This window comes from Athene cunicularia (assembly GCF_003259725.1).
Source record: "Athene cunicularia isolate RWA chromosome 3 unlocalized genomic scaffold, athCun1 chr3_part1, whole genome shotgun sequence".
Lineage (NCBI taxonomy): Eukaryota > Metazoa > Chordata > Aves > Strigiformes > Strigidae > Athene > Athene cunicularia.
The window spans coordinates 97,806,755-97,878,843 of NW_020799097.1; positions in this window are offsets into that span (position 1 = coordinate 97,806,755).

The following is a 72,089-nucleotide window of genomic DNA, read 5'->3' on the forward strand; positions in this document are numbered from 1 at the left end:
TTTTGGAGCTGGTTATTCAGAAGGTAGTGCAACTTCAATGAGGCAAGAAAATTTGCTCACTGATCAACAATCGATGAAGCCAAATTCTTGATTTCACTTTCTATTCAATTCCTATTAATTCAGGTGTCTGACTGGTTACTATAATACAGAATCATAAAGAAGCTTTATATACAATGTGCCATCAAAGAAGACATATCCCTGAAAATAAAATGACTCAATAAATATGTGGAGTCCTATTCTGGTAACTTAATAAAGCGTAAATCCCTAGTGAAAATATCAAATGAAGATCTGACTTTTTCCTTTATTGGTTATCCCCTGCCAACATGGGCTTTCTGAATTACTTTCTGAATTACACTAAAGCCAAACAATAGAGAATCAGAGAAGTGTAAAGTGGTGAAATATAAGCAACTAGATAAGATCGTATCAGACAACCAATAACAAATCAAAATATAATCAAGTTATCAATATCCTTGAAGTGGCATTAGTAAAAGCAGTATTAAAAAGGATATATGGAAAAACATATAATGAATTAAAGATCTGAAATGAATCATTAGGGTTTCAGTTTTCATCTAAATTTCCAGGTTCTTTGTCACAATTTGGAAGAGAAGAAATTTTATATACAGGCTCATTTATAGACATTGCCTCATCTTAGTCCCCCAAACTTGGTCCCAAAAGCAGTAAAACTGGAAACTACAGAAATATAAACCTAAACACATAAAATAAGAAAAATAATTTGCTACAATTTCTTTCTCTCCTTTTCTCCAAGATTAAAAATGTTCCCTCTGTGCCTGTTGTATCTAAATAGATAAAGCCTTTGGAAATGCACTTACCTATAATCGCAATGCACTGAAGCTTTATCAACCTACATAGAGTCCAGAGTAACTTAAAAAAAGAGTCGCTGGCTTGTCACCTAAGAACATACCTAGAAAGAGCCTTGCTTCCACCCAGCACAGTCTTTGGCTTCTCCTTTAGCAAAAGCCTTGCCTCCCTGTAATGGCACTTCCTTTCTTGTAGACATTTGCTTCTTCGAATAAACAGCACTGGATCTAAAGGACTATATCCTGCTCCATGGCCTACAGTCTGTAAAAAGCTGTGTCCTGCTCCCATGGCCTAGTCAGCTAGACATCACTTACCTCCCCTGCCTCTTCTTCTACAGCATGTCTCTACAACAGCTCGCAGTCAGTGTCCTGCCACTGGCAGTTTGGCCAGATACAAATGCAATTTTTTTTCCTAACTGTTCTTCCAGCCAGGATTCCTGCTAACTGTGGGGAGCAAGAAGAGTGTCAGTAAAAGGACAAGATCCAGCAGTGCCCAGTGACAAGATTCGACAGGCATAAATTGAAATACAGGAAATTCCATTTAAACGTAAGAATAAACATTTTTTATTTTTACTATGAGGGTGGTCATATACTGGAATAGGTCACTCAAGAGGCTGTGGAGTCTCCATCCATGGAGATACTCCAAACCTCCCTAGACACATGACCCTGAGTAACCTGTTCCGTTTGACCCAGCCTTGAGCAGAGGAGGTTAGGGAATAGGTGATCTCCAGAGGTGCCTTCCAACCACAGCTATGCTGTGATTTGGATGAAAAACATCAGCAACACTACTGATCTAAAACCAGAAGGTGCATCATATAACTTTTGAATAAACACAACAGTTCTCCATGATACAGAATACACTGCAAAGCTAAAAATGCCTGAGAAGATGAGAGAAAGACCAACATGAATCTCATCTGGACTTTCCCTTTGCAAATTACTGTGTAATTTACGATGATCCCTTACATAGCTGTTTTGTGAAAAGAGATCTAGGTTTAGCATAAGTTTCTTGAAACTATCAGTATTTCAACACTGCTGCTACACTCTTAACTAATGAGCCACACAGCAAGTCAACAGACTGTTTACTTTTGCATTAATATTTAACTTCTCCTATGAATTAATTGGAAGATTTCTTGATAAAGTTTTGGAGTGGCTCATATGTACACAAAGTACAGCCAGCTGCCTGTGTAACCAAGTTAACTGCTTGCCCTTAGTAACTTCTGTGCAAACACAGCACAGTCTTCCTCAGTCTAGCCTGAATAATAAGCAAAGACCTGGTTTCTTTTCCTCAAGAGCATGAAAGCATAATGCGATCACTACATTTCCCTCTTCAATTCTGAAAGACTTTTTCTTTAAAGAATCAGATCCCAATATCCTTAGCTCAAGTTCAGTATTTTTTTACTTTTTATCACTTTTATCTTTTTCTATTCCTCTTATAGACCGAGAGAAGATTTACTACCGAATAGATTGCACCCATTTATTAAAAAGAAACAGTTATGGACAAGTGGAAGGACTGGATGGACAAAAGGGGCTCTGTGGATATTTTCAGTACAGACCTATTTCATCATGTCCAGAACACTTCTATTGGCAACCAGAATAACTAAGGATGCCAGTCCTCAGACACTATTGATGGCATGCCATTCACAGGGGTCCAAGATCCAACTCCAACCACCCGTGCTTCCATTTAAACCCATGTATGCAGCTTGAACCACTGAATGATAAAACAGTGCATAAAAGGTGAGCAGCTTTATGCTATCTAACTTTCTGTGAGTCAATATAGAATACATTTCTTTATCATGAGATGTACAGATACACCTGAAAGCTGTGTCTGCAGCTGCCTTGTGGTGTCTAAAGTTCTCTCTGGATATAGAGACAGAATATATCTGAAGCATGAAGCTGTGGTGATGCTCCCCTACCTTCTATGTGTGAAACAGGGAGATCTTCAACTTTACTTCAACTCGGTTTCAGGAAAGGCTACAGAGAACAAATCCAATGCATTTCAGGTTTAATACCTAACATTTAAACACTCAGTCCTTTGGACTGATGAAGTTCACAGTCTAAAGGGAAGAAATACAATTATTAAATTATTAATATCATAAAAAACACCCCCCAATTTGAAGACAAGACAGAAACAAGATACCAAAGAAAATTCATGGGAACTGTGAAATTCAATTCTTTAACACAGACACCTTTCCTTTAGCTCAGATGTTAAGGGATGACACCACTCTAATCCCCTTCCATAACTGAAATGAGATCCTGTGGCGCACATAGCTGAACTCCTTTTTATTTAATCCAATTTATTTTTTTCTTTAAAGGAGACAGAGTATGTTTATTATTTAATAACAAGTAGAAGAAAGAAACTTAAATCCCATAATTCTGAGAAAATCTGCCATTATGACTGATACTGCAAAATGGTGCCTTGATTACCCTCTGCTGAAGTACCAGCTGAAAAATCCTTCTCTGAATCTTCAGAACTGTAATACAACATGAGGTCTTGTTGTGAAGGGTTAAAACTAACAGGTTTTCTTAACTTTCACTTTAATCCTTTGCAATTTTACCATTTTGCATGGAATCTGTAGGATTACAGGTGCTTCTCCAAGAAGAAAATAGAAATAGGATGTACCTGATCAGCACCACATCAGAGATGCTAAATTCTTTGTCAGCAATGAAAGAACAGGTGCTAATGTCTTTCTATCCCTGGGGAGAAGGAATTGAAGAGAGATCATGCTCCCCACTACCCCTCTTGATGTTCTATTTTTCTTTAGTGCTTCATTACAAAAAGTAATGTTGCGTGAACAAATGCAGCCTTGGCAAATGAGCAGTAACTGTCCCTTGCATTGCTATTACTGAACCATATCAATAGGCAGTTTAATCTTTGATGGAAAGCAGTTGTTCAGTCCTTTCTGCTACACTGACCCACAGTATAGCATTACTTGAAAGAATTCATTCCCGTGTTTTTGTAACACTGTAATTGGGTAACACTGGAAATTCACTCCAAATTCAGTGTTGATGTGAACATAAAATCTTGGAATGCCATGAATATGGAGATTTTATGCTTAAAAAATAAAAACAAATATTCATAGTTTAATATTCAAAGTCAAAAAACATACAAGAGGATGTACTTACATCCTTTTAGAACACTTTCCCCTGCACTAGACCAAAAATAGCTCTGATTAAAAGCATTATTTTAGAAAATTAAAATTTTATTACTCTAGTACTAGTTCCTCCTCCCCACAATGGCTCCTGCCTCGAGATCCTTCATCATCCAGTATCCTGTAGCATCAACTCTCTTGTGGACTGTTCATGTTTTCCTCTCATCCCCTGCCTGACTTATGCTCCTGCTTCAGTTCCTGTTCTTTGAATATATCGGCTGTCCCTTTCAAACTCAAATTGTGAGCCAACTATTACTAAACTTACAATGTGGAAAGTATGTTTGGGTTTCCTTCTGACCCTGACTATGCAACAAATTTACCTGCTTTATTTCTTGTAAGAAATATTTTCTCCTATATGATTCAAACAGTGCAACACATGTCCATCAGTAAGACATCAGCAACCAAACAAGTAAAATGCAGTCTTAATATGATCCCTTTCTATTCTTTGTATGCTGTTTTGGTCCTGTCATATCCCAATTCCTAAGCTGTCAGCTGTATTCAGCTGTGGAGTACATGATAGATTTGTTTTTATAAATAGGAGCTGGTTAACATTTTCAGAATCTAAATATTCTGGGGATATAAATCCTGTTTGTCTGTTTCTTTTCAGAAAGCTACAAAGACATGGCAAACAGCCACACCATGAGTAAAGCTGCATACTGTTTGCTTAACTGGATCAAAGGAATGTGTCACAAATAGGTTTGAAAAAAATGCACACTCTTGTCTGCACACCTATGTAAATCCTTTTGTAGTGGTCTAACTACCAATGGTCACCAAACATCTGAAGGCACCTAAATTTGTCACAGATGCAAACATACTTAAAGCTAAATCACTTATTGATATAGAAGAATCAAAAGAATCATCATCATATACCCACAATCATATTGCATTTCCTTTCTGATCGAATTATTAGCAATACATTTCATTGTGGAAACTGATCTTACTAGGGCTCTGAATAATATATGTGCTATTCTATGTAGCATATGTATATTAGCAGATTAAATTATCTTTTTTTTTTTTTTTTTCAATGGCTAACGCTGTTACAGTAGTTATTTCTCTTCCACTGCTTTAAAACTGCTTTCATTGTAGGACACACAGAAAATAATGAAGTGGGAATGGGCATTTCTAGACAACGTACAGGGAGATTTAGAAATAATTAGTATTTCACAGAATCACAGAATCATTCAGGTTGGAAAAGACCCTTGGGATCACTGAGTCCAACCATCAGCCCTACTCTGCAAAGTTCTCCCCTACACCATATCCCCCAACATCTCATCTAAACGTCCCTTAAACACATCCAGGGATGGTGACTCCACCACCTCCCTGGGCAGCCTATTCCACTGTCTGACCACTCTTTCTGTGAAATTCTTTTTTCCTAATGTCCAGTCTGAACCTCCCCTGTTGCAGTTTAAAGCCATTCCCTCTTGTTCTATCACTAATCACCTGTGAGAAGAGACCAGCACCAACCTCTCTATAACGTCCTTTCAGGTAGCTGTAGAGAGTGATGAGGTCTCCCCTCAGCCTTCTCTTCCTCACACTGAACAGTCCCAGCTCCTTCAATCCCTCCTCACAGGATTTGTTCTCCAGGCCCTTCACCAGCTTCATTGCCCTCCTCTGCACTCATTCCAGCACCTCGATGGACAGAATACTGAAGGTGTGTATGTTGCTATTCTCCTAATATAAGGGTAACAAAATACAAGACTGACTTTCTTGTCATAATATTTCACCAATTTATGTAGGCCCTTCCAATACAGTCCTGTAGATTCTCTCCCTTGACTATAACACTAATCATTTCCTTGTGTGTACTGAGAGTGAAATGCCTCTAAGAATGCTTCATTTGATCATCCTATTTGCACCACAAAGAACCCCCAAAACAGTCTTTGCTGAAAGTCATTCCTCAGCTTTGGCCTTGAAGATGTGAACTACACTATAAAGGCAGCCAAAGAGACACCCACTTCAGTTTCCTTCCCAAGACTGTAAAAACTTTGGCACAAGGAACCCAGCCCACTCAGTTATATATGATACCTTCCCAAGAATTCAACCATCTCTTAAGAGTGAGAAAACAGATGTGATTCTATAATACAGTTAGAGGCAGCTGTGTACAATCAGGTTTGTATCTCTTAGCTTTCCAATAAAACCACAGAGAAAGAAGAACAAGATTAAGATGTTGCTTTGAATTGTACTCTGACTTCTTTTATGAATAACCTTTATACATATTGTTAAACAATAAGCATTAAGCAATAACACTGTATGCCTTAGAAAGACTAATACTGATGTATAAACACACTTAATTTCAACATTAAATATTACTTTGTCTATAGTGACAAAGGAATCTAAATTCCACAGAGCCAATCTCACAAATGCCATTATATTTATTTGAGTGTGTGTACTCAAGGGCATGTTCTCCTCTTCATACACACAGATCCATATACAGAAATTAGACCACTGCAGTGATACAACATTCTCTGCCTTTCATGAGACTCATGGTGCAAAGCGTGAAAAATCAATCCATATGTCTCTCACTAGCATTTTCCTTACCAAGCAGTGAGTAATGGAATGAATTGTCTACAGTTCATATCAGCAGGAAAGAGGAAGAAAAAAGAAAAAAAAAAAAGGGGGGGGGGAATGGTGTGTGGAAATGAAAATGGCAGCAGCTGGGGAAAGGGACATATGGGGAAGCTGGTAGCAGCTTTGTCCTTGTATGTCTGAGGGAGACAAGGAAGGTTCTGTCCCTGCTTCTGTCATACTGCTGTGCTCACCTAGCTGGGGTGGAGAACTTGCCCGTCTATGTTTAGTTTACATGGGATATGAGCTGTCATTTTCAGCGAGCAAGGCCCCATTTGTTAAAATAATCTATTTCCACTTGGTTAGGGAACATTCTGAGACATGCTGTGTGTACTCTGGAAACAGAACCAAATATAATGATGAGTACTGAAAATAGTAAACAAACTTCCTGAAGGGAGACATTTGGTTTTAATAGATGAAAACAAGTTTATTATTATTATTTTTAAAATGTATTGCAAATACTGTAAGGAATGTAAAAACAAAATGTAACCTAGCACGTAGGTGACTCGACTAAAACATTTGCAGGTGGCTATGAGATCGGTACACCACATAATCCTTACATGTTTTTGAGGTGTACAGGAGAGTTTAGCAAATATGAGGTACATTTTGTGTCTGTCGTTATGTTGTTAGAACATATTTGTTTCTCTTATTGCTAACCACCAGGCTGAGAGAAATACTCCGGTCTGCAAAAAGAAGAGGAGAAAGGAGCAACTGTAGTCCATCTGCAGACACTAGTACTGGAAGCAAAGGAGCCATTTGAATAATTGGGTTTTTTTCTTGATGTCTGTTCGCTTGGATTTAGCAAGAAAGCCATTCTGCCAACACTTCAGATAACTGGAAATAAAACAGCTTTTGTCTTGGATGTGTTTGGTCACATTAATGTGTTACAGAGTCCACGCTAAGCAGCACTGGCTGCAGGGGTTTGTTCAATGAAGCACAACACACGGCTAACCCTGCCACATCCATTCTAGACCAAAGGTGACTTGTCTCTGACCAGCTGGTAGCATAAACTGAGTAGGTACAAGCTGCCTCCACTCATTCTGTGATTCTGTGATTTTAGAGCAATGGTGCTTCACATTCTGAACCTACTGAGTTGAGAAGGAGAAAGGACAATAGTGGGCTTAGAGACTGAGTAGAAGACATCCAAAGATATGATGATAATGAGAAAATTGGTACCAGTGATGTTTTAACATCAAACCACTCTATTCTTTATCAACTTCTATGTTTTTTCTTTCAAAAGAACCATGTTAACACCAAAGACTTGGGTAAATGACAGCTTTGAGGATTACTGTCCTCTTTACGTATTTACATTTCTTTTGTAATTTTAATTAAAAGCAACATTTCTTTTGTTTTACCAAACCTGTATATATTATTGCTGTCCTTTCCTGTGAGCTGGCTGGCATAAGCTACAACAGGAGTAGTTTCATCTACACGGCATATGAAATCATTGCTATCTGGACAGCTTGGACTACACAGTCCAGTGACGTCAATGAAAAGACTCATTTCAGAGGTCTCTGGATCAGGGCCACAGCCTGCAAATTTAACTGGCTGAGATGTAAAGTACTTAGCATCTTTTGATATGGAAGATACTTAATAAATGCATATTAATGTAAAGAACTATGATCCTATTTTGGTGACATCACCACATAAACTTAAGATTTTTAAAGTAGTCCAGTTCCTCCTTTAGGCTCCAGGAGTGTTTGAAGAGGTCACACTGCTGAAGGAATACTGGAAATTGCACAGGAGCCTTCCCCAAAAGTTTCTGCAAATGGATTGGCTGCCTAGCTGATGAAAGAATGTCACAAGCAACAGCAGCCACTCACAACTGAAATAATTCATGTTTAATTTATGGAAGATATATTCCTTTCTTTCCTAGGACATGCAGTATTTGGACCAACATTTGAAAAATCCTTAGATAGGAAAATTCTGTCTTAGCATTACCCTGTATATCAAATCTGTACAGGTCTGAAATGGCAGCCAGAGAGCAATATAACTAATTCAGTTGAAACCAATACCCTTGATCCCATCCATTTGGGATCAAAGCCAGCACAGAGGACAGGACAAATTTGAGAGAGATTGATGGAAGATCTGCTGTCAGTGAGGAGATATCTGTTCTCATATTCCTGATCTTCCAGCATAATCCAACATCATCTGTCCCAAGGTATGGCAGGGATCCAAACAGCATGTGTTGAAATGATTTAAATCACTCCCTCCAAACAACAGTAACAGGAAACTGCACATCCATCCCCATATTCTTCATTTACACTGTCAAAAACACCCATTCTCTCTACAGATATTTTCAACATCCATGTGAACTAAGAAAATTACATAGATGTGTCCAGGAGCATGACTATGGCATATGCCTCTGCTTGTATTTCATGGCATTAAACCATACGGTTGGCATTGATCATCTGAGCACACAGTTTAGGACTGTAGTAAAATTTCTTTTGTTACCAAACACTTGTACAGCGACATCTATTCATGATATATTGATCATCTTCATGTGAGAGAATACTCTTCCAGCTTCTCCTTAGTTACATGCAATATTTGTACCTGCTGTCTCCAACGATGCCTAATGTTTTAAAAAATATCTGTCAGTATAGCACTTCAGTGACATGGATTACAACAAATCCATCATACCTGTTCTCCACACTCTACATTGGCTTCCTCCTTGAAATCAAGTGAAGGCCTTTACCTTCAAAACACTCAGTGAACTGTGACAAGGATAATATGACAGACCACTTAAAGAATGCGAGAAGATGCTGATTGATGGTAAATACTCAGAAAGTCTCTATCATTATACTGCCTAATGCAAAGCTACAGCTTGTTTGTACTGAAAATGAAGGTTTTTAGGAGGCCAGTCCCAAACTGACAAATGATCTCCATCAGGAACTATGAATCATCACAAGCATTTCCACCTCACTCTCCAAATGCATGACATCCTTCTTGTCCTGACCTTCTCTAACATCCAGCTTATCCATTTTTAAAACAGATTTATTGCTTTAAAAACCGAATTATTCCAAAACCAAACACTGCACTATCCAGTCAATTTTCAGCTCAGGGACAAGACAAGAGAAAAAGCAAAGCACATATCATGGACACAACATTTAACATCTGTCCAGAAAGCAGTGCAAATGACATAGAAATGAAGGCAGCACTAAGATCTTTTACAAAAGCAATATGTTAAGATATTCCTTCTGTTGTAACACATCTAAAGCAATTTAATTGCATAGTTATGCTTCACTCCTAAGTGCCAGGCATTGCTATATTCTGCTGTCCTATATCTCATTGATATATATTTTACTCACTGCCTAAGATACAAGCCTGAAAGACAGTAATTATTTTAAAAGTAATACACTCTGTGGCAAAAGTTTATTTTTATTTATTTATTGAAACTGAGCCCTGGCTTTTGCATCTGCTGCATAACCTACCGAAACATGTTTTTCACAGAAATAGAATTTTTATTTTGTGTCTTCATATTGATTTTATATTTCAACAAGTCTGTTTACTTGTTTTTAAACATTCCAACATGACAATCATAAATTAGAAAACTTTATTTCCCTCCTAAGAAAATGTGCGTCTCCATAAATACTAACCAGAAATTACCACTGAATGTCTCATTATTTTTCATAACAGTGCCAGTAGAGGTTTCTGAGTTACCATTATGTTATTAACACAAATAAACAAAAATAATTATAATGAATAAACCACACAATGGCACATCATGACACAGTGTGGCCAATTAAGACTGCCAGTGCCGCTACTTGAGTGGATCATTTCTATAACTTAACTTTTCATTGTATGTCTCAAATAAACAAAGGTAAAGTGTACAACTGGATCACAAAAACATATAAGTACAGAAAAATGGGAATAATAATGCAGAGAAAATATCTTACTATGCAATATTACTCATTTTATAAAGCCATGTTCTTTCAAAATCCTTATTTCTGTATTTCAAAGCATAAGGAGCTGACTGATAAACAAAGTCTCGTGGAAGAGATGTCACTATTGTAATGAATAGCTGTACACTGATGCCTGAATTTTATATCATATTATGGTTTGAACTTCTTTCTAGTTTATTATATATTTATATATATTTATATATCTTGTACATTTTGAAGAATAAAATTTATAAGGCAGAAAAGTAGTGACAGGTAGAAGAAGTATGTCTATTAAGGCCCCAATCAGATAATAATAGAAAACTAAGTAAGGCTCCATTAGCATCCTGGGGACACATACACTTCATGCTGTTCATTTTAATGTGCTCTGCAGACTGCCTAAAGATGACACAAAGGGCTAATTACCTACATTCAGAGTCATAGAGATCACACTACTTTTGTTAACCTCCAGTGTTTTCTGCCTGAGAAAATGCAGAGAATGAAGGCTCTTATGTTTAGGAAATCAAGACTGTGCTCCACCAACACAGGTAGCTGCTTACCACAAGCTTCATAACTGGTGGAGGGTTTTTTTCTGGGATGCTGTAATTCAACAGTATGGCAGGATTTTCAAACATAGGACAATCCTTCTGAAATCAGAGAGATTGATAAGAGAGATAACCTTCAAAAGATCAACATACTGTTTTGCTGAATTATATTTTTCGACTAATGTTATTAGGGGCAGTCAGTTCTGAGCTAGTAGTGAAAAACAAAAGTACACATAGGCAGCTATATGAAATGGATCACAAAAGTACACCACCACCAAATCAAACATACCAAAGCCAGGCAAAGAAAACAAAGTGCCTTTATGGGAGACTTCCTTATCTTTGAGAAGGTAAATAAAATAACTTGCCCCTATATCACTGCTGAAAAATGAACAGCTACATCAGTATAAAACTGTTGGATCAAATTCTTTCCTAAAACATACACATTCTAGTAGAGAATTTTATCATCAATGCTCACATGCTCTAGGAGCTGATCAAAAATTTACTGTCAGTTAACTACTCTGACTTGACACTTCATGGAAAATGCTCTTTATTTGAGCAGAATAAACTACTTTATACTGACAAGCATCCTGTATATTTCAGCCTTGGCCTAGACTTCATCTTTTAAAAGGATTTTTTTCCTTCTGATTTAACTGGGAAAGGAATCCTCCACTAGTGGTGATGAATTATAGTGTCTCCACTAAGAACTGTGGGCCACAAAAAGACCTAGCTGCTCGTATTGACATCTCAGAAAGGTTTCAAGGATGACCTTTAACTACATAAAACTTAGTTGCTGCTGAAGAGGAAAAAATACTAGCCATTACATTGGATGTTTCTGCTGGATATTTCATGTGAAGTTGGTACTGTGATAAACCTACAACAACCTAAACCCCTGCAACCCGGTTTCTCCAAAGGTGAACTTTTTATGAGAAGTCAACATCCACCTCCTATCTCAGGAAGATACCTTAAGTAGGTATCCCAATGTTAACTCATTTTATAACATTTCCAAGGAGAGTAAAAAAACCCCAGCTCCCCAGTGCCTCAAATGCACATTGGGAAATTACTAAACAGTACCTTGTCAACCAGATTGCTCTATGGGGGATTTAAATGTGCCTTGGGACTTAACTTGGAGATAAAGAATACCTCCAAGTGAACTGAGACATCTCAAAAGCTTCAGCTTCCTTTTGCTATCTGTAAAACGTGTTTCATGAACGCAACCGAGCACTTGCATCTTTACACAAAGTACAAAAGTACTATCTGAAAATAGCTTCTCAGACTTATGAGTTGCATCTTCTACAGGTGGTTTTCTTTTTGAATCTAAAAACTAGGAACCACTGCTGATGCAGGCACAGTTCATTACCTCAAACATACAGTTTTTCACAGAGTAAACTGTAGCCAAAACTACCACGCAACACTTAAGCTGCTAGTTACATCTGCACAAAATGAACTGATGGACTGTATGGACAAAAGTATCACAACAGATGGTTATTCCACAGTGGTGAGATTCCGTTTTATAACGCACAGGGGAAGCGAGTGGGAGCAATAAACCTGCCCGGTGGGTTCCTCAAGTATTAAGGCCGGTTACATGAAACTGGATGCCTTGTTTACTAACCACAGATGAAGAAAGAATGGGCAAAATTTTGGCCCATCTCTCTGCTACTCATACAAAATCAAAAATACAAACCTGAAAGTAGCTGAATTGGTGCATACCAATTTTTCAAGAGAAATGAGAAAGCAGGGGAGAGAGACTCAAGAGGTTTCTGTGCCACTGGACTTTTGCAGCTCTTCCACATACTCTGATCCTTGCGTGATGCCCTGATTTGCCTGTTCTGTCAGTGAAATCTGTAATACCTTGGGCACATGAACCTACCTTTGCAAAGCATTAAGTGAACAGCTTTATTTCTACAAATATTTTTAACAGCAATGGGATTATTTATGTGAATATTGTCTAACACACATCAGTGATTTTACAGACAGTCCCTCAAAATAATCTATGAATTGTTTGCTGATGTGCTTGTTACATTTACTAATCAGCCAGTCTGTAAACTCCATTTAAAACTCACTTTTGGATTAAAAAAACAGCTAAACCCATCTACTTTTCTCTCTACATAGTGCAATCAGGTTTCTATTACTTTATAAGATGGTTCACATTAAAATTAATGGTTCACATTCTAAGGGATTACAGGATCATTTTGTAAATTGGATTACAATGAAGAGACTTAACATTCTTGGGTAGTTTTACAAAATATAAAGGGACCATTGTAAGAGCCTATGGGTAAACTGTATGTTTACACAGAACTTCCCTGACCACCCAAAGAAGCATCTTGAACAAAGTGCTAATCAGTATCTTGAGAAGTATGACCTTTTTTCCATGAGGGTTAACACTAAAATCTTAAAATCAAAAATTTCATGTACATAATTCTAATACTGAAGTCATTATCACAGTAACATAACTTAACAGTGAAATCTGCTGACACAGATAGTATATTTTTATCTCAATAATTTAGTCAATATGTATCAATACTTATCAGGAATCTTTGGCTCATATTAATGATCTGAGTTGATTTATTCCCATGGAAGAGAACTTATGGAGAACAGCTCATAAAACCACCCCACAGTCAAGACTTTATTCAAGAGTACACAAACATAGAGTGATAAACTGATTAACTTGGCTACAACTCTATGAAGATGTCACTCATACAGTCTCAACAGAATTGCAGCATTTGCTTAAGTGTTTAAAAACATGCACTATAGAAAAATGTGACAGCCTTCTCAAAGGTCTCAAGATCTCGACCATTTAACTGTTCTTTATAAAAGTTTACCTCATGAATAAGGGAAGGTGCCCAATTGCATTAGCATTGAAACATTAATACTCCTGTGCTACTAGGGCAAGAGTATCTAGAGAAAATGTATTTACTTCTTGACAATACTGAAAGTAATTTTGAAGTGTTCTGAAAACTGTTTTTAAATCTAGCCTAATAACTTTTATTAGTAAAGCAACAGCTAATGGTAATTAAGCCGTAATATTATCTTTGTTTAGTCCTTCATGCACAAATATTTACTTACTAAATGCTTTTATAGGTCTCATGTTTTGCTGACTATATATTAGACCGTTAGCGTTTTAATCACAAAAATTTAAAAATCACTTATTGTGTGAGAGTCAGTAAATAAAGTGTTAAAATAGGTTGACTTTGACCTTATATTTCTGAAGCTCTTGAATTTTTTCCTGGTTTGTTACCAAGTAGAAATAAGTGAAAACTTATGATATAGTTCCAGCTTTTTAAAGACTTTACCATATGAAACAGAAGCTATACGTGCCCAAGTCTTTTGCCCTTTGGAAGCAGCATACAAAACCCAAAACTGACAGAAATTTTCACACCGATCTTGCAAGGTCCTGGTTGTACTCCATTTCTCATTGCTGCAAGGGATAAGAGAGATTTAAACACCTGGCTGGACATGTTTGCACATGACAGTAACAGAACAGAAATAAAGATGTTTAAGAATAAATCAAATATTTTTAATTTAAGAAAAAGCATCAAATTCTTGAGAGTCAGATTCAGGTAAAATGCAAAGCTAAGCATTCTCATCTTTGAAGCTATGATGCAGAAATGGAGCCTATGATGCAGAAATTACTTATGCATGAGTTGCATGAAACTCTGTATGTGATATTGTTATACAGTTCAGTTACCACTACAGAACTGAAGCACCCTGTACCAGATCCAGGCTCCATTATGATCCTTTGCTGTGCTATCCAAATAGTCTCATTCAAGCTTTTATTTTTACAGGAGTTAAAAAGTGTGAAAGTAAGGGGAGTTTAGTTTGGATTGAAGAATCAAATTCACAGTAGCTATGAATTTAGCAGAGTCTCATAGTTTTACCAATCAATCAGTCTGTGAAAATAATTTTATTAAATTTAAAGATGCTTTTAAGAGAGTGCCTGCTACTCATACTTACATCAAGTCTCAGTTAGTCTCTGCATAGTCCAAAGTAATGTACAGTTCAGCAAGGATTAGATGGAGGAGTTTGATTCTTAGAAATGTTATACAACATTCAATAGAAATAATAATTCCTCAGGAATTCATTTTAGATTTTGAACTTCTGTTGTCTTCTGTTTTATTTCTCTGCCTTTAATACATTTACAATGCCAACATGCTTAGGAGACTTCATTTATTCAGTGTTATAAGATATGCTTTAAAAAGTAAATATATTTCAGTGATATATATATAATAGATCAAGGCATAACTTTATATTGTGATAATAGGAGAGTCAGTATTTGTGTGGAATATTCTTGAGAAAAGTATTACCCATGCAAAGTAACTTCCCTTAGCAGAAGTCTGTCTTAAAGCCTATCCTGCCACATGCTAAGCACACTGAGGCAACCTTTAATAACTCCTGCTGCTAGACATGAGAAATTGTATTTACTTTAGGCATCTGCTGAGCATGAAGCAAGAAATAATTACCAAAGTTTACCCCTTTGCACGAATCCTTACTGTTAGTTATCAACCGTAGTACAAGAGCATCCCTGCAACACAAGAGTCAGCTGGAGTCACCTTATACTGGGTGCTGGATGCACAGACATGCTGGACTAGGAAACAGACTTATAGATGTCAATAGTCTTTTTTTGTGTTTGTTGCCAGACATTTATTAGTATCAGAAATAATTTCTACCTCAGCAATATTTAGATTAACATAAATAATTCTTGTAAACAACAACAAGTAAGTTCAACAGCCAAATGAGATGGTAACAAGATCACATATCAATAATATTTGTTAAGCTCTTGTCAGAGCTTGCAGAAATAGCAGAAGCATAAAGAATGGAGATACATTAGCCAGTTCTGCTTGGCTGAAAGAAAGGAAAAGAACAAAGTGCCAAAGGAAAGAATTTCCATAAAGGAAATTATCTGTCACTCCACTATCAGTTCTTTGAAAATTACTAGACAAAACCATTTCAATTACATATCACATGCTGCTTATTATTATTGTCATTGCTACTGTTTACCAGGAGAAGTTATTTACACTGCTTTTTGACTACCAGGGTCTTTTCAGCAATTGTTGTGAATACTAAAGACTGCTTTCTGAAAAGGGCTGTCAAACAGCACAGAGAATACACCAGGGAAAACAAAAAAAAAGAAATCCTTTTGCATCTTCTTTCAACTGCTGCAACTTCTTTGAAATATGAAATGAGAGGGAAGTCTGGTCTTTCAACTACAGAGTTCCCTTTAAAATTTTCTGCATTCAGCCCTTTCTTGTTACACAATCCATCAGACCTCTCAGAGTGGTCTGAACTCACCATGTGTATCGTATCAGTGTGGTCCTCCTCTCTAACTCTGTTTGGGTAAGCCCTATAATATACCCATTTGCCCAGCTGTATTCTTTCTAATCTCACAAAATCCCACTTGGCAAACATCAGTGACAGAGAAAATGTAAACCTGTGGCAATCAGGGAAGACTTTAGTTACTGGTTAACCTTCAACCCTGTATATACAAACACAGCTTGATCTCTGACCATTGTTGAGAACTGGAAGTTTCATGGCATTATTTAAGCAACTCTGTTTGCTTTAAAGGATTACTTCATTTCTCTCTCCCTCCCTCCCTCCCTCCCTCCCTCCAGCAGCCATACTCTGCTGAAAGCCTTCCCCGTTGCAGCCTGCACGACCTTTTGCCTTACTTAAAATACAACCTCGATTGTTCCAGCCCGATGCCATCCAGTGTACAACACATTGCAGGACACAGCTTTGTCTCTACGGCAGCAGTTATTTGCACAGCACTACAACTACTTAAGTGTTTCTGACCAGAATCCAGGCAGTAAACTCACTGTCATTTATACTCAGCTGTACAGTTTAATACTGGCAAGGGACTGATCAGGAAAAATCACCCTACGGCAAGTCCATCTTTTCTCCACACTTGAACAAACTTAGTCAACTTCCAGACAAATATTGTAATAAACTGTGGGTTTTTTACACTCGAAATATTAGCTAGTGCCTGAGATCAGGTATTGGACCAGGGTGGGGAGGAAAGAAAACTGGTTCTAAAAGCCTTTCCCATTTATGTTAATTCCCTGTATTAATTCTTCCCTATCCAATGAAAAAAAAAGCAGAGACTTCTTTTGCTTTTACAGCAAATAAAGCTGCAGCTATTACCAATAGTACTTCAGTGGCTATTTCAGGTGGCTTAGTCTGTGTGAGGTGTTACCTGATTAACCATCGGTTGGGACTCAATGATCTTAAGGGTCTTTTCCAACCTAAATGATTCTATGAGAATATACCTGTTGAAATGTTTAAGGCTAACATCTTATTCTTCTTTCATCTTATTTCACAGATTTCAGTCTCACAGTGATATTATCCATTACCTTACTTTGCCATATGCTCCTTTTAAACCACAAGCATAAGGTTGCAGATAAACTAACAGTAATCTATTTTGTATAACAAAATCTAACAGTAATCTATTTTGTATAACAAAATCTTTCTGTTTGGATGGTGTTTGGCAACATTGCAAAAATATTTTCTTATAGAAATTGATTGTTGCATTGATGGCTACAGGGATTTCCTGAAGTCGGTGTCTTTTTCCCCTAACTTAATTTCACAAACATCATTTACTCAAGACAACAAAAAGCATCGTGTCCACTTGAACTTGGGTCCTGATTTTGTTTTAATTTGAAGCATATGATAAATAGGAGACCCTTAAACTAAATCCAAAAGATCCCTGCTCTAACTTCTGTTGAAGAAATAAGCATCTATAAAGATATATTTTTGCTTATTATTTTTTGTGGAATCCCAGTTATCTATATAATTTCAATACTACTGAATACTATTCAATATTGAAATAGTGTCTTTCAATACTATACATTACCTCATAAGTTAAAACGATAAGCATCAATGTCACATTCTTTGGGAATCAGAGTGTATAACATCCATTTAAAATATCTTTCCGGCAATGGTAGCCTTGAATAATTTTTTTCTAAACCCCCACCCAGTTGTATTGGTGATTTCTACTGAAATTATTTTAAAGCAATACACTTCAAAGCTGTATTTAACATATTTTTCTAATGATGTAAAATGTTTTCCACTTTAAAATGTTTTTACAAGTGGCAATATTCTAACTCTGTAAATGCTCTAAAATTATAACCATTTGCTATTAATCATCCTTAATACTGATTTTCTTTTTTTTTTTTCCTCTCCAGACTCTGAAAATCTGAACTGTACCTTGGGAACTGTAAAAATAAGCAATGGGCCAATGTAAAACCCTATATTCTGACATATTCCAAAATTGATTACCATCCAAATCCTACATATGAACATGTTAGTTTTGGCAAATATTTATTAAAAAAAAAAAAAATAAATAAAAAAAAAAAATGCTCATACAGTGCAGATTTGCAATTGTTAAAATACCAGGTAGATTCCTGAAGATCATCTAATCTGACAAAACCACTTTTGATTTTATTGGCAAGTTTTGCGTGCCAATGAACGTAGGATCTGACCCACCAGTTTGTCATCTGTCAGTTTTAGAGATTCCCCCACTCTAACCTTGCTAGTAAAGTTTGTTTTATTGCTCTGAATTAGTTAAAAACAGGTCTTTTCAATGGTTTTAGCTTTCTAGTACAATTTCTTTGCAGCTGTTCAGAGCAACAAAACAGGACATGTCTGATTAATCAGAGATTTTTTTTTCCCCTCACATAAATTAAATAACAGAATTTTAAAGCCCCACCTAGAAAGCCTGAAAAACTACATGTCATGATGGGCTCCTGGGTAAACAGGCAAACTCTCCTGACTCCAGCACAGAGTCCTTTGGGCAAAGGAAGATTAATTGGACGTGGGGGAGAGAGGGTGAAATGAAAGAAATTTAGGATATTTAGGACTCTTCTTTTGCTCTTACATTACTCAGCAGCAACTGCATTTTATCTGCAAACTTAATTTTTTACAGCATCTGACTAAAATGCCAAGCTGTTACATATCAAAATGCAACAGGGTCTGACCTATACTGTCATTTCTGCTTATTCCCCAGTAAATGAAGGCAAGCTTTATCCTCCATAAAGAGTTTCTGTCAATGGGGAATCTCTTAACAGAGTTGCAGGCTCCCCAAGGTTCACAAAAAGGTAACCACAGAAAGCTCCTCCTTCTCGAGACTTTGCACCACAGACCTTATTTAGTAAAGCAATGTAAGAAAGTAATCTGGCTTTACAGGTATATAAAATTTTACAAAGTTACTACTATCCAATGTATATACATACAGTAAAAACTGAGCTGGGAACAATTCTGAGCTTCACACTCTTAAAGATATTTTGAATTAATACAGCTCATCCTCAGAGATTTTCATCATGTGTTTGAATAATTTTATTTTTTTAAGAAATACAAGAGTAACTTTCAGACCTTCCAAATTAAAGAGTTTCTACTCAGCTACAAAACTGACATTTTAACTTGGAAAAGTCCATGGAACAAGAGGATAATGCAAGAATATTTAGTAACTCTAGAAAATAACAACTTCCTATGTATTTTGTGATATATTTTCCAAAGGCTTTGAACCACTAATATGAGCCTTGTGTCCACTGCACTGAGCTGTAAATGGTATCCAGAGGCATGAGTTCATTTTCAGTAGAAGATGTAAGTAGAAAGCAATTAGACTGTAGGTTTCAAAAGCTTTGCCTGGCATGCAGGGCACGTTGTGGGGATATTTGAGTGACTGGTTGGCCTGTGATCACAGTAATGGGGGGAAGGAATAATGTTTTTACACTGTCCTTGGATTCTGGCACATCACATTAGAAAAGTCTTGCTGAGGCCAGACTGCAACAGAGTCTTTGCAATGGTTTTGTCTTGAGGGTGCCCAGTGAAGACTTGAAGGGAGATACAAAGTATGTACTGGGGTGACAGAGCCCTTTGAAATTGAAAAGAGTTTCCCAGGATTATTTTATGGTCCCATGGGAAGCTTTTCATTGTCCCACTGAAAATCCTGCCAAGGCTGACAATATTAAATCATTCTCAAATCCAGCAAACTTTTTTTCTTTTTGTTTTTTTTCTTTTTGCTGCTGCTTGGATATTTGTATTTTAATACAAAGGATAAAGTATGAGATTATTCTCTTGGGAACTATTTCATTGTCTGGGATGTTTCATTTTCAGGAAGCCTGACATCTTCATTTAATCCCAGCAACACAAAGTATTATCCTTGTATTCATTGCACAGAAGTGTGAGAGATTTTAATTTACTTAACATAGGCCATAAAACTATAGAAATATTGAAAATTAGTAAGTATATAGTTTATACAAATATTACTATTGAATATTTAATTGAAGACAGTTTATTACTGTTGAATATGAACAATAATATGAATACTTGAAGACAATAAATGAATACTTAACTATTCAAATCATACCCAAAGACTGCCTGAAGACATTTTTTTTCCTAAATTGTTTGACTCACATGCCATAGAAAATATGGAATATATATCTAGCATTAAAAATACATATTTGTAGTTTTGCATCTGCTTTTGCCTTTACTGCTATGCATAATTTTGTTCATTGGCCCCAAAATGGGAAAAAAATAGTTTACCAAAATAAGAAAAAATGTTTACCAAACCAGTATTTGTGATGTAATCCCACAAAATCATGAAATTATCTTAGAATACTACTGATTTGAATCATAAAACAGAAAGATGTAGCCCCTTGAGTTAAAGTAGCTACCACAAAGAGATGATGGCTAAAGGACAACAGTACTTACAACTCTGTGAAGCTCCAAGCCTCATTACAGTATGACACTAAACCCCACTAGTATTTTTCAAAGATGTAGGTCATAAAATTTGGCAGAATGTTAACCCTAAATCTATAGTATCTTGAAAAGTAACAGAAAACTGGTGTTCTGTTGTTGCTCTTAATTTTTTAATATTTTTTAAGGTATCTCAAATATTTTTTATTTTACCTAAATAAAAGAGTCGCAATGTCTTCCAAAGTTTCTACAAACAGTGAAATTAAACTACTTTATTTTTCCCTGTTTCAGGCAGGTTGAGAGTTGTGGTGGGGTTTTGTTTGGGCTTTTTTAGAAACCCCTATAGGTCTGAATTCAGTTTCAGGATTTTGGGAGACTGATTATGTGGGATCAACAGTACCCTTGCATATTATTAGAAATAATTACCTCTACTTTCCTGTGTAATCTATATTGTCTTTAGCAACCAGCTCTCATTTGTTTGTAAAACTCTTTATTATGCAACATCCAGCTCACAATTAATAAGCAAGTTTTCAAGATCCCTCCACCCTTTCAGCTCTTTTATTTTTACTACTGATATAACTCAATTGCATTTAAATTTCATCTTTATTGAACTTTTCCTATGCTGTAACTCCAGCTTCAGCATGGCCTTTCAGCTACTTGTATGGCCTCTGGACCACAGGAATTTTCAATAATTTTGCTCAAATACCAGGCTGATTTTGAAGCTGTCAAGACACCCTGTCTCACAGCACCCAAAGGAGGTCTATTTTGTTTCAGCATGCATGTGTAAATACCTGCAATTAGAATCAAAAGTAGATGTTTCCATACAGTGAGAGTGAAACAATGGCAAACACAGACACACATATTAAGATTGTTATTGAATTATTTCACATATGGTAGCAACTAATTTTTATTATGAACTTGGCTATTTTGCCATATTTTTAAAATACCTGACAGAATTAGTGTACTTTTAACATTAATATTCTAAGCATTTTTATTTAAAACTAATGTTTTTTCTGTGTATTATGGCTTGAGGTCAAAAAGTATCATAGGTCTTCTTGGAGTGAATGTTTTAATCCCTCTTCTACCTCTTTATTTTTAAGGGAAAACAATTTTAATGAGAAAGTTCAGGGGAAAATTTCTGCAAAATAAGCAGAATCAGCACATTTTTTTAATATCTAGTATAGTAAACCCCCCCCAAGAATGGTTTTGCTGGAATGTTTGGACAGACCTCACTCACATCAGAGAACTCTTGGAATCTGTACCACTGTACGACTCCTAACACAAGTCTTGTGGAAAATCAGAATTGTCACTTTTTACCTATGATTAAAATAGATTGAGTTTGGCTCTGTACATATAACCACAACATCCTGGTTCTGGTCAATGCTACTTTGATAGCTGTGACTGGGACACGTGGGACAATGGTTGAAATTGTTCTGGCAGATGAGCAAAGGGAGGAGTGAGCAATCGGTAAGTGTGACTACATTACATCACATCATTGGATCCAGTTTTGGGCCCTCCAGTTCAGGAATGACTGGACCAAGCTCAGTGAAGGCCACTGCAATGGATGGGGCTGGAGCACTTGCCATGTGGGGAGAAGCTGAAGGAATTGAGCCTGGAGAAGAGGTGGTGTTATAAAACATCATAAATTTTGTGTATTTGAGTGAATTTACTGAGAAAGGATAATGGAGTAAAGATTGAGGTCATATCAGCTCCAGATTTTTTTTCTTTTAAGTACTATGTAGCCCAGTAAATAGTACAGTTATGACTGGTAGAGAATACAAAGAGCAGGACAGAATCAACCACATATTTTGTACTCATCTTTGAAGTCATCATTATTTGGAAATGTAGCTTGAGAGAAATTTGCAGCTCTGTCCACAGCCCACTGAACTTTATTTGAGCCTATTGATCTTAATACACATGGAATAACACATTATTTAAGAAATATTCTGTGCAAAGTACTCAGACTTAGACTTCACTAAGAATTTAACCCTAATCCACTGCAGTCACTGCAGTCTTTTAGGGCCCCAATCTAAAATTTATTTCGATCAGATAAAATAATGAATTTTCCATTTGCTTACCATTGTGAATGGTGAGAGCTATTGCAATTACCTTCAATAGGAAAACTGTCTTTTCTTGGAGGATACAGTGCCATGGTATTGCACTATAAGTTCTACTATTTTAGACAATAAGAAATTTGAAATTCAATGCATTCATCTTCAGGAAATTGCCTATGCATCACGTGTGATTATTTTTTAATTGAAAAGCAACAAAGCAAAGAACCCATGCTGGAGTTTGTCCAACCTCTTTCTCTACATTTGCCAAGATGGGGCCCACCTTCTCAATCTGACAGAAATACTATTGAAAAATCAGTGTGCCAGAGGCTGTTCAAATTCCTCACGGACTTCTACACCAGGTATATTGTTTTATAGTAATAAAATCTGCCACATAGACCACTCCACATTATGTTAAACACATCTTAGCTGGAAGAGACCAAGTTTAATTATAGTTAGAGCAGCCATCATTTAGAATAGTATTGACTCAACTGCAGGTTTGTGTTTCATCTCAGTCAAGTCACTTCAAATCTGCACCGCAGGTACATAGTCCATAAAATTAGCTTGTCGATCTGAGAAGAGAGAGTCTGTAAAGCACTTCCAAATTTTTCAGCAGTTATATCACTACTTTCCTTCCTAATAGCAGCATTATTTTACCACATCTACATGCAAATAAAGAATAGATCCTGTATAGCTTGATACCATACCCCGAGCACTTTGGATACGTATTCCTCTTACAACCAAAACCAAAAAACATTTAAGAAAGGAGCTATTAAGTAGGACTAGAATAAGGGAAAACTACACCAACAGCTACCTAGGAAGATTTGTAACATTTCCTTAAAGCAAAAAATATCATCCACTCATTGATTTATATAAATACTTGGCAATTCTGGAGTGGATATAAAAGAACTGTTCTTTAATAGATTGACAACTCTGATAACCATCAAAAAAAAAAAAAAAACCTAAAGGAAAAAGCATTACCATTTAATGCTGCTTAGTCTGTTCAGATCAGTGTCTGTGTGGGTGGTTCTTGGAATATGTATTTGCAAAAATATGTTTTGAATCAGTTGAGCTATAAGGATATCAATTATATCTTCTTGTGGGTTTTCCACTTTTAACATTCATTCTTGTTCCTTAAAGTTCAGAAGTACAGTTAGCTATCAGCTTGATAAAATAAGTTTACTTGGTTAAGGTAATATCTGTCAGATACCTTCAACGATGATGCTACTCAGTCAGGGACAGATTCCAATGTTCTCATTCACAGTGAATGGGATGTAGCATCTGCAGCAGTCAATGGGCTGCTTTTGGACTGTGATAGTATTCGGAAAGAAAACAAAATCCTAACTTGGCTTCAAAAAGTGACCAAGCTGCAAAATTGTAGTGTGGATACATACTCTGAAGCCCAACATATATTATAAAAGGCCATACTGCTTGATCATATAGTTCTGGTTTGGCTGAAAGTAGCTCAAAATGCTAAGTTGAGACAGAAAACTTTTCTTTAAATTTAAACTTGGTCTGAAGTGTGGCTTTTGGCATGTGCCTATCTGGTTCTCTACCCTAATTTTTAGTTCATAAATTGAACTAAACACTGAACTGCCACATAAGCTAGATAAGTAAAGAGCGCAGTAATTATAGAAGCAGCTTGATGTCAAACTATGCATAGCAGCCAGGTAAGACCTGGAGCATGATCAGTTCTATACTAAAATATTAATTTTCAAACAAAGCACAGGGAACCAGAATTTTTTTCAAATCTTCCTACAACTAAATGAGCATTGTGTGACCTCTAACTTTAAAACTTCCCATGTATTTCCCCCATCCCTTGTCACTCCTTTCCACTCCCCTTGTGTGGAATTGCACTAAATTCCAGTGACAGAATCCACATATCACTCTCCCTTTGTCTTCCTAACCATTACTGTTTTCCTACTGAAGACAATTTGGATTCTGACAGGCTCATAAGCAAAGCTGTAAAACCTAAATAAAACTACTCTGTACAACAGGGACGTTTTCTTCCTGTTTCTTGATTCCTTCCATGTTAAATCCAATTTAACTTGTAAGATTGTAACTGTGCTTTGCCTCATCTTTTGTTTATTGCATATTGGCTTCCAATTTTCTAGATGAAGTTAATCATGATAAAAAACCAGCAGGGACATTCTGCTCAAAAATTATGCTTACAGAGGAAGCTCCTTAGAAAAAATTGATGGTTTTCTTTCTATAGAAATTAGTAACTTCAATTTTCATGGGAAAAATCATAACAATAGCTCCTTGACTATCCACAAAGGAAAAGATTTTTCAGCTCCCTACAAAAGCAGAAGGAAACATTGATCAGTGCTTTCCTCACAGGCTAAAAAAACCAACCAAAACACTCCCCATCCCACACAGTTATGCTAAATTTGATATTTTGATACAATGTCCTTCCTCAGAAATCTCAGTATTTTTCACCTTGTATCTATGCTGAGCCATGATGGAGATTTTCATTTATAAGTACCTGCAGTACTTACGTGATATGAAAGTATTTCTATTTCTAGTCACCTTTACTTGTGGCTACTGTCACTTCCATTGCAACTAAAAGTGAAGTCTTAGGCATATAATCAAAATCTTACATATGCATCCAGTACAACGTGCCAACAAATTCAAGAAATATGGTTCACAAATTCACCATGCATTACAGGAGATGTAGCAGAATTCACATCTCTTGACACCTCCATCAGGAAATGAGGAGCTGTTTAAGTGGTTGGCTTAAAGGACTTCCAGCACAGTCCCTACTCATGATGAAACACACTTAGTGTCTAGTTAGTTTCTTGTTTTCACATATCAGCGCTCCTTTTACACTTTGGTTGAAAACATTGCATGAAAAGCATTGCTCATGTGGAATCAGAAGTGGTCTTGCTCTTCAATTTCGAAAAAACTTCTTCACATGGTCAGATCAGATCGCCCAGGATCCTTTTAAAGCTTATATTTACACAGCAGAAGTGGCACGAACATTGATTAGAGCTTTTACCTGCTTTTACATGCTACAGGGAAGCATGTCTAGAACTGTATCACAACAAGATGTGTAATGTACTTTTTCTAAGAACCTCTGAAATTGATTAAATATGATTTTGTCTTTCAGATACTCTTGTAAACTCATTCAGGGGTATGAATACGACTCCATGGAAGTAATGAAATTAAATTAATCCTATCTAAAATATTCCAGAAATAAGCAAAACACATATGGGGAAGTGTAAAATAATAATAGGAGTAGGACTCAGTTTAAAGTCTAGATCCAAAGTCTTTATACCTCTAAGGAAATGTAGACACATTCTAATTTTGTAACTAAAGATCTGTGTACCAGAGCAATAATCTAAATAGGCAAAGGAATTTAAACTGTGAACTAGGAACTATGTACAAGGCTTTGTCATTTACTTCTACCTTTGCAATTAAATAAATAAATTAGTGGAGCATTGAATTGCCCTCGGTTTCCACAATGCCAGAATTTCATGTGGTCTTTTCTCTACATTTAGTAAAATCTAATGGCTGAAATAGCAATGGGATGGAGAGGGGAGGAATGACACAGGATTATAATATGCCACATTCAAAAACAATCTTAGAAAGTCGTAGCCAAGGGGAGGACTTAAAACCTCATGCAGTAAGTAGAGAATCAAATTCCTTATTATGTTCAGATGAAAGGTGAGCTTATGAAACCAATGTCAGCAGGCAAACAGTTTTGTTTCTATTTTATAACATCACCAAACATGCAAATTTTTTTACCACTTTATCATGGTAGCTCTGAGAGTGCCAAAACTGTACAGCTTTGTACCATTTTGCAATCAGTTTAAGCGCTCTACGATCAAAACTTTCTAGTATTATCACAGTCATTTCTATAATCTTGTGAACAAGGAATAGAATAAACTAAGAGATTCATCTGCATGCCATGGAAAATCCATTTAGTAATGCATATAGTTTGTTTTTTTAGAGCTGAAAGTCTTGAGATTGCTAGCCTTTACTTTGAAAAAACATTTCAAATAGTTTTCCCAAATACTCTAATCCTGGTTTTTCTTTATTTGTTGTCCCACCTTAAGTTATGAACAGTCTAGCAAACAGTAACATAGCCTTTATACATTACTTACATTCAAACACTATAATATATGTATAAATTGTGAAGATGTATGTCCAGCACTGCGGAAGGAATTAACTTGTTCAGAGACAAGGCAGGTCTTGGAATCAATATAATTAAAGGGCAAATGTCTAAGAGTCATAGGCATCCAATCTGAGTTTGTGTTCTAGCCATCCCAGCCTGCTTTTACCAAAGAGAAGTCATATGCCTCTAAATCCTCAGGAGGTCAGGAACAGAGCAGTTTCTTTCGATCATTGTGAATGATTTTCTTGAAATATTAATGGAACTTGCTTTTACTTAATTTCTTCAAAACTGTAAACATCAACATCTCATAGTAGTTTCATTACTACCCACAAAATTATTGCCGTTCTCACCAAGTGTAGTGACAAAAACATTTTTTAATTATAAGCTTGTACTACATGTCCGTTCAGATTAGTCCAAAGAGTAGAAACACACCCTTCCAGAGACTACCTCGCTGAAGTATCCTGTTTACACAATGTACTTTTAATCATTTAAGAAGTACACTGGATTTATTTTCACATCATTCTTTACCATGAAATTTATAGTTTATAAACAACTTTAAACTACATTTGCCCTTAACAAGGTCAAGAAGGGCACACAAACCATCAGCCACACCTCCAACTATAAAGAAGCTCAGATCTGTCATCTGAGTCAACCAATAAATAATAAAGATTGATGAAAGCAGCTCTTAAACTACTTTTTAAATGCATTCTATTTTCAGAATCACTAATGGCTGGCCATTAAAAAAGAAAACAAAGGGATTTTTTTTTTTCCTTTTGTTAGAGTTGTGTATTCAGCTGAAATTTTGAATCTGCTTAGTATTTTTTTCGAAGGAGAAAAAAAGTCTGCTACCAAGATGGATGCAACATTGTGATGAGGAGTGCTTGTTACATGAAGTTTGCTGAACAGCACTCTGCAGAGTAGTTATAGAAAGTAGGATAATTAATTCGTGTCTTTATAATATCTGCAGCTTTTTATTTGTCCCTTATCCTCATGTGCATGTCAGGAAAATGTTATCTCGCTATGAAATTCTTAAATATTTTTCCTTCAATTAAAATGAAAACTTCATTGTGGGTTGGAAAACACACAGAAATCAGTAGCAGCTAACTAGTAAAGCATGTTCCCAATTCCCAGGCTTAGATGGAACTTGGAGAAGACTTGTGGTAGAAAGTATGTAGTACTACCAGACTGCTTTATATAAACTATTTCAACCTCAGAGAGCAGGTTTACACTTCAACACTCCAGGCATACTCTTACCTATGAATTCCGACTTCCAGATGGTACAATTACCACAAACTTCAGTCATGCACCTTTAATATGGTTGTTTAAGGGCTGCAATGACTCAAAATACCATTAACCAACACATATTCATGCATGCAAATAACTGTGTGGAAAACCTACATGCACAGGTGAGTTTTATATGAAAATTTCAGGAGTAAAAAAGGGTAATCCAGGCTGGAATTCAGCGTCTTATCCAGCAACTATGTTAATAAATATGTCCAGTCAAGTTAGGACACAACAGTGTAAAATCTGCTATACAATTGGTATAAAGATAGGGGTCTTTAACACTGTTTTCCATTCAAAGGAAAATCTATGCTTTTATCTTTTGTTACTTGCATTGCAGTGAATCTGAGCAGCTAGGGAAGAAGAAAAATGAGTGGAAAATCCCGATTGCCCCTTACAGCCCTGGACTAGAACATGAATTATGGCCACAAGGCAGATACACAGTCCAGTTTGCAGACCGGAGAAATGTGGGGCCAGAATATCCTTAATGTGAACAGATCCTTCAGCTGATGAAGCTGCCAAATTCTATCAAATCTCGATAGGATATGTACATATGTGAGAGCTTTACAGGCTTACAATTTGAACAAAACTCAATAGCTTTCTCACACAATGACAAAAGATATTAACAACCACCAAATTCTGACCACCTCTCACCCCTAAAAGCAAGCAATTACTAGAATTTTTCAATACATTAGCTACATAACTTTACACCTAAGTAAACTAACCCCTCCTGATGCTTTCGTAGCAGTGGCTACACCATTCTTGCAGAACATTTTCCAAAACAGTTTAGGCTGAGGCAGATATCCCACACAGAAAACTGAAATTACTGAAATTTGGCAAGATTACAAGCAAGCGAAGATAGGCTATTATAAATATTAGGTGTCTTTAATGTCAATTGTTTCTACCTGTATCATCTACACACTAAGTTAATGGGCATTGCCAAATTACAGTGCTCTTTGAATTGAATTTGATGAAGATACAGTACAATGTGGTTCTTTAAAATGCTCAGAGGAAGATCTTGTTATGAAACAGAAGACATCAATCACCATCTTTCATTATGGCTTTCTGTGCACATTAACAAATTCCAGGTCTATGTCAGATCTAGACCAGGTTCAGAATGAGGACCCAGAACAGGCCTGGGGAGTCCTGTAATCAGTTCTCCCTTGCTTCTCTTAGGTGAAAATCTGGTGAAGCAGTCAGACTCAGAGGATCTACACTCATTAGTGTCAAACAGTGACTGCCACTGAAACTGCTTTCACTACAGTTGCAACTCCTAGCACCTCATCTGTTACTTATCAGAGCGTTATTATACTGCAAATATTTCTAATATTCATATATTGTTTCTGGGAGAGCAGATTGTCAGCCTTCTGTAAAACAGACCTTTTCCGCCTCCCTTTCCCATTTCTATAATACGCATTATAATCTACATAAGACCCACATAACTCATTAAAATTCATTTTAAAAGATCACATTGTATATTATTGACAGTCTGTGAACTGCTGTCCATATACCACTGAAACATGGAGGGAAACAGCCTAAATTTTAATTTCAAGAGTCCCTTGGAATACCAGGTGGTAGTAACATCAGAATGTAATTCTAACTAGTGGTATTCAGCTATACTTTCAGATAATCTTCAAACCCATGTGTCACTTGTCTCTTCCACAAGTTTATATATATATATATATATATATATATATATTCCATCTATGCACTGAAGTCTTATATACATTCACCTCTGAGCAAAAATAACCATGACTTAATATTAACATGATACATTTCAGTCCTTGAAATGTCACAACTGAACGAGTTGATCTTTCCAAGCAGGGTAGGATGTATTTCCAGCTCTGTTATCTTCTATCATGCAGATTCAATGGCAACTATTCTTTCATTAGAGAAGCAGAGAGCTGAAAATTCTCCTTTAAATCAGCAGCTGAACTGTATTGGGTCAGCTAGCACAAGAATACTCATGTGAATCCACAAACTAATGGTGACAAATAATTTTCACAGATATTTTTGAACAGCATAAATTAAGATGTTTCATTATTCATATACAAAACGATACAAACCCAGTTTGGAAATTAAACACGTTGTATAGGTCACTTGGGTAACTCACCTGTGGGTAATAGGGCCAAAATTAGACAAAAGTTTGGTAAACTCTCCACATGGTGGATTTACTTCAATAACCCATTACTTGAAATATGAAGAAAATTTCAGTCAGTCTATCAGCGATTTTGAGGAAGATCAGATCAGAGTTCAAATATTCTGCTATGTATCAGAAGGCATTTTTTATTGATGCTATACTAATTTTTTTCCATGACTGTCTTTTGAAAGAGAACTTATTCATTCCTAGAGATGTATAAGTTTTACATATTCAAGCTAAAAGCCTAAAATTTTAAGATGGCACTTCTTACACCATATGATGGAAAGTGTTCATCCCTAACTGTAGCTCCTAGTGAACGAGAGGTAAGAATTGTGAGGAAAACAACAAGAGGTACTATCTGTACGCACTACATAGGCCTAACAAAGAACTCATCTGCTCAAGAAAAAAATGTTTGAGTCTCCTCTTCCCTCTGACCATGACAGAATTACTTCCCCAAGGACAAACTGGACAATCATTACAGGTTTACAGGAGTAATCCTTAGCCCAGTAATAAATAACTGGACAAAGACCTCACAGGGTGGGACACAAAAAGAAACATTATTATCAAAATCCTCCAAAAGCAACAAATCATTTGTTATACAATGCAGATTCCTTTATTAGCCACTATGAAAAGCTTGGGCTATGCTAGTCATTTCAAAATTCTTACAGCTTTTTGACGCTCACTCTTAAACCTAATCTGTGCAAGTTTCCTAGAGCAACAATATCTCACCACACTGACAATGCTTTCTTTCATGCCAGAAGCAAACATGGATGAAATTAATGGTGACCTAAGGATATCTCCCAGTTAACAATTACTTTTGAGAATACTGACCAATTCAGTTTGCAATAGGAAATTCCTACTGACAAACATAGATACCAAAGGATACCTGTGGCAGGAATACAAGTGTAGATATTACTGGCACAACAGAGAAAAAAATATAAGTATTGTGCTAAATATTTGCAATTTGTGCTTCTAATTAATTTTATATTTGTGACACTGGTAAACTACTGAGCATATCTAACAGGCTCTATTTTTTTGTTGTTGTTCAATAAGGCCAAATGCCGGGGGCTGCCCTTGGGCCACAGCGCTACAGGCTTGGGGAGGAGTGGCTGGAGAGCTGCCAGTCAGAGAGGGACCTGGGGGTGTGATTGACAACCGGCTGAACAGGAGCCAGCAGTGTGCCCAGGGGGCCAAGAAGGCCAATGGCATCCTGGCTTGTGTCAGCAATAGCGTGGCCAGCAGGGACAGGGAAGGGATCTCACCCCTGTACTCGGCACTGGTGAGGCCGCCCCTCGATTCCTGTGTTCAGTTTTGGGCCCCTCATGACAAAAAGGTCATAGAGTTACTCGAACATGTCCAGAGAAGGGCTACAAAGCTGGTGCAGGGTCTGGAGCACAGGTCGTACGGGGAGCAGCTGAGGGAACTGGGGGTGTTTAGTCTGGAGAAGAGGAGGCTGAGGGGAGACCTCATCTCTACAGCTCCCTGAAAGGAGGTTGCAGAGAGCTGAGGATGGGCCTCTTTAACCAAGTAATAAGCGACAGGACAATAGTTGCACCAGGGAAGGTTTAGACTAGATGTCAGGAAGCATTTCTTTACAGAACAGGTTGTTAGGCGTTGGAATGGGCTGCCCAGGGAGGTGGTGGAGTCCCCATCCCTGGAGGTGTTTAAGAGTTGGGCTGACATAGCGCTAAGGATCTGGTGTAGTGGGAACTGTCAGTGTTAGGTTAATGGTTGGACTAGGTGATCTTCAAGGTCCTTTCTAACCTAGTTGATTCTGTGATTCTGTGAATCTTTTCTTTAATACGTAATGATATGGAGTGTAAATGAGCCACCCTTGGCAAACGCATTTCATTTTCACACGGAAAAAAGCAGGCTTCTTTCTGAAGACAGGAACATTCCTTTCCCCCACCCACCAGTTTGATTTATTGCTCCTACTCAAATGTCAGCATTCAGTTGGTTCACCTGGTTTCTTTTTTTAGCTATGTAGCAAACTGAAATCGGTCCCATGTCAAATTGTACAGATTGGCACAGCTGTGTCAGAATTTTACTACAGGTGGGAACTTATTTCTGTGATTACAGACATTTATATCATCTGCACAGACTGTTTTCTTCCAAGATAGCAATGAAATACTCTGTATTTTTTACACAGAAAAAAAAAAAACAAACCAAACATTTAATATTCTGTCCATGTCTGCAACTCTGTTATTTGAAGAAACAAGGCAACAAGCACCCCATTTGGTGTTCCCAAGGGACAGTACTCTAAAGTGATTGACAGCATATTGCCATCAGATTCCAAATGACTATGCACTTATGATGTGATTTAATATGAGTGAATTATGATCAAAGAAAACACTGAAAACTATTTCGTGGTAACAAAGGAGTGTATTCACATACCCGCCTTGGGTCACATCTGCAAATACATTCTCATGGAGTTATGCTAGATAACGAACAATCTCCCCCTTCCCCTCTACTATATATATATATATATATATATATATATATATATATATATATGACTAAAATTTGAAATACAGGTTTTTAGAACTGGTCTGACAGAAACTAGCTTGTGTATTTATGTTTGTTCTCCTCTGCAGTACTATAGCCATGGAGATGGTGGGCGCTGGGCCACCTGTGCACAAACACAACCTCTTCTCCCACTCCCGCAAGCGTCCTCCTTCCACTCTTGAAAAAATGTCTCCACCATCTCTGCACTGATCTGCCCACAGATGTAGAGGCATCACTTTGGGCAGTGGTCTGTGCATCAACAAATGTCACTGGTATCATCCACAGAAGTTGGGTCTGGGCAACTCTGATCTGCAGTTCACCAAAAGCAATCACCCACTGAGGCCTAGCTGTGCCATCACACACTTTGTGCTAACGTTAACTCACTTTTAGAGATATAGAAAAGGAAGATCTGGATTCTCTTTCAGGTTCCAAAAATGAGCAGATAGCCATGTAGAAAGAAATCAAACAAAAAACTGTACTTGCAATGGCAAGAAATTTGGTATGGTACAATTAACAATTTTATAAATACTTATAAACTCTATAAAATCGGAACATCCACAATAATTTTTACTTGAGACAAAATATTATCCTTTTAAAACTTGTCTTTTGTGCATGTTTGTCCCTCTGCTCACAAACAATATTTTGACCCACGACTCAAAAATAACAAGTGGTTATAATCCTCTTGAAAATTTTAGATAAAAATCAATGCTGGCTTTCAGTAACTGTTACTAAAGCCCTCTGCGGTCCTTTCTCAAGATCAAAAAGTAGAAACTTCTAAATCTCAAAGAAGAATACAGTATTTGAAAAACATCTGACACGGTTAAGCTAGGAAGTGTTAGAGATTCCTTTACTCAGTGCCAAAGTATTCAGGCAAATAACTAATCAGACTTTAAGATGTTGAGGATTCATTTGTGCATTAGTGGAAAGAAATTATTTTTTTAATTATTAAAATAACCTCCATTTTTAAGAAAACTGTACCATTTGTTCAGTTACTAGGTCTGTGACGAATGAGCTGTTACTGAAATGTGTAATATATGATCTGCCTCACTGAGCATTTCCCTTTCGTTTGAGAGAGTGCCTAAATAAACGCTGTACTCTACTAAGTGCAGGACCTGCACAGTGTCAAAGTCGTGGCTGCAGTGGGCTCCTGCTGGAGGCACTCCAAAGCCATGGTTCCTCCCCCTCCACCAACGTTCAGAGCACTTGCGCTTTTTAAACATGACGTCCTTTCCCAGACTGAAACTGCCCAAGCACCTGATGCATAAGCACAGTAACATCATCTTAGCTGAAGAAGGAATCTCCCCATCTCCCAGCAACACGCTTGCCACCATTAGAATCAAACATTCCCAATGTGGTCACCTTTGGCAGTAAAAGTTTAAATATCACCATATGACTAACTTGCTATCATACTGTTAACACGACTGTTCCCATTCCAGCCAGTACAGGGGACAAAGCAAACATAAAATATGAGCAAAATTACCCAATAGCTGGTACTCTACTTCATTCAACATTTCAAATAGATCGCTGCGCACCAGCAGCTTACACTGAAGATCAGCTGTTCCGCAGCTTGAGACAACAATCATCAGCAAAAAGGGTGGCCACAGGAAATACATAGTTAAGGCTTCATTTGCAGCCATGTACAAGAGCAGGAGGGAGTGGCTGATGACGTATGCTTACTTTCCTTTCCCTTAGATCACCTGCGAGAAGGGGATTTCTCCTCTGTACATTGCTTCAATGAGCACACTTCTAGAAATACACCAAAACTGAAGCAGAATTCATACCTTCCGGTTGCATCTAGTCAAAATACATGATTCAACTGGAGAAACTAATAACCCCGTGGGCTAAATTCAAGCAGGTACCAAGATTGAGTCCATAAAATAATGAATACGCATGCAAGTCTGTATTTACATTAGCAAATTTGCATGTGCAAATGGACGGCAGTGTGCATTTACCAATTATGTTCACACATTACTATATTTGGCTCCTTTTGAAAAGATACCTATATTTTTCTTGATAGATCCTGGCCAAAGACCTAGGCCAGTAGAAACTGCCTTTGCCAGAAACTGTAGACATAAAATACTTTCCAGGTCCGTTCCTCGCAGAATCAAGCTCCAAAACAGGGAGTTCTTGTTGGAGTTTCTACAGTGAAGCTACTGATGGTTACGATGATCAAATAAGCAGTGCAGCCCAAAGGCTTGTTCACAAGCTTAAAGGAAAAGCACTGTAACTGCAAACTTCCACAGAATAACAGCTTATTTAGCTTTCAGTAAATGAAGTGTTCTATCTAATAGATTTTTTTTTCTTCCTCTGATGGCTAAATGCTTCCCCTATTACTAACGTGTGATCTAGAGTATTAGTGTTTGCATTATGCAGTTACTTGCACAGACCTTGGAAAAACGACGGCTTCTGGCAAAATTTACTAGAGAAAAAAATTCCAGATAGAGATTTGACTTAAGGCATTACTGTTCAATGAGGAGTGGTTTGGGCAAGATCTTATTTCCACTTTTGCCCTGCAAGAAAATAGGCAATGACTAGTAAATGAGTTGGAAATTATTACTATAATTAACATGTCTTCAAAGCGGCCGTTGGAAATTGTGCATGCAGCAACAAACTAATGAAGCTCCAGTTGCACAAAAACAAAAGGTCACAACAACCTGAGGGAAGCCAGGGTAGAAGCTATTTTAGAGAACTTTTCCCATATTGAAGGCAGTCTCTGAAGAAGATAGTGACAATGCAATCCTGCCCTGCATAGTTTTATTGTCTCGACAGTGAGTCTCCCAGTAATGAATGCCTTGTGCTGTCAGCACACATGGAGAGGCATTTGGAAGTCCTTGCAGAAAAAAGAAAACAGGAGGTATACAGGGAGGGGGGGATTTTAGGATGAAGCCAGAAAAACGCAGCCAGCAAAGTATATTGGTGACACGAAGAGAGATTTGTTTGACCAAATCTTGATTTATTGTGTCAATAATCACTCGGCCAGTGTGCACTAATTATACATAGCATGCACTGAACAATTCAGTATGAATCCTTCTCAAATGGCACAGCTCAGTTCTGTACTTTAGTTTTTCTCTCGAAAGGAAGATTATGTTCCTGTGTGTGTCTCAAGAGTGCTTCAATCAAATTGTTCCCTGCTGTCAAATTCTGCCTGTTTTTGCAGAATAAGAGAAAAAAAAATCTTCATACAGATTCGCCCTGTTTACTTTTTTATGAAAATAGGAATTAAATTTATATTAAAGGTCCTAATTGCATTCATTTGAAATAAGTAGCTAAAATAAATAAAAGTCGGAAAAGCACAGCACAAGCATATTGTGTACAGGTTTTACACAAGCGCCCACGCACATATTTCTGTCATGACACCCACTTTTCCACATCATTCTTAATTTGCAATGTTCTTGTTGCTGGGCCTGATCCAAATCCCCCTACAATCCTGCAGTGAATGTAAGTTTTTCGGTTGGTTTCAGATTGCCTGGGATTCAGCAGAGGCATTTGGAGTATAAAGAGCATATCAGGAATGCTGGCTCAGGAGGGGGAGGAGGATGTGAGGGGTATTTTCATGATGTTGATAAACAACCAAGCCTACAAAGGACAGCTGAAATTTCTAGTTGCATTGATGAGAAAGCAAGAACTGTCATTCTGATTGTTCTCGGTAAGTGACAAAGTGATTCCTAGTTCCAATTAACCCCTAAATGCTTCTTAGAACGTCCTGAGAATAGAATTCTGTGCCTAATAAAGATTCAGGTCATTCCCTTATTTTATATTTCCTTATATTCTTTTTTTTTTTTTCTTTTTTTTTTTCCCCGTGATCCCAAAATCTGTTCCATCATTCCTGGCAGGTTATTGATCAGGCTGTGGGGTGAATCCCATTGAGCAACACTGAAATTCTTGAATAAAACTTCCTGGACACTAAGCAGCAACTTACTCAAAGAGGGTTATTTAGTGTGCACTATTCCTTCACCTCTGTTCTTGCTGCCTTGAAGTGAATACCAGATTGATATCCTTTTTTAAATCACCATCATTAGCAGTTAGTGGTAATGAAGTCAACAGGATTTATTACCCTCCCTATTTTCTGTTTTGAGTACCAAAAGGAAAATTTACATCATATTCAGTTTTGGTCAAGAAATATTGATGATGAAGCCTACTAATGAGGCTTTCTATTTTAGCTCTTAATCGCTAATATTTGCCATAGTGAAAAACCACCAGGTATGATTTTGCTTTGATGTCCTTCTTTTTCTTACACCCCTAGTAAGTTATTCATTCCAGTGATCTGAGTATATTCACAGAGCTACCCTTTACTACTTACTCTGTCCATGAAAGTGATCCACTTGCAAGACGCTCAAATGGTACAGCACGTACAGCCAATTCACTGTAACAGATAGCATGCCATCTGTTAACTGCATTTAAAGTGTGCAGTAGGATGTACTATAATCTTTAAAATATCTCTGGGGTTACTTTTACAGGCCTGGAAAGATAAGGGAAAAATATTCCTTTGGAAATAACACTTTCTGTTATGGCAAGGCATGGGACAAAACAAGGTATACATAAAGCAGTGAGTGTTTACAAAACTATCACTTCTTAAATCTTTGTGATGCCTGGGACTGTGAAAAATACCTAGTTTTCTGACAAGCACTTCATATTCAAAATGGAGTAACCATTCACACAGAAAACAAACTTTGGTAGACAAAATGATACCATCTCTGTAATGCTGGAATTTTGCATTTACAAATAAGAATATTTAGAAAAGCAGAAAGTGATAAGGACTCAAATGCCGAGCTTTTGTTAAACTTTGTGAATAGTTAGGACAACAGTAACTCTTTCTGGAAAAAAAAAACCAACCAAACCCACACACCAAAACAAAATCAAAACCAATCACATCCTTTGTAAGTCATTTGGTCATTTTACTAGATATTTTATTTTAGGAAAATATGTAGAGAATATAATTAAATTACTGTGTAAACTCTAGAAAGTAATCAGGAGAAAAAAAATCACAGGACTGTGTCAAAAAGTACTGCCTGATTATTTAGGATAAACCAGCCATCACAGCAGAGTAACAAAATAATTAATAACTGAACATTAGCACTGGTCTGTTCTCCAAAAAGTTTTCTTCCCTCCCTGTTAAATCCAAAGACAACCCAAGACAGCAGATCTCATAAGAAAACCCAATAATACCTAACATCTTCCTTTCCCCTCATAAAGCAATTTGCTTGTTGCTGTTGTTTCTCAGGAAATGTGTGTCTCCTTTTTCTCAGAAATAGACCAGGACTCACATGTAGATCCCTGATGCCTCCTGCTCCCAGAAGTCTCTATAGGTAATAATTCAATGGAAATAGCTTAAGTCTTCCTACATCACATTCTGCTCTCATACAGCACAAGGTCCCAATCCTGAAAAGCTTTACTGGAAGAATAAGTCTCCATCATTTCCTCAGCTAGTCTGCTAAGGGTTGTTTAGCCTCAAACAAGTCAAAAGAAAAGACTTTCATAACTGCATTATTAGTACTATAAAAGCAATCCAAGCATACTCATACTCTTCTCATAACCCATTAATCAGCTTCTCTTTCACTGAGCTTTGTTGAAAGATACAGAGTATATTTTACATCACTTTTTCATAAAATGCCATGATTCAAGGTTGACTGAAGCTCACATTATGAGTTTTAACTAGGTGTTTCTCAGCTTGGGTGAGTTGAGAAGTATTCATGCATCTGTTAACTCCGTTAACTACAAGGCTACTAAAGCAAGGAGGTGTTGCTTCATGTTATAACAGATGCCCTTTCAGACTTCCTTCATTCTAGCAGAGAAGCTGAACACTGCCAGCAGCTTACAGCCTTATTGGGCAATATTGCAATTTGGACTGTTATCTTCTACTGAGAAAAGATGCCACATTTTATGGCACTGTTCATTAAAAGCTCTCTAAAACACTACTATGGTATTTAAGAGGCATGAAACATCTTGATAAGTAACAGTCATTTCTGTTGAGTAACTATTTAGGAAAACCACCAAAGGTTATCTAGCATTTCATGAACAAAAAAAACAGGGTTGATCGTGTTACCTTGATAGGAATGGGATATCCATCTAAAAAAATTCCTTATGGGCAAAATATATGAGCACAGATGCCAAAGCCGACTCTCTGATTATCTTATTTTTAACAGGAAATTTAAGGAAATCATTAACAAGTGATGATGTTGTAACAGATGGTCGCTTTGCTTGAGAAAGCCAAAGACTTTACAACATGTTTAAAATCTAGGTGGGAAATGTGTCAAAATTATTTTACTCAATTCAATCACGAGATAAGCCATGGAGGGCTGACTTATATTTTGCATCTAGTAGCACAGAATGCATGGGACAGGAATAGGAGTAGGTCACCTGTGGGCTACAGTAATGGCTGTAGCATTTCTCTATTGTTCCACACCATGAGAAAGCTTTCATTTCCATGCTCTGGCTCCTGCAGGTTTGAACAAGTCATGCTTCTATAAGTAAGAGGATGTTTTACCTTAAAGCACAGAGTCAAATATTCAGGTACATTACACTGAGATTTGCAGTTTGACGACTGAGGATTGATTCATGAATATCTCTGATTACAAGTTTCTTGTAAAGATGAAAAAAAAAAACCCAACAAACAAACCACTAGGAAGCCACATAAGATATTTTGATCCAAGCATCTTCTAATTCAGTGTAAGCATACTTTTAACATATCTGAGAACAATTAAAGAAAAAAAAAAAAAAGACAAACAGGTAAGACAATCAGTGGGAAAAAGTGTATCTACTGTTTCAGCATACTTTATTTATAAAGCATTTATAGCTCAGGTTAACTCAGAGGTGCACATAGAGGTCCCTGTGAATCATGCAGAGGTATTTAATTTTAAAGCTATTGGGGAATACAGAAATATCTTGCATGTTTCCATGTGGAATTGTTTTTAGAAATGCCATCTAGAGGGGCAATGCAGAAACATGCTGTCAAAGAATAAACAGCATCTTTCTGTAAGGCAATTAATTCTCCAAATGCAGTCCAATCTGTGAATGGCTGGTAAACAAATGGGGTAACTGCCAGTATAAATATTTATTTGGGAATAGAGGCAAGCTTCCAAACAAGCAAAAGTTTGTCTCAAGCAGTTAGTGTGCGCACTCTGCAGAGAAGGAGCATGAATGGCTCTAAGCAAATGCTCAGTGGAGCTCTGCATGTGAATTCCAAATATACAGGAATATTTTAAAGACTTCAGTGTTATTAACAGTTCAGCAAATTGATCATCATTACTTTTTTTGATTCCTCTAGTAACATTTAGCATAAACTGTTATTAAGGCAAATAAAATCCAGAAACCTATTTGATCCACATTACTTATACTAGAAGATCCACTGAATGACATGAAGATAGTGCACAGAGAAAAGGTTAGTTAGCAACTAGCAGCCACAGACATCAGACTTCTTACCAATCTTAACTTTTTAAAAAGGTTTTATTCCAAAAGGGGAAGGTCTGAGGAAATAATTAAATATTCTTAGTTTATGGGACAACTTCAGAATTATTGTTTTCATTAGAAAAATATCGCCGTAATTTGAAAGTCTAAATCCAAGAGGAACATGCTAATAGTACTTCTCTATTTGTTCAGGTACAATTAAATTGCTTTGATTACAAGTAGTAAATGTAATTACTGGATATGACATACTGAAATGGTAAAACATAGCCTTCTGAAAGGACAAAAGCTCATCTATGAATGTAGATTTTTTTTTTTTTTTTTTTTTTTTTTTATATGGCATATGCTAGTCAGCTCACAAGCAAAATAAGGTGCACTTCAACTATGGAACAGCAGGGAGTTCTCACCCTAAACATTATTGAAACTATCCTTTGATCGAATAGTTTTAAAGCAGAAATTTTCAACTAGCCAGTACTCAGTCCCTGCGGTCAGAGAACGCTGACTAGCTGATGATTGTGACATCCAATGTACCGCTGGATAGTCACATTTAGTAAGAAGTTATGCCAAGATGCAAAGGCATATCATTAAAGAGCCTGATACTGCAAAGTGCTGAGTCTACTGGGAGTGCAGAACATGCTGTGCCTGCCATGACTGAGGTCAAAAACCATAATTATTTCCATAGACACAGAGACAACTCTGAATCTCTTGAACACATAACGCTTGCAGAGGAACATGTTTGCTCCACAAAATCTGAAAGCAGTATCACAGTAAATGGCCATTGGAGAGAGATAAAGTTAGCTAGCTCAAATATGGTACTCCTTTTATTCCCTTCAAGCATTTCAGTCTCTGGCTATGTGACAGATTATTTTTTCAATCTGTCTCTTCACAATATTTTATTTCTTATGTAAATGAGATCCAGATGTCATCTGGAATTTACCTTCTCACAGTTCTAGTCTCACTTCAAAGCTTTCTGTCTCAGTATACCTGAAGGTGAAGACAATTATCACAGAAGATAAAAAGCCTGATGTCCATTCGAAAGAAAAGGGAATTTCGAAACAGGCTTTACTGTGGTGAGACTCTGAAATAAGGGCCATGTCTATCTTCCATGCCTGGTGCTATCTGCTGTGACTGATAATTCAGGTATTGGCTGCTGAGACAAAATACAAACTCTGCTTTCCTACATTAGGAATCCTCCAGAAACACGTCAAAATAGAAACATGCAATGATACACCTGACATTCACAGGTGTATCATTCACATACTGTGTTCCGTCCCTGTAAGTTTGTTTTCTAAGAGAATTGAAAGCCAAAGAAAGACTTAATTTGTTTCTTCATTGCTTAAACAGCTGGAAATTTACAATGGCCTGCATCTCTGAAATTAATGCCCAAGTGGCAAAAGTTTTGCCATTCTCTACAGCAAAAATCTCAAATTGCAATTTGGAGTCATAAACCCCAAAAATTATGACAAGAAAAAAAAAACAACAACCAACCTCTTCAGAACCAAAGATATTCTGCTGTGGACTGAACCTCGCAGGACTGGTTGTCACTGAACCTGACCTTAAAACAAATCTACTTATCTGCGCCTTGGCTTTTTACAGCCTGTTCCATTCAACATACTGATTGCTCCCAAGGGACTGATAGGAGAAAGTGATAGGTGACCTTGGCAAATACTTGGCAGTGTTTAAGATTCTAAAGGAAACTTTGGGCTAAAAAAAAGTTAATCAAGTCTCTTTAGCTGTTAGATTTTTTTGAGCTGACAAGATATTTCCATTCAATAAAAGTACTGTGGTTTTAACAGCTGTGAGATGCAACCATAAACAATTTGAAAAGGAACAAATGCTTTCATCCCTCAGAAGTTGTGAGCCGTTGTGGTGGTTATTTTTAAAGATAAGTCCATGAAATTACTTGTTATGAAGAACAAAGGATTGATATGTACTTTTGACAGAAAAATCTATCTTCTGTCATTTTTAAACAGAACAAAAATCTAGACAGAGTAAGATTGTGCAGTAATAGCAAAGTCCTTCTCACAAACATAAGGTTACTACATTGATGCTCATAAAATTTCTTGATAAGGGTTAACAAGGAACAAGCTTAACAGGAAAACTCTACTGTAAGTTTTTCCTTCAGCAGAATGTCAAGAACATACTGTCCAAAAGCAAGAGTTTAATGACATTAGGTTAATGAATTTTAGTAACAAAAATGTTTTGAAAGTCAGAGGTGTAAAATACTAAGCAAAATTCTCAAAAGTTTATAATAAATGTACCAGAGCAATCAAAGGTTTGTTCTTATGTTATAAAAGCTCTTTCAAGGTAAATTATATTTCCTTTTTTTTATCTATCTGTTGTGCAAAAAGACGCACATTCCCCCCACCTTTTTTTTTTTTTTTTTTTTTTTTAATTATTCTTTGAAAGACACTGGCAGTTATGGAACAGCCTATTCCAGATAGGAATACAGAGAATATTGTTCATGTGTTCCTTGCATTTATCAGCTTTAGACATCCACTGAGGAGAGCTAGGGAGAAAGAAGGTAATTCTGAAAAAAATGAGTTTATTTACACACTGCTTGATGCACTGTGTTGATTTCTGCCTTGTATTTATTCTAAAGCTCTCATTTCAGTGAAATTAGTCATGCTGAAATTAATCATAAACCTGTGGCTATCTAGGAACTAAACAATGAGGTAAATTCCTTTACTTAGTTGTAGTGTACCTATAATATGTTACAGTACATAAGGATAATGATTGCTCCTAGCTGCAGGCTATGTTAATCTAATACTGTTAAATTACTATATAGAAGGTCCAATAAAGGAAGTTCTAGCAAACCCATAAATGTTAAATCCTGACCAAGGTCCTGAAGTGGGATGAAAAGGAAAGTCTTGGGGCTTTCCTGTAGCACAGCACAAAAAGGTATCTATGATGTTCCAGGGAAAAGCACATGACCAAAGAGGCTCACTATTTCATCCGTTTCTAAAAAAAATTAAAAATTATGTTGTGTTAATGACTTTCTTTTCTATTGTACTGATGTCTCTAAAACCCATCCCATGACTAACACAACTTCTTCAGAAGTACCTGAAGGCTGCATTGTTGGTTTTGAAGGGGAAATTGGAAACTCCACATCAAGTAGAGCACATGCCACTACAAAGAGGTTGCTATTTATTGTTATCTCTGAGAACAGCCACATAAATTTTACTAGTGTTCTATGACAGCAATGTTATCACTTAGCTGTATTGCTGGGCAAGCTAGAAATCTGAAGTTTTTCAGTCTGGATAATGACTGGTCTCTGAAATAATGAGGAGTAATAGTTTGATGACAACCATTGTGCGAGTTCAAACAGTGAATAGAAACTTCCATGACCCACAAGAGAGGAAGGATCAGACTCACACCTGGTCTCAATATGTTCATGAAGTAGAGATTTGCACTCACTCTAGTGGGTCTAGAGGCTAAATTTGCAAATCCCTCCCCACTGGAAGAAAACTTTCTTATCTGCCTCTCATAGTACGTTCTCCCCTTAAAACTGATTCCTAAAATGCGAAGGGAAGTTAAAGTTATAAAACAGAAGGCATACATCTCCTTAGAATAGAATATGGAAATGCAACTGGAAGTGGAATAAAGACATAAACAAAAAATGTGCTTGGAAAATGGGTTATGAACTGAATTTGGTGCTCTAGGGAAAAAAAAGCACAGCCGTCCAACGTACTGTATTGAAATTCCATTAGACGGGGAAGATAGGAGACTAGAGTCCATTTCACAGTGTTAATGAAAACTGAAGAGCCAAGCCTATCAGGAGACATGAATTCAGCAGTTTTTCTGTTGCTTGATTTTCTCTCAGTCATACCCCCAGTTTATGAGTATATATCAGAGTTTCTGCTAACAGTATGTTTTGCATTCAAATCAGATTGAAGAAGGCAGGGTCTTTGGAATTCAGAATGTAGAGTTTATCTCTCATATTAGAAATGCTCTGTAATCTAATATTTTAACTTAAAATATAATGAATCAAATTGTGGTGTATCTTTCTATACATCTTTATATACCTGTTTATATTGGACTCTTTGTTTAGTTATTACTATAATTTCTCTTTTGTCTAGTGAAGGGGAAACAGGGAAGAGGAAAGAAGGTAACATTAAAAAAAAATAAATCTATTTTAAAAATTATTTGATTTTTAATGTATTTGAGAGAACATTATAAAATAAAATACAAATCTTCAAATGCTTCCAGAATATATCTTAAAGCTACGTAAAAGCTATTTTCCAGAAGAAATTCACTTCTCTCATACAAACCAGGTGTATCAATTAATGTAAAGCTGAAGAAGAAAAAGTTAATTTTCAGATAAATTAAATATTTCCCTAACTATTGTAATATACAAAAGTTTTGTCAGATTTGTGTTGTTTTAAATTATGTCTAGTAGATGATGGTACTCACAAAAGGCAAGCTTTATAAGTTTCAAACATGTGCACCTACATTGTTCTATTAAACTGACTGAGAATATTTATGTCACTGAAGTTTCTTCTGTGCTGATGTTTGTAGGATTCTGTCCTAGTAATATTATACAGTACAGTATAATAAAACTATTATTCTGAAAATTGTTTCATTAAGAAAATAACTGCATTGAGATGAATTGATACATTCCCAGTATTTCCTATTTTCCTGTTGCTTGTCCAAAGGCCGTATTCAGGATTTTAATTTTCAGTCCATTCATGGTGGAAGCACGATACATCTATTCACACTGAACATTCACTTGTCAACTACTTCTGAACTTATTAGCCAGTTTGATCAACTTTGACAGAAGCACAGTACCTACAAATTCCATGAAAGCAGGTAACCAATGAGACAGTAAAAAAACATACTATTACTTTTGTACTAACTGGAAAAGGTTGCAGCACAAATTCATGCCTTATCAGACAATCCACAAACATCAACTAAAAGATAATTTTTCCTTGAGCACAAAAATAATGCAAAAGTAGTATAGCAATAATGTAAACCTATGTCAGGAAAGTAAGCTAACATTCATTTCTTAAGCTGCTTACAGACAGTAAGCTTAGATTTTGCTCTGTGATAGTGGGCAAGTCCACAACCTATTTAGAATTCAATTACTTCTAGAAAAATATCCAAAGCAGCAATCAGTGATCCAGCAGCAAAAAGCAGAGTTTCCAGAAAGCAGCAAAAAATAGAGGAATCCACCTCAGAGGAGCCTGACATGTACGACACTGACAGACTAAGATACCACATTGCTGTGGGTAAACACATTAAGATTTTCCTTGTATTTTATAAATTAATATGACAAGACCACATAGAATGGACAGAACAGTAAATAAAAGAATGAAAAACTTCCAAGTGATGTTATATTTGGAGAAAGACAGATTTTAGGAGGAATTCTGCTCTCTGTTTCACAGCAATAACAGAGAAATTCTCTCCGAGTATTTCTTCTTTATATTTTTATGAGTCATTTGCTGATTTTTTAAAAAATATTTGTCTAACAGCATCATTGGTACTTAGGCCACATCCTAAGACAGTTGTATCCACTTTTTGTCATAGATTTTTTTTTTTAAGTTAGATTTTCTGTTCCACAAAGATATGTTCACAAATTATACAATTTCAGGTTTAGATGTGCACAGGTTATACATCTGGATAGCCCTGTGTCTACATTTCTCCTACAGTGTTCAATAAAACAATGACAGTGCTTACACAATAGCCTGACCCAAGTGATAGGCTCAGAACCGAGATCCAGATCTCTGTGTGCATCTGTAAGGTAGCTCACAGCAGCTCTTCCACCTCACATGCATTCCCACATAGATCAGAAACAGGAGGAAAAGGGTTCTAAAACTATAGTGCAGATACAGCAGCGTACGTTTTACAAAAACAATTACAAACCAAACATAAACACTTCCTGTATATTCCTGTCTAAACCAGGTAACATAACATGAATGGCTAACTGAAGGTCTAAACATTTATCCAGATTTTATGGTGAGCATGAAGTTTTCTAACAGTTCATTATCATTATATATGGAGTGTCATAACTTTTTTTTTTTTTAAATGGCCATCCTAAAAAGGAGTCATTTACTACTATCATCGTAAGAGAATAGCATTTAGGTAAAGCCTTTCTTAATAGGTTTACTGGTTAGCACGTTTTTTTCTGAAACATCCAGAGTGTTTGACTTGCTATAATCTTACTTATGTCATTAAAACAAAGTTTTGTGCCAATTTGATTAAACTTCTTAAGACTTTCTACCGATTGTTCTTAGAGACAACGCCATGTAAAAGTTTATACCTTTTTGATTTTGTCTTTTTATGACAAAAAAAAACCTCACAGAAAAAATGAAATTACTGCTTTTGGTTTTATTTGAGAGATGGTACAGTTTTCAGAGGTTATGAGTTCAAAATGGTAATTTAATGCAGAAATTCCTTAAACCACTTCTTTGTGCTTTACCGTATTTTGTTTTGAGAAGCAAAGGTAAAATGGCTCCGTAGCTCAGTAGGTTTGTGCACTTAAGTTATAATTATTTTTTCCTGGGCCTTACATCAGGGGCAAATAGCATAGGAATTAATAAACACCAGGAATTAAAACTTCTTGCTATTTATTCACAAGCTGCTTATGCTTATTCTTCTTATCCAAGAAAAACAATCAGTGCTACTGTATACAATGATTTCTGAAACATTTCTGTGTTTTCCTGAGAAAACACAAAGGCGTAACTTTTAAACTGAGAAAGTAACTATGTCAGTGTATATTGGCTTTTATTGCAGTAAATAAGAATGGTAATACTGTTTTTAGTTTGGTTGTATATCATGCAGTACTGAAGCCATAAACACACTCCTTTTGGCTGCAAAGGGCACTGTCTTAAACTGTGGACAAAAATAATTTAACGAGAACTTAATTGCAGCGAAACATAACTGTTCCCCATGAAACCTTCTATTTTATATAGGTTTGGAAAGAATGAAGAACAAATCAGAATTAGAGAAAAGATTAAAATGTACTTTACTTTAAGTAAAAGCCCAGGAGGAAGTATTCGATAATATGACATGGTACCATAATTTAAAAATACTGATAAACACAAAGTCAAAGGGTGTGGCTTGCTTTTGTTAACCAGAAGAAACTCTTAGTCTGCACACATATTAAATAGGATTTTCCCATTCAGTAAAAGGCAAAAGGAATATAACTGAATTTCAGTAACTGTTCTGAATATCCTTCTAGAAAGGAGTTTCTATTGTAAAACCATCAATCTAGAAAATGAACGGTAACAAGTGACATACTGCTAAGAGAGAACACCCCTAAATCAGCACATCTTCATAATCTGTATCTGAAAATCCTAAGAAAGTAAGGTGAGGAGCTCTCCGGATCATTTATGTTTTCTTTTTGATATTTTGGAGTATTTCTAATAGAGAATCTCCAGAAGTTTTGTAAAAACGGAAATGCTGATTTGTTACCAGATTATTCTAAACTAGCTGGCCTGTCACTCACCCAGGAAGATCTGATTCCTGAAGGCATCAATAACAAGTTAAAGATCAGCTATAATTAATGTCACTTGCTCCACATCTTTATCAAGTCTTGGTAAATAAATCTTATTTTGCTTTTTGGAGACAGATCAATTCAAATTAAAGGCTGAAGAAAATATGTCTTACAATTATACTTGCCATGTCTAGTTTTACCATTGCTTGTCTTCTGGATGAGGGTTACAAAAACAAAAATTGAACTAAAAAGCTCAATCTTTCTTGCTTGTTTTATCAGTTGTTTGTTTCTTCAGTATTTTTTAAGCACTATTCACTCAGGGAAAGAACAGTAATATGTTCTGACTATATATTTTCAATCTGAAAAGCATAGAAAACCTGTAGCAACTCAAATGCTTCCTACTTACTCACCTCATTAGAAATAAGCACTGGCCCTGTGAATGTCATCTCTTTCTCTTATAGTCTTTCATTCCCTCTGGACATATAAAATCTCTGACTCTCTTGTCTCTTCCCGCCCCTCCCTCCCCCCCAACCTCTGCTCCCAACTGCAAGATACTATCCTTATCCTAATTAAGTCAGTAATAATTCTGTTATTGACCTCATTGAGGTTAGGATTTCCCTTCTCACATTCCTTTTAAAAGGACAATACAGCCTCCAACCAGAATACCCTCAGTTTTTCCACTATTCTGACTCACTAATCTTTTTCTCCCTCAATAACAAATAGCAAAGCTTCATTGTATACAGTATCAAAATGGGGCAGGGAAAAAATCTCCACAAGAGAGAAAGAAAAAGCCACTTCCTGAGGAAACCTCATCTTTATTTTCTTTTTGTCTAGGCTCCCTAGCAAACATCATAAATGCACAATGGAATAAAAATCAAAATCACAAATAAAAGCTCTACAGCGACATCTATTCCTCATATAACTGTAGATGTTAACCACTCACATGGTTGGGTACATTACGTTATCATGTGAACAAGTACATGCTTATCCTTCTCTGAATTCCTGGCTTCAGCTTGGGGGATTTCCATGTTTTATATCCTGTTTTGCTTTCTATTTTACCTTGCCTATTTTGCAATTCCCAGCAAACTTAGCATATATCTAGTATATGTTTGTGGTGTTTCTTCCATTATCTCACTGAAATCATGAATCAACAGACACTGCCTGACAAACTTGTTGAGACAAATGCTGCTTTTACGGAGTGAGTTGAAGGCAAACATCCCTATTGTCCCTAATTTACTGTCAAACCAGAAAAAAAAAAAAAAAAGTCTATTCAAACTACAATGATTTACAACATCTTAAATATATAATATAAATTCTATTCTATTCTATTCTATTCTATTCTATTCTATTCTATTCTATTCTATTCTATTCTATTCTATTCTATTCTATTCTATTCTATATCCTGTATATATAAAATAAAATTTTATATAAATAATATATATGAAACCACTGTAATTTGGAATGTCTATGCATCAAAAAAAATCACATTGGCAGGAAAATATGAAGATTTTCCCATTAAGAGTAAAAAGTATTACTTCTACTTGATTCCCTTTCTCATCTGGAGATGATACAAACAATGTTATGACTTGGGTTTGTTGTCTACTTCCTTGAAACATTCCTGTTCTCACTTTAAATGACAAATGTAGTTCAGGGAGTTCAACTGAGACAGTATAGGCGCCTGAAAGTCTTGATCAAGTCTTTTATAATATGGACTATTAGCATGAAAAACAGATTAGTATAAGGTTCCAGGGTAGAAATTTCAATTCACTATGCCTTATATGTGTTCCTTCTATCCTACCTCCAGCTTTCTCTCCCAGTCCTAAGCAGCAGTAGTAATTACAATTATTCCATATTCCTAGACAGTAGACAATTTCACTTACAGTAACAATGTGCTTATTAGAAATTTAATCTGGATCGTGTTCTCTCAAGATTATGAGCAAGATCTTTTAACTGCAACAGAAATAAAAGGGACCTCAAAAGTGGAAGAAAATATATATAGCAGTTTCATGTGATGGACCTCACCTGACATAGGTGTCTCTGCAGCCTAAAAGTAGGTACCAAAGCTCTAAGACAACAACAATAAAAGGCGGACACCTTACTCAGCTTTCCTAATGTCAGTTAATACAGTTGTTCATGTAGTTCCTATGAATTTTGTTTGGCCTCTTCATTTTCCCCATGCTTTCTCCAGGAAGTTTAGGGATGCATTTGCCCTACTGGAAGCCAAGACAAAGTTAAGTACACACATCATGCTCACTGTTTTGGATCCAGCCCCACAACAGCTACTTCACTACCACCTGGCAACTCTGGAAGAAGGCTCAACTTCAGCAACTGTTAATACAGAGGAGAGATTTCCATATAAAAAGGGCCCATAAAAAAGGCAAAATTACAATTCCCAGTTTGGAAGAGCATTGGATCCTCTGATGCATTTTAATGCCAGCGCAGTTCATTCAGGTCAGAACTTGCTGTAATAAAGATGCCTACTAGCAGCAGTATGTTTTTTTTTCAGGTGAGAAGCACTCAGAGGTGCAAATTTTCTTTTCCTTTTTCACCCTCCATTTACACCTGTGAACCTTTTTGCTGAATGTTCTGTACAAACAAAAACAAATGTGTGTGTGAGAAAAGACACGTTTCCCTTCAGAGAAATCAGGGTTAATCTTATACCAAAAATCTCCTGTGAAAATGTGAGGGCCCCATAACAAGATCACAGGGGTCCGAGCAAACCCCTGCTCTTACTGTGACTTACACTGTTGGAGTATTTGGCCTCCTGAGTCAGTAGGATTCCACTCTGAGGTTTCCTGACTGGAGCTAGTTTACATGGGAGCAAGTTAAACATTTTTAATCCCTTTATAATAAACAGTCTTTGGAACTAATTGTTACTGTTTTCCTGAGGGGCATTCAACCACTTTAACACATAATGTTAGTACCCGGTAGTTTGCATATGAAGAGGTTTAAAATACACCCCCCAACCTACTGAGACATTTACAGCAAAATCCTTTTTTTCTTAATGGCACTGTAACTGCCACAGGAACATATTGTAACTGTCAGTTGCAAACCACTGACACCAGATTTAACCTCCTACACAAATACACATTGCAACTGCTGTTCCGCCAGACAAGACATAACTATCCAGCTAGCAAGAGAAAAACATTTAGTCTCTTAATTGCTCTCTGTTTTAAAGTTTTGTTCTGTAAATTGGCAATGAAAACAAACAAAACTATTTGTAATCCAAAAAAAACCCCAAAATCATATCAAAGGATGAAAGAAGGAAATAAGGAAAAAAAAAAAAAAAAAAAAAAATATATTTTTTTTCATTCAGAGTGACATTCAGCCATAAGCTCTGTTCATCCTGTTCTGGGAAGAGCACAATAACCAGTGATTGCAATAAGAATTTTTGTAAGACACAGCACAAATCTCCAAGGCTATGAAATCTCCCAGTACACTTCAAATTCTCCTTCTGTCCTCACTATGGTCAGTAAAAGCACTCAAAACTGGACTCCGGATCCGAAAGCCAGAGCCACCCTTTAGAAGTGGAAAAACCTCTAAAGTCAGTGGTGGAATTACCTGAGGTGGGAGGGTGCTGGGGAGGACCCTTGCTAGCAGAGGGCTCAGAGAAGTAACATCACAGCACCCAACTCATTTAAAATGAGCATCTAAAAGGCCCAGTCACAGCGAGAGATGATCTCCCTGCACCCCAGCACAGATGGACCTCAGCAGGTAGCCCCCAGCCACCAACTCCAGCTCACTGCCACTTCCAAATCAAGGCGTTTAGCCCTGCTGCAGCCAAGGCAGCAATAAGATTACTACTCACTGCCTTGGAAAATGACTTTATTTTTGCCCCAGTGATGAAGGCAAACTGTATAGTATACAGACTATTTATTTCCAGACTGACATGGCTGTTCTAATTTTTATAACTTCGGCAATTTCACTGAGAAAACAGAGATTGTATTTAGCTAGCAACACCAGCTGCCAAAGCAGCACGTTAATGACCTTTTCAGGAGTAAAGAGAGGAAAATGGGGAAATTTGGATTGCAGTAAGGAGAGAACAAAATGAATTGAACTGAAATGTGTCCGTTTTAAAAATCACCACTGGACAATGATCAGTTTTATTGGTAAGAAATTGGAACCGCACTTCCAAAGCTGAGTAAGTGCTAAGCACATTTACACAAGAGAAGTGCAACCATATGTGACTTCAAACAAACTATGCTGGTTATGAGAGAAAACTTCATACTTTATAGTTTAGAAAATATGACTTAATTTTTTTCCCCCCAGAAAAATTCTTACCACTGTGGTCAGGGATGGGGGAGAAGGAACAAGAGGTGTTTTTTAAATTGGGACTTTTAATTTTGACTTCTTATTGTACCTGAATAATAAAAACACAGTGAAAATTGTAAAACAAATTGCTTATCTGGCTTTACTGTTCATTATTTGCTTCTCTGCATAACATTTTTTTCAATCATAGATTAACAGCTGAAAATGTGGTAAAAATTACATTTGCATGAGGTCTAACATTGGTAAAACTGGAATGGGTAAGAATTATATCCTCTGACCATTCTCTTTTTACCCAAATCTTTTTCTCATTAATTACTTGCTTAAGCCTTATTTGTTAAGAAAAACAAAATAATGAAAATTTAAAGCACACCACCTTTTAGAGAGCAATAAACTACCAAATAGTACCTTATTTCTCCAGTTGTCTCACTGGTGTCAGCACTGACCTCAGAGAAGCAGGGAACAGGCTCAGCAGAAGTCATAACAAATAAAAATAAAAATTAGGTTTATTGATAACATGCAGTTACACATATATATATATGTATATATACATATATACATATGTATATGTGTGTATATATATGTATATATGTATATGTATACATATGTATGATAACATACAGTAACAAAAACCAAACTGGAAGTCTCCTTAACTTTAAAGGAAATAGATGTGAAATAAATGGTGAAATGGAGAGTGATCTGGGTTCTGTGGCACTACTGCACATTAGAGAGTAGAAACACTGTCACCTTGGGTCACAAGGGAAAAGCATTAAACTATTCAAAATGCAGAAGAGACAAGTGTGACAGTAAAACTTTTTGTTTGCTGTTTTTTAATGTGGGGCAAGTACAGAGGAGAGCCAGTTTATAAAATTACCTCATTTTACAAATCTTATTAATAAAAACTTAACTCAGTGGTGGGCGATTACATTTTGTCACATAGCTATTAACACTACTGGTTTTTCATTTGAAAAAAAAAAAATAACCACAAAACAAAAACCAGAACAGCAGCAGCACAGGAAAGAATTAGGATGGGATTAGTGTCTGATATTGAAGTCTTACATTCATTCTCCTTCTAGATGGACAGAACTTTCATCACAGAAGGAGAAATTTTCTCATGCTGTAATATATGGCATAGTATTGTCCAGAAATGGCTAGAACACTCCAAGAGCACTTCTGCAAGCAAGAAAGTAGAGGACCATTACTGAAGAAATCCTATGGGTTTGTGAGAGCTGTGGGACCAAGCTATGAAAAGAGAGCTCTACCATAGCTAAAATAATAAAAATAAATAAAAAAAATAAAATTTAAAAAAAAAAAAGTGAAGGAAAAAATTGAGAAAGAGGCTTTGTCAGAAACATGACAAAAATTCTATAGATTTTTGATCAAAATTACTAATAGTCATTTCAAATGCTGTCACAGTATTATGATTTGTCAAAAATCTGCGTGCTTTGCCCTCACTCTAAATTCTCACTGGCCTTCTTTGGGATGTCTGAAGATTGAACTAGACCTTATCAAGTCATTCCAAGTTATTTGGTTTGATACAAGAAATGGTAGTGGGAATAGTGACTTATGCACTGATTTGCATAATGTTCCCAAAGAAACTAATACATAAGTAAAGGGAAAAGGTGCTGCCACACAAATACAGATTCAAGAAATCATAAGATATAAAAAAATCTAAAGGTCACAGAGAAGAAATACTTTTCACTTTTTCATGTATCAGTACTGTATGTCTCCCTTTTAAACAAGAACAGGAGAATCACATCAATGAGGTAAATTTGACACTGAAACCTATTTACAACCTACCAAAATAAACCTAAAACAAGAGTAAATTATTTCTGAACTGTTGGAGCCAAAGGACACGGTGACATAGCCTAATGTACTTAGATCCTTGATGATGTCTCAGCGGAAGATGCACCTTACAGCAAAGGGCAAGCAAGCTATGTGGCTCAATGCAGGGGTATCTGCTGAAAAAATAGCACCTGTGTTTATGCACATCAAGGGAACACAATGGTGCTTCAGGGCTTTTGGTCTTTAGGTGCTCAGATTCAAAGGTTTAGTCATCAGCACTTCCACACTAAACCCTGCTTCATGCATGGAGGTGCTTGTTGAAGCCAGTGTAAGGGGGGAAAACTGGTCTTCTAGATAATAACTCTCTGCTAGCTATTGTTCCAACCTCCAGAAACTGCAAGCTATTTATGATTAGATGTTGATCAACAAAATGTAGATGCCTAAAATAATGACTTTAACCCACAATCACTTACAGTAGCAGAGGAAGTGTGTTAACGACCTTAGAATAATGAAGTTGTTACCACAAAAATATTTAATAATAGGACTACAGATCTAATAGTCTTCATACTATTCACAAGGGAGCTTTACTTAATAGAGACCAAGCTAGGGCTTGGCTTAGGATTTTACTATTGTGGAAAGTGATGGGACATATTCAGTAAGCACACAGGGTCAGAAAATAGAGTTTCATGTTTTTTCACATTTTCACATCCACAATAAATGGCACCACAGAACACATAGTCTGGCTTTAACTGAGGTACTGAAATTAGTTTAAACAGGTAGTGTGACTTATCCCTGCAGCTTGAGCCTTTCTGTATGACTAAACTGAATTAAATAATGGTTTGCTTCTGAAAACACACCCATTAAAATATTGCTGGCTTTCAGCTACACATGCCTGTACTAAAAAAGACGTAGCTGATAATGAAAACATTCATTTATCATATTTTATGCATTGCTTCAGTTTGTATACAGTATGACAGAAAGGGTTTACAATGATAAGCAACAGGGTAATGTGGTGGTAGGACAATGATGTGGTAGGACAGTGATGTTTCAAACATTTCAGCTCCTTGTGCTTAGAAAATAAGCCACCACAATATCTGTGGCACTCAGCAAACTTCTGAAAGGCTTCAGAGAAAGTGAAAAACAAAAGAAAGTTTGTAAAACTATCACTCTCTATTTATTCAACTGAATAGCATACGAGTATACTGAAAATATGTATCACTTCGACCATCTTTACTTTTCACATCTGATCAAATTACCACAATGTGACTTCCTAATGTTAAATTTTGTTATGAATCTAACCTTTCTTTTGCAGCGTCTACGTTAGCCACATAGACTTAAAAATTAATCAGAGTAGCTAAACTGATCATTATTATTATTATTAACCAAGCTTACATTCGTTGATCTATACTGTTGCTGACTAGCTTGGGCAGCAACAGATCCCTTTGTCTATTGTGATGGATCAAAGGTCAGACTAACTCCAACCATGTGGAGCCTAATGATAGCTAAGGGAGACCCATGATGAATATAGAAATAGAACTAAAGATAAAGGCTTTAATCACAAGTGACAAATTACATTTTTGATGTGTCAAGTTCAATATTAATTATTTTCAGCTGCTTTCCTTTTTCTTTTGTCTTAAGGAAACTACAGCAATCTGCTGACATGCCTGGAAAAGTTCAGGTGCAAAATGACCTCAGTTCAGTTTGCAGATTTACAGGAAACCATATACTATCCTTCGAGCATTTAAGTACTATGGCCTGGGGAAATACTATGGCCTGTAAAAAAATATGTCAGGAGATGATACTGCTCTTTTCCCAGTTTGAGAATGAGCTGAATCTTCTACTTGTGTTGTGGATTATAGACTGACATAAACCAAACAAAACCAAACAATGCTCTGCCAGCAGAGAATCAGCAATTGTCTGGAGAAACAACATTTCTAATTAAATAACTTTGCCACAAATTAAAAACATGAAAGAAGTGGAAATTTCTTTTCCACTTTTCCAACTATGATGTTCCTTCAATATCAGCCTGAGCCATCCATTTCCTTACAAAAAAGATATATGTTTCGTGCATTTTTTGCCACTTCATATATCCATTGCCTACTCTGATGGTTTGGAAAACATCTTTTATTCATGGCAAAAAACTAATTAGGCTGCAAAAATGAACATATCCAGAAATTCTTCAGTGAGTAGGAGGAAAAATCAATAAGTCTAGAACTTTAAAAGGCAGCTGAGGTGTGCAACTTAACAGATCCTGAGCTAACAGGTTTTTTTCCTTGACCTTTAAACTGAAAAGTAAACATTTTATGATCATTTAATAGAAATACTGATAATCTGTTGACCAAGTGTGATGAACTAACAGCAAATGCACTTAGGGAGGAACACCGTGGCATTTCAATTATTCACAGTCATATACAGAATCAGTAAAAGCTTCCCTAACTAAACATAAACCAACCTAAAAGATATGGTGGTCACAAATGAACTCTGAAAACATTCTTGAAACACTAATATCTGCCTCTAATTATTAGCCTGGGATCTCTTGAATAAAAATAGGTGAGAGATCACTGTTTATCCTGACTACTAGAGACAATAATGGTATGAAACAGAAACACTCGTAAGGGAAAAAGAAAAAGAAGGGAGGGAGGGAAGAAGAGTGGGAGGAGGAAGAAGGAAACAAAAAGCAACCCTAAATTTAAGCAAAGTTAGGTAAGGTGTAAGATTTGTGGCATAAGTCTACCAGCAAAAGCAGCCATACGCTTCAGCGGTGCCAGCACAGTGAAAGCCATTCTGCACTGGCAAAGAGACCAAATTGGAGAATCCTTCTGTTGATACCTGGTCAAAATGAGACAATGAAACGGCCCACTGGGCAGGCCTGAAACATGAGGTTTTATTTTCTTCTGCTAAAAAGGTATTTCTGGAGATAAGGAAGCATTTCATAAAGTGGAAGAAATAAGCCCAGTCAACCCACTACATCTATGTTGCTGGGAGGAATGATTTTAATCCTTCATCTCAACCAGTAGCTTCCAGCACTGGGATGCAGATGTTATCAATGAAAGAAAGGATGAAAACAGGAGATTCATTTAAACATCTTTTAGCTATTAAGCAGGGCAACTGTTTTAAAGCTCAAACTCTCTGCTTTCTGGCTGAGCTGAAGAACAAAACTGCAGTGGCTAATGAAGGGGCAGTCAGAGAAAGGAAGGATTTGTAGCATGCCAAGGCAGATGAAAGCAGCTTGCACCACGGGATCAGCAGCAGCTGAAATCTAGCCTTGCTATCTAGCAGGGTCTGACAATCCCACATTGCAAGGTGATCTTATAGAAGGCAGGGAGCAACTAAGGGTCTCCAGGAAAGCTGCACCAAGGACGCGGTTATAAAATAGTTATATGCATGTTACTGTGTTTATGTCTTTTGCTAGTGTGTGCTTTGGGGTTTGGTTATCGGGGGGTTTTTTTGGTTTGGGGTTTTGTTTGGGGTCCCTTTCACAACAAACAGTAGAGAAAGTTAGATTACTGAATTCCAGGGAGTTTAGTGAAATTTATGAAGGGTTACGGTTGGGGCTTCAGCCCACTTATTAGTTACTGTTTTATATTGAAGCCTGGTATTCTTATTGTCAATCAAGTTCTGGCTAAAGGGGTTACACAGAAATAACAGAGCTATGCTATCTGATAAAAAGACAGAAGACTCTATTCTCTGGCTTACACTGAATGAGTACACTACTGACCTGAAAAAAACCCTTACGTATTCACAACATGATAGGGTATAAATACTTTCTCAAAAGAAATCAAAGTTAATTATCTTTTTCTCAGCAGTACCTGACTGACATTCATGAAGAGAGTGCTCGAGTTATAAACTGGATATAAATGAGTCATCATGCTTTATTGCATTAATGTGTGCATGTTTTCAGGGACTGACCTTTGGACTGACCTGTCAGAGGTATAGCCAAGCCATCATCCTCTGACAGGCCTTTACTGAGGAAGAAAAATCTTTGTAATGGCACAGAGGAATTTACTAATCTGACATCTAGTTTAGCAGATTAATCTTGGATTTTCTTTGATCATGCCTGACAACAATGTGCAGCAAGTCAAACCAATCAACAATCATTAATTAGAAGAACAATGAAAAGCAGAGGCTATTTAGTTATGAATGGCACACACTGACTGAGTATTATGAGTTCTCAGATGAAAGCAAAATTTCCTAAATGACACAGATCAGTACTAGATAAGTTTCAAGACAGTAGTACGATCTAAGAGGGAACCCTGAAAGAATGTTATCACAATCTAGAGAAAAAAAGTAAAACAAAACTGGAAAGCTGCCTTTGGGACTCATGTGAACCAAAGCCTTGCACTGAGAATCATGCAGTTAGGCTTATAAACATTGGTGCAAACCCTACAGTGGGCACTCATGCCTGCAAACCTTAAGGTTTAAAAATTCTAGTCTCATAAAACAGGTAAGTAAAGAACAATGACCCTGTTAACCTGTCTCAGTCTTTCTTAAGGTTAGGAGGTACAGTACTGCTTACACTATAGAAAGTTCTCAAATGCATAGACCCAGATGCTTAGCTTGTGTAACCTCATTTTTTTAACTGAAATCAGGTGACTTATATTTCTTTATACAACTATAAATGTGACCTCGGATGTTCTGACACTAAATTTTTAATTACTTGTATTATGTAATGCAGAGAGTTGAGAACTCTGTTGAAAATTTGTTATTCTCACAAAAGTAGACTGAGAGTACTATCTGGCTCTACTTTTGTGATTGTAAACCAGGTCTATGTTCCTACCTGTATGACTTTATAAAGAATGACTAAGCTTTAATTATTCTGGGAAATGAAGTGAATATAAAACAAAAGTGAAACGCTTAAGGGCATTTTGTTTTAATAGAAAAAGTATAAGGAAGTTATAGGCGTGTACCAGCTTAAAACTTTATTACTTAAATAATTGCATAATTATACACTGGGAAAATTGTTTGATGCAAAAAACCCACTCTTTAATGTTTGCACAGTTTCTTGTGCAGTTCTAATATTGAATAGGATATTTATGGCCAAATTTATGCAGATCTTGTAGAACTTCAAGGTACTACTTATTAACAGTATTACAGGTTTTCCTTAAAGCTGCTCATCAAGCAAAGAGTGGAGAGGTGACTGGTGAAAACCTCCTGAGTGTTTAGAGCAATGAAGCAGCCTAGTAGGTGGGGGGCACTCTGGCACTGTCAAAATTGAAAGCACACAAAAGCCAAAACCCAAAAGTAGTAAGACTAACATAATAAGACTAACATCTACAAAGAGGAAATTTCTAATAGTCCACAGCTCTCCAGCCAGCAGAGAAATGGCTAATAGAGACAATGGTCAAATCAAAACCAGAAATGAGGTACACATTTCCAAAATGTGGCTATTTTAAAATCTATCTAAAACCACACGGGAGAAAAGTTCACCAACCATCATTTTAAATTAAGGTTTAGCATTTTACAGATAGATGTGTTAGAGCTTATCCAGAAGGTCTAGGCTCCTTGTGTCGGATACTAAGTAAGCTTGTTTCACCTGTGTTAGGCAGAAGATCCAAGTAGATGATACATACCAATCCCTTCTCTGTTCCAAAATCTATGAATATTTAGAAGGCCTAATTTAGATGCCATTTCTAGAGTCATACTGTGAAATGGGTGGAATGGCATTAACTTACATTTGCCCACAGTTCCAACTTCTATGTATGGTTTCTAGTTATCAGGAAATTAAAATAAATTTGTCTTTCAGTAGGTATTATTTGTCCTTTTTGATTTTTAATTCATGTTAAATTTTCAATCCAAGTGCACATTTTTTGCCTACAGATACTTGCATGTGAGGCTTATCCAGAGTGATCTTTACTCTGGATTTTAAAAAAGAGCCCCCTGGATTTACTCTGGATTTACAAAAAAAAAAAAAAAAAAAAAAAAAACACTTTCATTATACTTAAGGAAAAGTGCACTAATTTAAATTATAAATCATAAATAACTTCTGGACATAATCATAGCAATTCTACTGCATCTATATTATGAAATCATCTCTTCATATCGGACACCAACTCATGTTTTCAAATATGGATATCTAACTTTGAATGCTGAACCAAATCATCCATAAAGGTGAAAGATCTACTCAAAGACAAGAAACTAAGGATAGCTCAGTTAAAGCAGACCTGTTTCTGGAGCATCATACACAGACACCCTTGCCTCTTCTGCCCTCCCCTGCCAATCACTAAATACCTACTTACACTTATTTGCAGTTGGATCAGCTGAAAATAACTGCTGGTGCAAAACCAGGTGAAAGAGTAAATGCACACCAGTAGCTCCAGAGCAGAATACCAAACATGTATGCCATAAATATTCTTTACTATAATCCTTTCCTATACAGGGTAAAAGGAAGGCCTGGAAAGTGATTTCATGTCTAGGTCAGGCTTACAAGAGTCAAGCAGCAAACTGCACAGTTTTCCACTTGCCTTTGAGCTTATTCCCAAATATAGTACTAAGCATAAATGGATAAAGTTGATAAAAGGTTAGATGAAATAATAGAATTTCAGACAAGTAAGAATTTATGGCTATAAAATCAGTATTTCTGCTATACAGACCATCTATAGAGTATCTGCTCTATTGGTTTAAAACACAAGATACTAGGAATTGCAGAGGTGCTGGATGTGACTGATGTGATTGCATTTAACTTAAATCTGCCAAACCTCAAAATTAGTTCTCTTTTAAATTCAGTTACAGGTCTGGCTACATCTTGCTTCTTCTCTTATGTCTAATACAGAGGAGAATTGTAGAATGGGAAAAGTTTTTGTGTCTAGCAAGCTGCCCTCATTTCATGAGAATTCTTCTATAACTGCAATTGTAATGGTTGACTCCTGAAAAATTAATTTCATTTTTTGTTAAAGTAATTTTAAGAGACCTTTCTTAAAAGGACATTTTTCATCCATGTGTAGGTCCAGGCTACTTTCTTTCATGTCGAGATTTACATTCATTCAACTGAAAAAAAAATAGTTATATTTCAATTAATTAACACAGGATAGATTTTTACCCAGATTCAACAGACAATGGTCAAATTTTTCTACCTTGTAGAAGTCTATTTTTATTTCCTAAACTACATTTTGAGCCAAGTTTGATGATGTATGTTCACCCAAACTTCAGCAGCAAATTCATTGCAAAAAACATTTTGTTACTTCGGAAGCTTCCTGTAAAATGTCCATTTTTTTGTGGGATTAGAAACACTGCATACCACAGTTCTGAAACTCTGAAATTAAAATCAGTTGTAAGGTCATTAGCAATGTTTACAAACAAGATGCCTCTGTAAGGGGTCTCAGGCTAAGAAACAAAATATTGAAGATATCTGATATGAATATTTCACAAGAGTATTCAAAAAATCAAACCCCATAATTAAGACAACAAAAATTAACATTTTTCTAAATCACTTAGCAATTTCTTCAACCACCCCAGAAGTGTTTGAAGCGTATCATTAGAGACGTAGCTCCTCATAATGTAGCTAGAAAAATAGTAACAGTTCTTGGAGGAGAAGTAAGCAAAGTTATTAACATGAGCTGGAGTGGCAGGAATTAGAGAGTAAGCCAGCAAATAGGTTTAGGAATCAAAAGTATACAAGAAGCTAATATATCCTAATGCAACAAAGATTTTCATCATCTTAGCTGGAGAAATTTAAATTACACATAGCAATGATGCATTTTACAATCATCCTAAATGAAGATTTCTCGAACTTCTCTATGACACCATAAAAGTGTCACAGCAACCTGGGAGAAAAAAAAAAACAACAAAAAAAATATTGTATTTCACAACAAGTGACCATAGGCTCTAGTCTCTTAGTAACATAAGTCAAAATGAAGGTTACTCAGTAGAAGAGAAATGTTAAAATTTGATATGTGATACCTCCAGATAAGACAAACTTTTTAATTGAACTATGCAGAATATTATAATGCTGATTTGCATCATCCTGGGTCTTTCTTCAAGGACTAGAAATAGGTATTTTGAAGAGGGAGGACAACGTAAAGCACACACACTCTCTCTCTGCTTGGCCAAAATGATATTAGAAAAAGCTACAGCCTTTATAGGGGAATGAATGATTTTTCTTGATCTCTGAGGAAGAATAAGAATTCCACATTTAGGGAGGCAGGAAAGGAGGAAGAACTCTTAAAATGCAGCACTGTAAATACAGGGAAGGAGTTATTTCACATGGTGCCTGTAACACCAGGGGTCTGGGCTTGATAAATGAAGGCACTCATCCAGTCCTATGTTCTCAGCTGCTATGGAATATTCTTTTGCAAAAATAAAAAGCATTTTGAAGAAGCACATGAGCCTATGAAGCTGCTAAGGGACCTGGAGAGGCTTAGTTCCAACGTTACAATTAGGCAATTCAGAACTGACTTTGAAAACATTTATCATATGATTGTGAAATCTATCACATGGATCTTACCTCTGCATATAATTACATACTGTACCAGACTGCAAGAGCTTGTAAAAAAAAAAAAAAAAGAAAAAAGACACTACCCAACAAGACAATAAATTCATGCCCAAATAAATGGAGAAAAATGAAAAGCCAGTTTTGAGTTTACAGCTAATGTCACATAAGCGCTTTACATCATATATGCACACAGTGCAAAATGAGAGATCATGACTCTTATGCTAATTTATCATCTGACTGCTTTGCATAAAGAACTAATTGCCTCTCCCCAGCAGCTTGGCCTGACCAATGGTACTGAGCAGGGAAAATCTTTTAGCACAGTTGTGCACGTATCCCTGCTGAGTTTGCAAGGGAAACCCATACTACAGTATGTTCAGGTGTCTAGGGTCTCTCACTGTAAAGAAAAAAAAAAGAAAGAAAGAAAGAAAGAAAACACTGTCTACTTTAAAGCAGAACTTTTAATCTTAAAAGCAGCTAGTTATGAAATCAAATTGAGATAATTTCATTCTGTGTGAAACTGTCCCAGTTAAAGAGACGGTGTAATGGATAGCAATCTGAGGTGCAATTTTCCATTGCATATGTTTTTCAAAGATAAACATCTGATCAGAATAGTTTGCTGTTAATAAGTGAAAATAAGAACCAGAACTAATACAGTAACTGCCAGCAGCTTCCAGGTCATTAACTATTGTTTATTTCTCCTCATGTTCAGACATCAGACTGGAGTGATGGAAGATATAGTCATTAATTTGGGAGTCATTTCAAGATGTTCCCATAAACACTGAATCAGGATACTGGCAAGCTGCCTAAAACTTGCTGCCAAGACCTTTTTTTTTTCTTTTTGAGTAGTGATGTTTATTGTTGGTATTTTCTGCTTTCTAGTCCTTGCAACAGACAAAGTACGGGTAGATCATCAGAGTTTATACAAGAACTGACTTTTTATACTTTGTTCTGCTGCTACAGATGGTTTTTGCCTTTGTTGCAACAAACCCTTTAAAAATGTTGTATTATAAACCGTCAGTTATTCTGTTCCTGACCTCTCTCATGGCAGCCAAAGGGGAAAAATTTGTTTTTCCTCACTTAACAGAAGCCTATTAAAGTGACAGGTGAGCTGTCAGAATTAATTAAACTAAAGTAATCTGCAAGATTTCACAGAAAGTCTATCTGCCCTTCCTGGCAATCCCATGTTTATAGAGTCTATCCCACTTCTTAGAAAATAATTAAATAAAAGAAAAAAAGCAAGATAACTCATCAGCTTTATCTCTGTTGATGGTTTGACTAGGACAACTGTGAAAGTGCTAACCTATCACTAGAATAGCAGTAATAAATTGCTGTAAACATCTTAAGCATTAACTACTAATAGGATTGTAAAGGAAATATTTGAAATTCAGGGGCTCCATATTCTTACATCTAGGCTAACTATCCTGGTCAAGCCCATAGTAAATTACAGAGCTGTCACTGAACGGGACTAAAATATTCCATATCTTTTGAGATTCTGAATGCTTGCCAGAACTGTTAGTTGACATGGTTAATATATAATAGTTGGATAGGACACGTAAGTATCAGAAAACCATGTATTTATTCTGAACACTAAGTACATCATGAAACTATTGCTACCTGATGCATATGATGTCAGGTTAAACTAAAAATTAGTAACAGCTTGTAGATATTCCTGAAGAACCAAAAATTGTACAGAGTAATTGAAATTTATAATCTTACACAATAATTTTATGACACCACTGATTATTTCAAACACTGAGCATCATTGTCAAAGATAACATCTTATATGAGACCTTTTCATAAAGCTAGAAGAGGAAAAATAAAACACAGAAGTTTCTTTCTGGTTAGACAAACTCCAGACTTCCCAAAGTCTTTTTCTAAGTTCCAGCTACTATGTAGCACAGAAGAAGAACATAACATTCAAGTCTACATGGAGGGGAAAAACAATAATTAAAAAAAAATTCAGAGTACAGAATTCTATTGCTAAGTTAAAGGATATTACAGTATATAACTACAGTTTTGAGGAAGTCAAAGCTGATGGCTTTAAATGTCAAACAATTGTTTCTTTTTGCTGGTTTAGAAATAATAACAGTTCTATAGAGCTGTTTTGGTCTGAACATTACTGAATAAAATGTGCAACAGTAATACGAGACAGGTCAAGTAAACTGCATTTATAACATTGTCATTAATTTTAGATTTCCTCCGTAAAACCATAGTTATGTCTTCACAGTTTATTTCTGGATCAGTAAACAAAGAAACCAAGTTCCTAATATGATAACTGCATTTTTATTGAAAAAGTAAGGATTAATAAAGAGAAACCTTCAAATACCTAAAAATGCCCTAGGTTAGGCATGTCCAGCCTTATTAATCCTACATGCCACATTATAAACCCCAAGAACTTTACATAATACATACTTCATACTGCAAAGAATTCAGTGGATAGGGAGCTCAAGGAGCTAGTCATGAGCCTATACTTCCCCTATAATTCTTCCATTCCACAGTGCGATGGGAATGAGCTAAAGTAGTCTCAAGAGCCACTTAGATCTGTCAACCCGAGGATGTCAGGATGCACACTTCATTAGGCACAAGGTCCAGGATACCTGGCAGCTCAGACCAGAGGGTGCTTCTACACTAAAGCAGCTCGGAGCTAGCGGGCTCACTTTAGTTGTCCAAGAGTTAGCCTCATCTTAAGAACTATTCAAAAGGCTACCCAACTAGCACTACTCTTTCTCAGTCTTCCTTTTCAAAGAAAGTTGTTTTCAGTAACACAGAAGACTTTGAAGAATGGTCTTGACCCTATGGTCAGTTTAATTAAAGGCTGTTTAACTGTGAACAACAGCAATATAGTTTGACACTCTAATGGTACCCCTTCCTCTAGTTCTCCAATAGTTTCCTTGGCATTTGTTCTAAAGGGTGCGCTTTGAGCGAGTTACAAACAAGAATAATTTTCAACTATAACTTGAGCCTGGAGTTACATTAAGGACCATGTTTTGTTCTGCTACAACAGTTCTTGCATTCAAGGCTACTGCATATAGCAGGCTCCAGTCCAGATTTGGCCTGGGACAGGAAGGTCTGAAGGGTACGGAGAGTATGCTGCCCACCAGGGCACTTGCAGAATGGCTACACAATGAAAAGAAATGGAGCAAGAAACCCAGCATGGTAGGAGCAAACTCTGATATCTCAGGATGTCTCCGTGATCCAAGGAGAAAGGGGATTCCAGAAAAACTTAGCTAGAGGATCCTGATAGGATATTGCCTTTTACCAACCCCCGCCTCAGAAAGATTTAAGTATCCTGCTATGGATTCAGAGGCATTAGTTTAACACTTGCTCAGGACTTTTGTTTAAACCTTCCTACTGCTGACCCAAGCAGGGAGGCAAGGGCTTGTGGGTACTGAAGTAAATTGCTATAAGTTTATCATGGCAGGCTAACAGACTACAGAAGCTTACACAAAACTTTGTTTGCAAACTTTCTGACTAATTTACCTACCACACGTTCAATTTTCTAAGCTACTAATCAAGATGATAGGAGTGTAAATATAAAGACATCTTAGTAAAATGTCCACAAATTCAGTGAAGTTCTTATTTTATTATTACTTGCTATAGGGAAGCTGATGTTGTGACTGGTGAAAGCAAGGTTAATGTTCAATCTGAAATAAATATATAATTTTTTAAAATCCAGATTTATCTCATCTTTTGTTTATTTCAAAGAATATCCTATGAGGGCTCTCCAGCAGACAGTATGCAAGATGTGCACGGCAACAGAAATACAACCACCATAACACCTTTGGCCCAGCACAATTATCTGCTCACATCTGAAGATGACTGCTTTTAATTGGCAGGAAGACCCTTTAACACAATATAAAGTGATAATTATTGTGTTGGAACTAGTTATACCCGCAACTGCTTAGAAGTTCCTGTTAGCATTTTCACTTTCTTAAGTAACTTTGTTTTCTTAACTGTATTATCAAGTTCTTCTTAATAATCTTCTATCATAAGGATGTACAAGCAAATTACACTTCCCAAGGACTTCAAGTCTGCAGATGTATAGTATGAAGACTTTCTGAAGAATACAAATAATAAACACAGACATTTCTTTAATCATTATTCTTAGATCTATGGAAAATAAAATTTTTAATGAAGTTCCCAAAACCAGCTTCTAAGACAAAGTGCGGTCCTCTGAGGAATTGCACTAAAAATTATTTGCCACAGATATTTATGTTATTTTATTCTCTTCAGAAATTTATAAAATAACCTAATCAGTATCAATCTAAATGTTTTCTACAGAACTATTACAAAGAAAGGGCAAGCTAGCCATAGTACTTGCTGATACAGTTTAAAGTGACTTCAAACAAACAGAATTTACTAGACAACATAAAGAAAGTGAGATAAAGCTTAACTGTAGTGTCATACATCTTGGCCAAACATCCAGAATTTTCTTGTAGAAAAACATTTTGAAGTTACTGGGCTTTGTTTTTCTTTCAAAGGTATTTTAGTTTTGTTTTTCATTTGAATTCAAGTTTTAAAACAAAGTTAAGACCTCAAAAGAGGTCTAAACTGAAGTTAAGCATTACATGGACACGACACAGACTACCTCTTTTGACCCATTTTGTTGAATTATACCCAATGCAAATTTCAGAGTTAATTCTCATGAAAAAATGGATCTTGAGAAGACAAATTGGTCAGGATTTGTAACCAAAAACTAAGAAAAAAATATTTTATTTTGCTGCACTTGCTAATGAATTGTGAAAATGTGACCAATTGCACAAGACTAATTTATGAACAGGTAAGATTTTTTTCTTTATAAGTAAGTTTTAACTGATGTTTAATTAATAAAAGTTTCATTATTTTGTATTTACATGCACATACATCTTAAGCTTATATATAAATACACATATTTTATGCATCCTGATACAGGTAAGAGTATAATGTATACAGACAAACACAGACACAGATTTTCAGGGTACCATGATCAGGCTTCTATTATTGTAAACAATTCTTTTTTTTTTTTTTCTTTTTTTTTTTTTTTTTTTTTTTTTTTCCCTCCTCGTCTTCTTCTGCCCAGTCTTTGGGATTTTCCTTTTTCTACAGCTGTACTTGCATGTGAATATCCTTTGCACTTCAACAATCAGATCAGACCTGAATGCTTTAAAATCCTCATGAGTTTCCTAATTACATACATTTATACTGTTTTAGAGGGGTTTTTTGTGTAGCTTTCAACTCTGCTTCCCATTCAGCAATTGGAGTTTCTTCTTAATTTAAGACCTTCACATATCATCACTGTCCTAATATACTCCTAAATCCACAATGTATCATCTGGTCTCAGTACCTGAAGTCACTGGGTATACCCTTTTTTCCTTTCTGTTCAGTGCAAGTCAGAAAGCAGAAAAAAAGGTTGCCTTCTAACAATAACCAGTTCAACTATGCAACCCATCTTTTAACATCTTTCTTACCCAGGACTCTGTCCAGACTAATTTTCTCGACTCAAGGTGAAATTTAGAAGCCAACAAATAAACTGTTCCATTGCAAATTGTCCTTGAACCCTTTGTAACTGAACATGAGGACTAAAATAGGAAAAATAATTCCAAAAGGAAGAAAGACCTTTTTTTTTTTTAATAGTCTAAACAAAAAAACTAAACCCAAACAAAAGCCTCTACACATTGTATGAATTGTCCAATTCTCTGGAGAAAAATCTCTCTACAGAGAGATGCAACATTTAAAGTGTTCCAAAAAGTGTCTGGAGCACTGCCATTACAATAATCAAAAGGAAAAAAATTACTCGAAGTATATTTTATGACAGAGCTAATGGCAAATATAGCAGAAATAAATGAGGTGTCAACTTTGTTTAATCAGAAACACACAGCACCGTACTGTGACAGGATTTTAACATATTTACTAGAGGAAAACTTTTAGGTTAACCTAAAACCCCTTTATCCCCTAAAGGTTTTACATTATGCTCTTCTCATTCTTATTGTAGTTCTCCATTAAGCTATAGGAGAGTTCTCGAAGCACTAAATCCCTAAAGAAAAGCAGAGTAGAAAAGTAAGAAAGTAGGTGGTAATGGAACCCAAATTATAGATGCAATAATCAAAATAAAGAAAATGAGAAGAATTTGAAGTAGTCACTGAACTGCAACAATACCAATGACTGTTTTGAATGTCAGCTTTTTTATGTTGAACATCTACCTCTGGTGGCATTGTTCTTCAACACCATATACTTAGCATTTTGTCATTGTTTTGGGGTTTCACCCAGAGGTATTTGATTCAGTGTATGAACTTGAATTTCCAGATTGTTTTCAGAAACTTTCAGTGGAGGCAGGGAGAATTCAAGAGACACTTCCCCTGGGCTCTGTTTAAGCTCAGTCAGCTATGATGGAACACAAGTCTTTTCTCAAAAAGATTTTGACAATTGTCATTCATCTCATTATCAATTACACTTAGATATTTACTTTCCTTTGGTAAGAAAATTGTTATGAACACTGTTGGCTGATTATTACTCAAGAAGTAGAAATTTATGAGAAACTAGTTGCGTCATATTTTACAGTTTTTAAGAAGCTTATTTTAACTATTGCGTCTTGACATAGTTCTAGAAAACTGGAGTATGGACAAATATCTACCTTTTTTCTGGTTTGGGGGGTTTTTTTAAGAATGTTAATGAACACCAATTGCAATTTTGCTAACTACAAGAAAGGAAAGAAGATTAATTTTCAGTGGAAATTTAAAAGGAAGAGGCTCTCAGAATAAAAGCTATTCTAACCGTCTTTTCATATCTATTCATGAATTATAGAAAAATATTTTTTTTCCCATTCAAAGGAAATATATATCAGTGGAAACACAAAAAATTACACTGCTCCATGAGGAATGCTAGCTTATATCAAAACTGTCTATGTATGCAAAACATTTAGTAGGACCTGTCTCCAAGTCAGTTCATGGTACTTTAGCATCAGGTCAAAACAAGAACGGTAATTTTATATTTCTTTTTCTTCTGGTAATACATATGCTTCTTGACATAGTGACAATGAGAATACTGTGACCTAACTGAAAGCTGCCTGGATTCTGCCTTCAAGTCTTTATATTAGGTCAGAGAAAAAGCCAATAACACTTAATTGCATCAAGAGCAGAACCATTTGATCCTCTGAATGGACAGAATGGCTTGAGACTGTCAGATAGGAGTCCTGTTTTCAGTTTAAAAAAATCAGCATGTGTGTATATTTCAATATGTACCATTATAAATGTAAAGAATAAAAATAAATTTCATTGATATATGACAGTCTGATCTTGAAGAAATTTTGAAACAGATTCAGTAAAATGGGTCAAGTAATCCTGTCAATAACATCAAGCCTGTTGTTATGCTTCTAAAAATCTTCAGAATTTAAAGAATTTCAAAACTAGCTTATGAAAAAAAAATATAGCAAACAGTTTCACAGTATATATAAATCCACAGAGAAGATCATCAAGGAATTTCCAGAAGAACTATAATATGGAACAAGGCAGTTTTATTTTTGGGGGATTTACTGAAGTCATTCTATGCAGACATGCTGTTAAATTGTGACACAAAAAGTGTGAACTCACACACTGCCGGGACTTTTGCGCATCAACTTCAAAATTCAAATTGAAGACAACATATTTGACAAATTGGTTTCACAGTAACCAGTAAAGAAAGAAAGAAAGAAAAAAAAAAAAGCAACACAATTTTTGTGGCTGTGTTCATCACTAGCAATCAGGTGCAGTGTTTAAGGGCCAACCACCCTGTTTTACATGGTGTCACAGCAACACAAAAAAAACCCTGACGGCTTTTAGTAACTTTTGCTTAGAGCTTTATCTATCAAATACTTTCAGATTTTATGGTAACCATCTCTATGCTACCAGCAGACATTATGACAATCTTTCCCTTCATGTTACGTCACCATAAGAGCCATCAGTTCAGTGCTCATATGAAATGGATTTGGATACATCATTTGTGATAATCACAAAAATGTCATATAATAATCACAAATACGTGATGTGGGTGATTACACACCAGTTTGTGATCTGGCATATCACAAATTACTTGTGATATGCCAAATACACTATGGGATATCACAGTAGTTCAAGTGTACTATTATTACTCTGACCTGGCACCTGTTCTTGTACACTGGTATGACAAAGGCAATTTTGACCAACAACATATTGAAATATGGACAACCCTGAAAGCAGGAGCAGTGATACACAGTATGAGCTGTTACATAAATTTGCTAGTAATCTTTACTCTTCTTCAGATCAAAGGAAGTTTTCCCCATTAAACTGTACCTACTACTATCTCAGTTTGAGACAAAAAAACTAAACAAACATCTTCTCAGCCAACACAAATAGGAATGAAACTGGGCTCCAGACTTCAAAAGAGAAATCGTCACATTTGAACTTTTTAACTGGGGACTATACTAAGTCAAGATTTCTTCACAGAGGAGAGGAACTCTAATATATATTCCTAACTGAAGAACTATAACACTTTCTTCAAATTGAAAAGAAAATGTAATTCTATAAGAGTTAGACACAGCCAAGGCATTAGTACTAGAGAGGGTAACTGCATGTGTTTAGGTGCAGAGCTCTGTCTAATGTGGAAGAGATAAAGCTGACTTGGCACTGCTTGAGAAAAAATTTAACTCTCTTTGAAAGAAAAGCTATTATAAATACCAAAAACTCACAGCCACCATAGCTGAACAAAAGTCTCTACTGCTACCTGAAGCAAAGTCAAGACCACTGTGGAAAAGTCAAAAGAAAAAGTTCTGACTAAAGTTTTTAACATACAGTTGCCAAAATATCTCATCTGTCACACTTTTTTGTTCATGTTTGTTTATACTCTAATTTGGCAAGGCTAATATAGTCATATAAGTTCTTCTAAAATTTCCTCTATAGTGGGTAGCACAATAACAACTTTGTAATTATGGTAGCAACTTAGGTGAGTTCTCGGCTCCTACCCAAGTAATGGTAGAGTTTTCCTCTCCCTGGTGCTTTGAATCTGGCACATTATTGAAAAACACTAATTTCCTTCACAAACTTAGGTTTTGTATAACTCTGTTATAAAACTTTTCCTGCCTTAACAGCACCTAATCTTGCTCTTCATTTCTATGTTTATCTGCAAATATTAAATAATCCTCTATAACTGTTTTAAAATCATACATCTTTTCCTACAGCAACTCTGCATTCCATTGCTTCTTCAAAAAGTGAGAAGCAAAATCCTGTTTTCACAGATCTGGTATTCTCCAGTATTATTCCCTACCTTTTTTGTCATTTATCAAGGTGATTAGTTTTGCTTCTCACCCTCCATATCTTGACCCTATTTCTTTATTTAAAATCTTGCCAGGTAAACTGGTGAAGCATACACAAGGATTTCCAAGCAAGATTTGCCCTCTGAAGAATCTTCTCAGTGGAAGGGATTATTAACAATACTCTCATACAGATAACCTTTTGTCTTTTTTTTTTTTTTCCAAAAGTTGCAGTTTCCTAAAAAAATAATACGAAGAATGATTCTCTGGAATACTTTTTTTAAAGACATACTGGAAATCCCAAACCAGTTCTTGACATTTTGAAATATGGTTTTAGTTTTCATCTTGCCTAAGTTCTTCATTTGATTCCTTAAGACCTGATATAACAACATATTAGGCAACATTTTTCTCAATCAGCTGAACAAAAATGCAGTCTGTTTAATATGTGATTAAGAATGCTTCCATCTCTGCTCCCTAAAGACTGTAATTAACTAACACATGCGACTTCATCACTTTGTTTTCTCTTTACGCCATGTGGATAATACAAAGCGACTCTAGCATCAGCTCAGCATTACATCTGTTTTTTTTTTAGTCTGAGATCAAAATATTGCCACTCATTTACTCACATTCATGCACTCACTATCAGGCTTTGGCTATGAAACATTAAGCTTTAGGAAAAAGCTCTATGAAGGGCTCTATTAAGACTTGTGTCTTCCATTTGAGTGACTCTCCCCACCTGCCTAGTTATCAGGTAAATTGCTGAATCTCGGTACCAAGACAGTCTTGAGTTAGCCCAGATGGAA